Source organism: Schistocerca americana, chromosome 5 (assembly GCF_021461395.2).
Source record: "Schistocerca americana isolate TAMUIC-IGC-003095 chromosome 5, iqSchAmer2.1, whole genome shotgun sequence".
NCBI lineage: Eukaryota > Metazoa > Arthropoda > Insecta > Orthoptera > Acrididae > Schistocerca > Schistocerca americana.
Window position 1 is genome coordinate 557,037,717 of NC_060123.1, and position 72,089 is coordinate 557,109,805.

General features: G+C 40.4%; 1 protein-coding gene across 1 annotated transcript; it reads left to right on the plus strand.

Moving 5' to 3' along the window:
• Positions 1-6,836: 6,836 nt before the first annotated feature.
• Positions 6,837-30,358, plus strand: LOC124616000 (DNA-directed RNA polymerase I subunit RPA12). Its single transcript, XM_047144211.1, has 3 exons — positions 6,837-7,056; positions 22,675-22,903; positions 30,087-30,358. Exons 1-3 carry the CDS (start codon positions 6,942-6,944, stop codon positions 30,109-30,111), a joined length of 369 nt encoding a protein of 122 aa, XP_047000167.1. The 5' UTR covers positions 6,837-6,941; the 3' UTR covers positions 30,112-30,358.
• The last annotated feature ends 41,731 nt before the right edge of the window (positions 30,359-72,089 follow it).

The following is a 72,089-nucleotide window of genomic DNA, read 5'->3' on the forward strand; positions in this document are numbered from 1 at the left end:
CCGGAAACACTTACTTTCCATGTTAGAGCTCATTTTATTACTTCTCTTCAAATCACATTAATCATGGAATGGAAACATACAGCAACAGAACGTACCAGCGTGACTTCAAACACTTTGCTACAGGAAATGTTCAAAATGTCCTCCGTTAGCGAGGATACATGCATCCACCCTCCGTCGCATGGAATCCCTGATGCGCTGATGCAGCCCTGGAGAATGGCGTATTGTATCACAGCCGTCCACAATACGAGCACGAAGAGTCTCTACATTTGGTACTGGGGTTGCGTAGACAAGAGCTTTCAAATGCCCCCATAAATGAAAGTCAAGAGGGTTGAGGTCAGGAGAGCGTGGAGGCCATGGAATTGGTCTGCCTCTACCAATCCATCGGTCACTGAATCTGTTGTTGAAAAGCGTACGAACACTTCGACTGAAACGTGCAGGAGCTCCATTGTGCATGAACCACATGTTGTGTCATACTTGTAAAGGCACATGTTCTAGCAGCACAGGTAGAGTATCCCGTATGAAATCATGATAAAGTGCTCCACTGAGCGTAGGTGGAAGAACATGGGGCCCAATCAAGACATCACCAACAATGCCTGCCCAAACGTTCACAGAAAATCTGTGTTGATGACGTGATTGCACAATTGCGTCCGGATTCTCGTCAGCCCACACATGTTGATTGTGAAAATTTACAATTTGATCACGTTGGAATGAAACCTCATCCCTAAAGAGAACATTTGCACTGAAATGAGGATTGAAACATTGTTGGATGAACCATTCGCAGAAGTGTAACTGTGGAGGCCAGTCAGTTGCTGATAGTGCCTGCACACGCTGTACATGGTACGGAAACAACTGGTTCTCCCGTAGCACTCTCCATACAGTGACGTGGTCAACGTTACATTGTACAGCAGCAACTTCTCTGACGCTGACATTAGGGTCATCGTCAACTGCACGAAGAATTGCCTCGTCCACTGCAGGTGTCCTCGTCGTTCTAGGTCTTCCCCAGTCGCGAGTCATAGGCTGGAATATTCCGTGCTCCCTAAGACGCCGATCAATTGCTTCGAACGTCTTCCTGTCGGGACACCTTCGTTCTGGAACTCTGTCTCGATACAAACGTACCGCGCCACGGCTATTGCCCCGTGCTAAGCCATACATCAAATGGGCATCTGCCAACTCCGAATTTGTAAACATTGCACTAACTGCAAAACCACGTTCATGATGAACACTAACCTGTTGATGCTATGTACTGATGTGCTTGCTGCTAGTACTGTAGAGCAATGAGTCGCATGTCAACACAAGCACCGAAGTCAACATTACCTTCCTTCAATTGGGCCAACTGGCGGTGATTCGAAGAAGTATAGTACATACTGACGAAACTAAAATGAGCTCTAACATGGAAATTAAGCGTTTCCGGACACATGTCCACGTAACATCTTTTCTTTATTTGTGTGTGAGGAATGTTTCCTGAAAGTTTGGCCGTACCTTTTTGTAACACCCTGTATAGGACGTCGATTTGCAACCTGGCGTCAGTTCTCAGCGGGACTCATCAGCAGAAACAGCATTTTCCTGTAGATGGCGACCAGTTGGATCGCCGAAATATCGAGTCAAGTTGATTTTAGGATCCGGCAGCAAACCCGAAGAGACTTTCACGATTTCTACTGTACCTTTTCCCCATTTTCATCTTCTGCTGCCTTCCTACATCTTCTTTAAAAGGTACCCATTTGTATTGTGATAGATTCCTTCCTCTGTTTCAGTTAGTCGTTGCTTAATGATACCTTGAGATTACTAACAAACTCTGGCTGTTAAGTTATTCAGGTTCCATCTCCTTAATTTCCTACTTTAGGTATCTCTTTAGTTGTAATCATCAGTTCACAACCAATAAATTATCATGTCTGCATCTGCGCCTGGAAATGTCTTACAGTTTAAAATTTGGTTTCGAAAACTCTATTTTACATATGAAGGGTCAGAGGAAAGAATCAAGTAAGTCCATTTTTTATGATACTCGGTGAAAAGCGATTTGAACTGTGATTACATCAATGTATAAGAACACACAATACTTTTTATTTAAAAATTGAACATCTTAAATGCATCGAATGTGAAACTAGCGTTATTGGCATATGGAGTGTTCCCTGAATGAAGCTGCTGTGTCGTCGAACAAGACACAGCCATGGTAAAAGCACCACAGGCCCAAAGATGCGAGCTGGTGCCAGTACCATAGAGACTCGCCACTTGCGCGAGTTCCACCAGCGCCACGGGCGGCGCTGAAGATGAAGATATCGACCTCGCCTCGGCCAACAGCAGGCTGAGTACAATCCACCAATGACTGCATGATAACGGACAGCAGCCAGCTCGGAAGACAGGAGAGCAGGACTCGCTCACTTAGCTACAGATCATCGCCCAGGGCTGACTTAGACAGGGAATGTTGTTTATTGAACTCTTAGAAGTAAACAAACAGTTGTTGTAATTGCATTTTCTATGCACTTTGATGTTTACCTATGGTTATTTGCAGTTGAGAGCCTTCTCATGTTACATTACAAGCAGTGCTGCAGATTTCGTTGTTAGGCTGGTTACAAAGAAAAGCAAACCTTTTTAATTCACTCGTGTGACTTTGTTACTGATTTGTTGGAGTGTTGTAGAACCTTTGTTCTCCTATCCTGTTACCTGATCCTGAGGCACAGCTATGTAACAGTGGCAGGGAGAAATTGTCTTAGTGGTGTACTGCACCAGAAGCTGTTTCACGAACTCATAAACTCGACCTACCGTAACGACAGTGGAAACTCGACCTCCACAGCAGTAGTGATGAGGCCTTTACAAAACTGACGACAAGGGTTTCCAAATCCACTGAAACCTTCCTTTGTAAGGGGAAGTAAACGGTTAAGCCAAACGAAAAAAGATGCAATAATGCCATAATAATCACGATTAAATAAATTTATCGTCTTGATCATACAGCAAGAGTACTCATATCAGGTATACTTAGCCATGGGGCAGCTGGCTAAAGGACAGCACCATGATGGAAAAACTTAATCAGCCTTTGCAGGTTTTTATGTTTTTATATTTTGCCCTTGAACTGTAAACAAAGAATCAGTTGTTCGCATTACAGCAAAGAGTAGAAAATTGCAAAGCTATAGTGCACCAAACAAGCAAAGTAATTTTGAAGTTAAACATACTGTTATTAGCAGACATGAGCAGTTTAAACAGCCTATCCACTGGTCGACATTGTCATGGTATCCTTGTAGTGCCAGTTTGCATTCCTCTGAGATAAGTCGTTTGATAAGCCAGAATAATATAGTGGATGCATTCAGATTATATTGATGCACTCAGATGCTACTATCTTAACAGGCTCAGATTTGAAAGGGTATCTGCATTATACTTTGAGTCAAGTGGTGTTCTCCAGATCTTAATTAACACTGGCCACAGTCAGAGGAGATTGCTTACATCTCTATACTTCGATTATTTCATTGAAATGTTCAGGTGTTTCCATTAGTGTCATTACATTCCATAATCCGACATTTTTATCGCATTCTAATTATGAATGGCTAAGGACAAGCAATGTAACTTTTATCTTCTTAATGCCACTAATTTGGCTGAGAGTTACATAATGAATAAATATTCAGGACTATTACAAGAATCATTCGAAGCAAAAGGGTCTAGTACATATGGACTTTAAAATGCATACCTTAAAAGCTATGCGCACTTCATTCACCATCTTGTGAAACAAAACTCTTCTATCACAAGCTTTTTGATTTCCGTGTTTTGAGCTGTGATGGTCTGAACCAGAAACAGTCTGTCCTCTTGAACGAACTAAAGCAGAATGAGATGATATACACTTAGCTGCAGTTGCTGAAGGCCCTGGATGGTTGTGGGTGAAATAATTGAGAGTTTTCTAGGTTGGAAGACTCTCCATCCAGACCAGATTACGCTAACTGTAAGAGACTCAGAGGTATAAGTGTAAGGTCCAAAAGAATGCCCCTTACAGGCGAGAGTATTAAAATACTGCTAGTTAACTTCAGAAGCATTCGCAACGAAGTACCAGACTTTGATGCACACCTGAAAAGCAGTAAAGCTCACATAATATTAGGTACAGAAAGCTGGTTGAAACCTGGAAGTGGTAGAAGTGAGAATTTAGGGGAAAACTGAAGTGTATAGCGAAAGGACACACTAATGGAAAATGGTGGTAGTCCATTTGTTGCAATAGACAAGAAACTCAAATCCACTAGACAGAAACTGAAGGTGCATGCGAGATTGTTCAGATAAGACTTACTATAAGCGGTGGGCATAAAATGGAAAATGTATCGTTCTATCACCCACCGTATTCGATTCCTGCTGTCACCGAAAACTTTAGAGAAGAGTTCAGTTTACCTGTACATAAGTTCCCCAATCATAGTGTAATCATTGGTGGAAACTTTCATCATCCAACAATCAACTGAAGAAATTACAGTTTTGTTAGTGTTGAGCATGACAAGACACCCTGTGAAATGGTGCTAAATGCGTTCTCTGAAAACTACCTAGAACGAATAGTTCAGAACCCTGCTCATGATGGAACTAAATTAGATCCAATGATAACAAATAGACCTGACATCCTTGGTGATGTCTACATCGAAACTGGTATCAGTGATTATGAGATGGTTGTGGCGACAACGATTAACGAAGTATAAAGAACATCTAAAACAAGTAGACAGTTACATTTGTTCGGTAAATTAGATTTAAAAAAGCAGTAGTGCCATATCTCATTGAGGAACCTGGAAGTTTCAACACAGGCAGGAGCATGCAGAGTAACTGGGGCTTAAGTTTAAGAGAATAGTTGATCATGTATTGAACAGATACGTATCCAGTAGAATAATTCATAATGGGAGGGACTTTACATGGCATACAATCACTGTAAAGAAACTTCTAAAGAAACGGAGACCACTACATAACAGGTGTAAAACAAAGTGTAGAGCTATAGAGAGAGAGAGAGACGCTGAATGAAACACATCTGGCTGTCAAGAGAGCAATGCATAAAGCCTTCAGTGACTACTATAATAGAAAATTATCAAATGATCTTTCACAAAACCCAAAGAAGTTCTGGTCATATGTAAAGGCTGTTAACTTCACCAAAGTTAATGTCTACTCACTTGCGAATGAGACAGGAACTGCAATTGAGGGTAGCAAGGCAAAAGCTGAAATCCTTAATTCCATTGTCAAATTTTCCTTTACAAAGGAAAACCAAGATGAATTGCCCCAATTTAATCCTTATGCCATTGAAGATATGAGTGAAATAAATGACAGTGATGTTGACGAACAGCTGAAATCGTTAAAACTGAACAAAACTCTGGGATCCCATGCAATCTCTATTATATTGTTTACCGAATTTGTGGCAGAGTTGGCTCCTCTGTTAACTAGTCTCTGTTTCGATCTCTCAGACAAAAAACCATGCCCAGAAGTTGGAAGAAAGCACATGTCACCCCTGTTTACAAGAAGGGTAGCAGAAGTGATCCTTAAAACTATCGACCAATATCCTTGACATCGACTTGTGGTAGAATCTTATAACGTATTTTGAGCTCAAACATAATGAGGTATCTCGACCAGAATGATCTTCTCCATGCCAACCAGCTTGGATTCCGGAAACGTGAAATACTAAAAGTTTTGCACCAAGGCAGTCAGGTATATGCAGTATCAGGTATATGCAGTATTTCTTGATTTCCGAAAATTTTTGACTGAGTAGCACATCTATGCTTATTCTCAAAAGTACGATCATATGGCGTATCAAGCGATATTTTTGACTGAATTGAGAATCTTTTGGTAGGAAGGACGAAGAATGTTGTCTTGGATGGAGAGTGGCAACTTGCTTTAAATGTTTAGAAAAGTAAAATTTTGCACTTCACAAAATGCAAAAACTTAGTTTCCTATCACTATAATATCAACGAGCCACTGCTGGAATCGGCTAACTCGTACAAGTACCTGGGTCTAACACTTTGTAGGGCTATGAAATGGAATGGTCACATAGGCTCAGTTGTGCTGATAAACTTCGATTTCTTGATGTAATATTGGAAGAATAGAATCAGTTTGCACAGGAGGTTACATACAAATCACTTGTGTGACCGATACTGGCATGTTCCACACCCACGAGAATCATCTCATTTTTATGACTATGGAATGAAAGCTGAATCTAATCTATTATTGCTCACGTGTCGGACTCAGTACCACATCTGCATATACTGTCAGGTCTACACTCTTTCTTGCACGTGACATGTCACTCCATCAGAACTTCTAAGCCAGGTGAGGTGGAATCACATTCTGAGCAAAATCCAAGCTCTGCTACGATAGGACTAACAGGGGATACTGAACACATGCAGAGAAGAGCAGCACGAATGGTCACAGGCATGTTTGACCCATGGAATTGTGTCATAGAGATGCTGAAAAATCTGAGCTGGCAGACTCATGAAGATAGACGTAAACACTTCCGAGAAAGACTTCGTACAGGATTTCAAGAACCAGCTTCGGATGATTATTCAAAGAATATACTACAACACCCTACTTATCGCTCACATAGGAATCGTGAGGACAATGTTAGATTAATAGCACAGAGGCATTCAAACAGTCATTCTTCTCACGCTTAGTATATGGATGGAACGGGAAGAAACCCTAATAACTGGTACACTCTGACATGCACTTCACAGTGGGTCGCAGTTTAGATGTAGTAATTTTTTGAATTTTTTTACTGTTCTAGCAGCTGCCATGACAGTGAGCTAGTAAGACGTTCCCACTTTCCAGTTGCAAAATTATGCCAGTTCGCTGGCACGTGTGGAGTTTCGGGTTTGCTTACGCATGTTTTCATTGCCCGTGGTACTCAAACTCGAAATGAGTGATGTCTTTGGAGTGAAACTATTGTGTGCATTGCACAATTGTAAACATACACAAGTGTGTGTGACGGTAGTTACTGGAACGCATAACCTATCAGAAGAATGAATTTCGTAGCAGAACCCGGATTTTGCTCAGAATGTGGTTCCATTTTACCTGACTTAGGAAGTTCTGGTGGAGTAACGTGTTACACGTGCAAAAAAGAGTATGGACCTGAAGGTAAAAATTTACATAGGCCTACTCCATATAGCAGAACTTTGTTAAGTTTAGCTTTTCGTTGTCATACGTTAAAAAAACTAATTATGGCGCGTTATAAAGGTGACACTTCTGTGTTAAGAACACGGAGATAACAGATAATATAGAAATTCAAAAGTATACATTAAAAGGACGTTACAAATGGGAAAACTCACTTCTGTATTATGAAGTTTAGAGCATGGACAGAAAATATAACAATTTAAACAGGCATATACTTTTTATATAAGAAGAATGCATAGACCATGGACCGGAAAAAATAACTATTTCAACAGACTAACGATGTATATATAAGAAGATGAGCTTTGGGGAGACATCAGAATTTTGTGTCAAGAAATGCAGTAACAGAGTAAAAGCAGTGATTTAATAAAATTTGTTTTAATTTTGTTCTTATTTCCTTCAGATTTTTAATTGTCTTGATCTCTGAAATTGACGTGTGTAGGATATTTTTGGGCTGTTATATACATTCATCATCAAGTAAAAATCAGTTTTCAACCCTTTTTTTCTCCAGATCATACAATTTACTGAAGATATCCATACTTGAGATTTTTGATTTGATATTCTCGATAAAATAACATGAGTAATTTTTAATGTATGGCTTTGGCATAACTAAAGTGAAATAAATGAACAATGCAAATACATCTTGAAATCTGTGGTTTTATTGAAACTTTCTGGCAGATTAAAACTGTGTGCCAGACTAACACTTAAACATGGGACCCTTGCTTTTTACAGGCAAGTGCTCTACCAATTGAGCTACCCAAGCATTCGTAACCTGACCTCACAGCTTTACTACCGCCAGTAACTTTCTTCTACTTTTTGACTGATGATGTGTGAATACAACACTAGAATTATCAATACTATATACAGGAACTGGTTTTACTAAAAAATTAAATCAGTAGAGTTGGAGTTGGTTGTCAATAAATTCTTCAGGCTTCTTTTAAACTGAAGTTTATTAGTAGCAGAACTTTTATGACTAGACATACTGGCAAGTTATTGAAAATGTGGGAAATACAGAAGCGTCCGATTCCACCCGCCTTCCCATGACGTCACAAATATGGCGGAAATGACCATACGCTACGACTCGAATATGGCACCTATGAGGTAATTACGTAAACATGACCACAAACACGCAAATACATTGAAAAACCAAAACACGCACACGTTTTACAAAAAACCTAATGAAACTAACACGACAGGCTTGGGAAATTGGGGTTTTTGGGTGGCGACAAAGTAAACAAATCTCCACACACATCCATACCAAACCATACAAAATGACGAAAAATATCGACAACACAAAACTCCCCAAAGTCCACTAAACAAAATATCCACTGGAATCGGACACGTCCCTTGACGTATATAGCTCAACAGCAGCTCCTGATCTCACAAATTGAAATCGAACACTTCCCTTGACCTATGTAGCTCAACATCAGTTCCCGATCCCACAGATAACACTTCCCTTGACCTATGTACCTCAAAAGCAGCTCCCGATACCGGAACACCTACAGCAACCACACATTGGAATCGAACACTTCCCTTGACCTATATAGGTCACCAGAAACTACCGATACCAAACCATAAAACCCAAAATTACAACCACTCCACAATCATCATTACCTCAAAAAACAACAAACCAACAAAATTGGAATCGAACACTTCCCTTCACCTGTTATCCTTACGACATCTACACATATAGCCGTCCCTGGTCTGAGACACTGGAACTTTAGTAAGCCTTATTTTTTCACGACACACTGAACACATCACGACTTCATCTAAAAATCCGAATAGTTGAAGAGACTTTATTAGAGACAATGCACTGTCCCCCATCATCGCCGACAACCAAAAACTGTCGACCTTGTCAGGCACATCCATACCTACCAAAGACATAAAAAAAGCAATTTGCCAAAATTCACACTTGACGAACCGAAAAAAAAATACAATAACGTTGACATAACAAAACCAAAATCGTTAACTCACTGAAAAATATTCCGCTGAAAGCACAGTCACTACCGATACCACACACGTGCAATGCTACCATGCAAATGAACTCCACATGCCAGGTAACACGCTACCCATAAACACACCACCAAAGAGCACCACCGATCACATCAAAACGACACATACAAACACGCCACTCTCACAAACTAAATTCTACACCGTCGTGACGTCACACACAACAACAGCCTTACATCACGGGTCAGAGCCGACGGATGGGATCGGACGCTTCAGTTGACCCAAAATGTGTGTTCCTGAATGATAGTAAACTTTCTTTACCAACTTTTTGTAGATTATTCTCATTTCTAGTACTGATTTCTTTAACTGAACTATTTGGTTGAAACTTACATATTAAACTTATGACAAATTTCACTAAGGAATAGTTACAGAGGGGAGCAGTAAGTGCGTCATAGCAACAGATTTCTTGTTTTAATCAAGTTGTGTCATAAATTTCCGTTCTCTACAATTTGATCTAGCACATACTCATTAATTATCCAGTTCATGTATTATTTTGTAGCACCATGTTTAAAAATCTTCTTTTCTTATCTGAGCTATTTATTTTTCATGTTTCATTTTCTCACACGGTTACATTCCAGACAGATACCTTCAGAAAATACTTCATAATTCTCAAGTTTATTCTTCATTTGTATGGCCATATTGTACATAGTTGCTTCATAAATACCGATGGAGTTTAAATCAATTTGTGTACTTCCTTGCATTAACAAATTTATCTCCTACACAAATGCTTTCCGTTTTTCAAGTTCTGAGGTTATTGATATTCACCTAATAGCATCTTTTTCAAGACACAATCCATCCCATCCAGCTGATCTAAATTCTTTGCTACCACTGACACAATTATAATTTATTGTACCTTAATTTTTTTTCTCTCCACAGCTTTAATTCCCTTTCAGAATTCCTTCTTTATTTCCTTTACTGCTTGCTAAACGTACAGATTAAATAATATGAGAAGTAGGCCACAACAGTGTTTCATTCCCTTTTCAATTACTGCTTCCCTTTCATGTTCTTCAGCTCTCGCAACAGCAGTCTGTTTTCTGTACTGGTTGTAGATAGCGTTTTGCTCTATGTATTTTACACCTGCAGCCATCAGAATTTCAAGGAGTGTATACCAGGCAGTTTAGTCAAACTCTCTCTAAATTTAGAAATGCATTAAAGATAGGTTGGCCTAATATATTTCATAGGGTTAGTATTGCCTCACGGGTTCCTGCATATTTTGGTAGCCCACCTGAACTGATCTTCCCAAAAGTTTGATTTCTTCTGCTCTTTCCACTCTTCTGTGTATACAGTGTGAAAGCTGCCTTGCCCCCCCCCCCCCCCTTTCCTCTGCCGCACACTTACACTGCTGCTGTCTGGAGCATGGCCAATAGTTCTCTTACAGCAGATGTCAGATGTTTCACCCTTACAGAACACCACGACTGACGACTTCTTCACCTCCGTGAAACTGGCAGATGAGCTGAAACAAAAAGGAACAAGTTTAGTTGGCACTCTTTGGAGATCACTCAAAGAGGTCCCTCCTGTGGGGCGAAGTGGAGACAATGCATTGTACCCAACACACTTACAAATCAGGCGACAATCTTCTCACAACATATCAAGGGAAAAAGAAAAATATCATTTCTCTGAGTAACATGCATGCTGGATTTAAGCTGACTGAGGATACTGACAATAAACTTCCAGAAACTGTGGAGTCTTATAATGAAACTAATGGTGGAGTCGATATTGTTGACCAAACGGCTAGACACAACAGCATCCAAGCTGGCATTCACTGATGGCCTATGCATGTCTTCTACAGTATTCTTGACCTTGCCATGATAAACGCTCACACAGTTTTTGAGTTACTTACCTCTAAGATATCTCACCAAGACTTTATACTCAGAGTAGCAGATGAGCTTGCTGCCCTCTAGAAACTGCAGAGAGGAGCCAATCTCCCCTTGCAGGAACTCGATACCAGTGCTGGCCAATATGGAAACAGGTGTTGTCAAATTCAGGTTTCTTGCAAACAACAAAAGGGGAATAAAAATCAAATGTAAGCTTTAAGTGCAGCAAATGTGTGTGCAAAAGCTGCCAAGCAAAAACTCTTGCCGAATGTCTAAACTGTGAGCCCATCCCAGCTTAGGCAGTTCAGACAAGTCTTTGTTCCTAAATATTTCCAAATATTTATAATTATAGACTGAAGTTATTTGCTCTTATGTTTTAGTTCCTCGGTTAAAATAAGCAAGAAAACACACACAGCTTTTCAGTCACCTGCTGCATTTTAGAATGTTTCACAAATACTCGGTACTTAATTTGTCTGTAAAAGTAAAAATATTTTTAGTACTCACATAAACAAAATGTTTTGATTCTGTTTCAACCTTTTTAAAAAGAAAAACATTATAACATTGTTTTAGTTACTTGCTTTAATGATGATTGATGAAAGTCTGTGGAATTTATTCTGGAAAATTTAAAATTTAAAAAAAGTTTGTTCCTGAAAATGTGTGTTTGACAGTATGCTATTCATTTTAGAGACCAAATTATTATTTGGTTTCACTTTGTAGTCCAACTAAACATATTGTCAACAAAGTGGCACCTAAAATACGACCCAAATACAAATAAAACAGTGGTTTCTTACCATGGGTCAAAAATGACCCACATGGTAATATTAGGGGTATGGCGAAGTCCGTTACTTCTAGTGTTAATATCAGTCTTTAATCCAAGAATCCACTTTCACAAATTAACTGTTTATCATCATGTTTTGGACATATACTGAGTGGTAACCTCTTTAAAAGTTCTGAACTGCATATAATATGCCTTTTCAACGTGTAGTAATGAAGAATTGGCTAAGAACCATTTGCTTATGTAATGAAAATTTTGTTAACGGCTCTTTCTAAAACCACATTTGATTTGCTATTTATTGCAATGTTTATATCATGTGCAGTTGACACCTTTGTTTCCTGTTGGAGAGAGACGACTTGACCTATTCTGCGGCACCTCCTGTTGCATCATTATATTCTGATTTACTTAAAAAAGGATATTGTGATTTAGGCAGGGAACCACCTGTAACTTATTGTCTAATGAGTTAGGTAAATTGGTCCAGTACGTAAAATAGCCTTCTCAAGAGCGGAGCCCTTTAGAAATCCAAACTTTTATTCTGATGGGTCAACTGATGTTTGTGGAACCACCCGCCTGCTTTGGCCCATAACATAATTGTGTTGTGTTGTGTTGTGTAATGTCACGGTGGCATGGTGTATTTGGAATGGTCTGTATTTTTAGAGGGTGTGTTGGAGTAAGTGGTGGTGCACTCTAATGTGGGATGGTTATCTTCATAAATTGTTTGTGAGCAGTGCTGGTGATTTGTTGGAATGCTTTAGTGTTGTTCATAAGATTAATATTGGAAGGGTTTGTTGTGGTTTCTTGGTAAGTTATTTTGTTATTGGCTGTCAGAGGAAATTATTTGTTTTCTGGTTTAGAATTATAAGTGTGGTCTGTTGTTTGTGGTTGGGAATTTTTTACGATTTGGATACGACAGGGAAGTTCACAAGTAGATCACTACGTGCTGGGGTTGACCGAAGTGTCCGATCCCACCCGTCGGCTTTGGCACCTGACGTAAGGCTGTTGTGGAGTGTGATATCATGACTGTGCGGAATTTAGTTTGTGAGAGTGCCGTGTTTGTAGGTGTCGTTTTGATGTGATCGGTGGTGCTCTCTGGTGGTGTGTTTATGGGTAGCGTGTTACATGACATATATGGGGTTCATTTGCCTGGTAGCATTGCACGTGTGTGGTATCGGTAGTGACTGTGCTTTCACCAGAATATTTTTCAGTGAGTTAACGATTTTGGTTTTGTTATGTCGACGTTATTGTAGTTTTTTTCTGTTCGTCGTGTGTGAATTTCGGTAAATTGCTTTTTTTATGTCTTTGGTGGGTATGGATATGACTGACAAGGTCAACAGTTTTCGGTTGTCGGTGATGATGGGGGACAGTGCGTTGTCTCTAATAAAATTTCTTCAACTATTCAGATTTTTGGATGAAGTTGTGAAGTGTTCAGTGTGTCGTGAAGAAATGAGGCTTACTAAAGTTCCGGCGTCTCGGACCACGGACGGCTATATGCAGAGATGTCGTAAGGATAACAGGTCAAGGGAAGTGTTCGATTCCAATTTTGTTGGTTTGTTGTGTTTTTTGGGATAGTGGTGATTGTGGACGTGGTTGTAGTTTTGGGTTTTATGATTTGGGTATCGGTAGTTTCTGTTGACTTACATAGCTCAAGTGAAGTGTTAGATTCCAATGTGTGGTTGTGGTTGTGGATATTGGTGTCTCAGACCAGGGGCGGCTATATGTGGAGATGTAAGGATAATAGGTCAGGGGAAGTGTTAGATTCCAATTATGTTGATTTGTTGTTTTTTGAGGTAGTGATGATTGTGGACGTGGTTGATGTTTTGGGTATTATGATTTGGTATTGGTAGTTTCTGTTGACTTATATAGGTCAAGGGAAGTGTTCGACTCCAATGTGTGGTTGTGACTGTGGGTGTTCCAGTATTGGGAATTGCTATGTTGAGCTGTATAGGTCACGGGAAGTGTTAGATTCCAATTTTTTGGGATCGAGAGCTGCTGCTGAGCTATATAGGTCAAGGGAAGTGTCCCAATTCCAGAGGATACTGTGTTTTGTGGAATTTGGGGAGTTTTGTGTTGTCAGTTTTCTTCGTCGTTTTGTGTGGTTTGGTATGATGGTGTATGTCTAAATTTGTTTTCTTTTACTTTGTCCCCACCCAAAAACCCCCAGTTTCCCACGGTTGTCCTGTAAGTTTCATTAGGTTTTTTGTGGAACACGTGTGTGTTGGTTTTTCAATGTATTTTCGTGTTCGTAGTCATGTTCACGTAATGACATCATAGGCGCCATATTAGAGTTGTAGTGTATGGTCGTTTCCGCCATATTTGTGACGTCATGGATCAAAGCAGATGGGTGGAATCGGATGCTTCAGGATTTCTGCGTGCTGCAATAGGTGATGACATGTTGACCATGACTAAATTCCTACAGTTGTTTCGTCTAATTGCCAAATATGTGCTCTCTCTCTCTCTCTCTCTCTCTCTCTCTCTCTCTCTCTCTCTCTCTCTCTCTCTCTGTGTGTGTGTGTGTGTGTGTGTGTGTGTGTGTGTGTGTGTGTGTGTGTGTGGTTTTTTTTTTAAAGATTTTGTTCGTTTGATTTTTGCGCAAGTCTTCATTATTAAGTTTGTCATGTAATGTGCGACAACATGGTCGCCATATCTTATAAACTTGAGATATGTGTGTCTACCATCTTAATGACATCATGGGTAAAAGCTGACAGGTGGTACTGCAATCTTTGATAAACCGGTTTGTACAGTGTGAAGAGGAAAAGATTACAGTATACATAGAGCTAAGATGTCAACTGTGGTAAACTTTGAAACTGTCTTCTAATCACTGTTGAGCAATACAGACTGCTATGTATGGTTCACAAATATGAAATCAAATTCTCCTCTGTTAAAGTTGTATAAATAATTCACCAACCTTTTGTCGCATGTTCCATGGACTCCTGCCCAGGCTCCAGCATATAACAAAAATTAAAATCTATTCTTATCTAGGGGAATTATTACCTTAGCTTTAGATCTTCAATAAACATTTTTGATGATATGAGCTTTTTACATTCAAACAAACAGGCCTAATCTAATAAACTGGACTCAAATCAAACCAGTCCATTAACAAAATGTTACAAATTATGATATAAGACTTATGGAAAAGACGAGAACAATATGTGAGTGTTGCTTTAAGGGACAGTGGTGCTTGTTGCATTACAGCCAGTGGCTCATCTTCAAAGATGTCACACATTCTCCCTTGTATCAGTGGTTCCATGAAAAGAGAGAAATGCAGCTTCTATATAGTCATAAAAAATACATATTTTAATGTATGGTACAACTTCTAAAACAGCTTGTACATACATTGGGTCAATGATTTACAGGTTGTGTGAGTCACTAACAATTTCATGACACTACAATGACATAAGAAACATTCCAGCTTATTGAGGCAAAGAGGACATAATAAGATAGCCAAACATGAAATAGGAAGCCAGTAGTATAGGTTACTTGAGAATGAAATCACCAGTACATTCAAAGAACTAAATGACAATGGATAAGAGAGAAATGTAAATAAATTAGGAATTAGATGGTGATAGGAAAACTTTATTGCGTGCAACAAGAAAATTAAATATAATTTGGTGAAAAAAAATAAAGATGTAAAATGTAGGTGGGAAATTTGAATAATATTGCAGAAAGCAGGAGTAAAATGAAGGTCTTTTCAGTGAAAGAATTGCCAGCAGCATGATAGAATAGGAGAATGAGGAGACTTATGTCAAAGGAATAGGTGAGCCAGTAATGCAGTTATAGTTTCAGGGCTGCAGTATAGTTTGAGGTCAAGCAAGTCCCCTCTACTTATGCAACTAACCCCTCCCATGTGTATGGAAAATGTTGAATAAAAAGTTATACAAAATCGAAGAAAGTGACATCTAAACTGTCAAATTGGTGAGCACTTGTCCTTCCCAGTCACAATTTTACTATCAGGTGTTTTAATATTGACGTGGAGGACCCATAGAACAGGGCACCATCTCCTGTTCCCCTGTCCTCTTGGGTAAATCATTGCTGCCAAGAGAGAAGGACACGGACAACCATAGCTAATCAATGGTGCTCACAGAGACTTCTGTATTGTAGTGAAATCTAAATGGATACCAATTGAATTTTGAAGAATTGCAGCTTCTGACCCACGAGAGATACCATTCTCCATCTGCTTACAAGACTATTTTACTGTCACTGATGCACCTGCATTGAGGGTCTACCACACCTACAGGAAGGACAATCTTACTGGAGTCAGGGCTAAGAGTGAGGAGGCTGTTTTTTTTCCGATGACAGATGCCATTACTCTCCTGTTCCATCTTGCCACGGCCCTATAAGCAGTTGCAGTGGAAATTCTCACACCAGTGTTTCTTCATATCTTCCACCTCATGATCCGTTGACTGCAGATATACTCACAGAGCTTTTTCGGGCACAGCCCCACTCATTTCTCCTCATGGGTCACTTAAGTGCACACAATGTGCTGTGGGGCACAGTCGCTATAAGGGACAGGCAAATGAAAACGAGACAGACAGACAATGTAATGAGCAAGATGTGGACGTTGCCTCAGGGGTCTAATTATCGAAGGCTTCGTCCGTTTCAAGTTTCTGTCTTTTGAACTCCAGTCAGATGACACACTTTACTGCAACCACAGGGTCATCTTCAGCCATTGACCATTGTTTTAGCTCCCCAACTCTTGCAAACTCATTTCATTGGAAGATGGCCACAGATTTGTGTTTCAGTGACCACCTTCCAGTGCATTTGAATAATGATAAGAAAACCAGTGGCTGTATTTGAATCCAACATCATTTATTCTTTTTAAAACATGCTACCAGTTGCAGCACCGAATGTCATCATCTTAAGGTCCCTGCATATGGAAACACACATAACATGATAGGAGAGGATGAGAGCATGGAGAATATAAATCATAGTTTGAATGAAAAGGGATAAATGACATCACAAAATTACATAATAAAAATATGGTATTGTTATCAATACAAAACAAAATTTAGCATCTAATGTATATTGCAATTCTTTTTTGCACCAATGACATAATGGACTTGAGGGGAACCCACACGTACAATGAGTTACACCAGCAAAGCAATTGCAGTCACATGTATCCTTCACCAGAACACCTACAAATATATCAATAATAAGAAACGAAACAAACTAATGACGTAGTACCAAGTGGCCAGAGTGGACAAATGCAACACAGACCTAATGAACAAACATTCACTGGAAAATTCAGACAACCCAACATGCCAACATATATTTTAATACCCCAAAAACATGAACAATGTAGAACTTGGTCTAAAACCTGGTATAGAAATAGACATGTGCTCCACTGATATTACTCTACAGCAACCCAGTCATATTCCTGAGGTCTATGACTGAAGCTTAGCAAATATGTTCTTGTGTGTGTAAAAGACTGTGGATGCATTATCTACAAAGAAACAATGAAACATATCAAAATTCCTAGTAATTATAAGAAATGTACCAGGCGTAAAACAGTGTTGTCAACACTAACAACAGTCACTGTCAATATGTACCCACAGGGTTAAGAGTAGCATACATAATATATGTTGACAACATCTCATGTTGCATTCCTCTATTTACCTGAACAGGCTATAAAGAATAACCTAGTAAAATTCAATCAGTATAACCAGTAGCCACATATGTGCAACTACACATACTGGACCATTAACTTAGAAATGCCCATCTGCAAACCCAGCAGAATAAAATCAAGAACATGTATGTATTAACACACAATAACGAGACAAAGAACTCTGAAGATTTCATAATAATGTGTCCCTGGATAATAACTTATGCAAATGTGACAAGCGTCAAGCGCATCCATATATACGCTCGACGCTTAATTCATATCTTGAAACTCTGCACACCTAAACTACACTTTAACAGTGGTACACCAGTATAACCAAACTGTGTGCCCAAAAGGCACTTCATGCAGAGAAAATCAACACTGAACCCACTCTCAGTTACTAATGAACTGCATACAACCATACATTCAAAACAAAAATAAATGTGGCAGTTGGAGGCATATAGCGTTACATCAACCATAGCAAATTGATAACCGAACAATGCACAGACAAACACAAAGTAATGAAAGGGCAAATGAATTACATGCTCACACCCCTTAAAAACAGGAAGTGTTTGTTAATTATCCAGACCAAACAATCCACACAACCATTAAAAACAAAAACATTAAAAAAACTCTAAAACTAAATACACATTCACATTGGGAATCCTTGGGTGATTTTTTGTGTGCCGTTCGTTACTGTGCAGATGTTCAAATGTTTTGTCATGCTGTGTTTTTAGTATATATATATATATATGTGTTTTCTATAACGTGCCATTCCCAGTGTGAATATTTATTTAGTTTTACAGTTTTTTAATGTTTAATGGTTGTGTGGACCATTTGGTCTGGATAATTATCAAACACTTCCTGTTTTTAAGGGAATGTAAGCATGTCATTTGTTTGCCCTTTCATTACTCTGTGTTTGTTTGTGCAGTGTTCGGTTATCACTTTGTTGTGATTGATGTAATGCTGTATAATGAATGACTTCAACTGCCACTTTTATTTTTGTTCTGAATGTATGGTTGTACCCAAGTTAGTAGTAATTGGGAGTGGGTTCAGTGTTTATTTTCTCTGCACAAAGCACCTTTAGGGCGCACAGTTTGCTTATGCGGATGTACTCCTACAACAGTTTTGGTGTGCAGAGTTTTAAGATATGAATTACACTTCTAGGACGTACATGGATGTGCTTGACATTTGTCATGTTCCCATTATTTTGGAATCTTCAGAGTTCTTTGTCTCATCAGTGGAGCTGTTGCCTATTCCATTCCCCAGTCAGGCAACTACCTCAGACAATGGCCTATTCCTTGACAGAACAAAGTGTGTCACTTGACAGTTGGAGCCAGGCATGCAGCTTTACAGAAAATCTTCATGACTTCAGGTCTGAGACATCACAGGCAAGGTGAGAAATAAAAGGACAAAGGAGGAACTTCTGGAAGGAATTTGCAACTTCAGATAATGTGTCCACTTCCATTGCAGAAGTTTGGGAATCAGTAAGGTACACCTCCCTGTATTGCAGGAGTTCCCAGATTTGTCCTCTGATGGAGCATGTTGAGAGCCCCATTACTTTCATCGGACAGTTTGTTTTGAAGGTTAATAACATTTTCAAAAAAACAGGAAATCTTGTTTTATTCTATGATTACCCCAATTTTAAATCATAACTGATAAAACAGAAATCATTATGAAATTTAACAATGTTGTCAGTATTTTCAAAAGTCTTAGAAATTAATCAATGTGGTGTTAAGTTATTTGCAGGGCACTTATTCACTTCCTGCAAAACAGCAGGGTTCTGCACAACAACAGTTTGGGAAATGCTGCCTTGTGGCCTTGTTAAGAAATTGAGTCTTAGTAGATGAGCCTAAAGGTGTGGCTCGGGTTTCAGCAGAACACTTCTTTACCCTCACTGTGTCATGCAGACGAACTCCAGATATTCTGTAGGACTCTGGGCATGAGGCAGCTCCATTTCTTCCCATGTAATGAGGTCTACAGTCATCCATTCTTCATATGGGGGAATCAAAATCATCTTGTCTGTAGCCAGAGGCACTACTCCAGGACCACATCAGATTTTTTATGCTATGCTCCGCTAGCTGACCCCAGAGTCAGTCGTGTTTCAATCAGATATGGTTTGCTAGACGGTCCCCACCACTTGGAAGAAGGGAGTATTAATTACATAATGGAAACCAAGCAAGACCCATAACAACCCTAACAGTTACTGGAGTGTAGCCCTTACCAGCTGTATGGGGTACGCTCTCAAGGTCACAGTCAACTGCTACCGTGTATGGCTCCTCTAATCATGAGATCTCCTGTGCCAATCCCAGAGCGGTTTCAGGTGCTACCATGCTGCCCTTGACAACTTGATTCTACTGCAGACAGTGGTACAAGACCCTTCTTAAGCTGAAACCATTTGGTCGGTGCGATTTTTGATCGTGGAAAAGCACATGACACCACTTTGGGTACAGTATCCTTTGCAACTTCATGAACAGGTGCTGCATGAATGTCTGCTGCTTCATGAGAATTGGGTCCCCCAACGCAATGTACTCAGTGTCCACTGTTGGCAGGTGCTATCACTGGCATCTCATAGGCATTCAGGAACTCTGTTAAATGCTCTTTGTTTGTGGATGACTTCGTGATCTTCTACTGTTATTCCAATCTTACAGTGGTGAGGCAACTGTAGCTCACCATCAGAAGGCTGGAAACTTTGGTCAATAAACTGGGTTTGAGGTTCTCACCAGAGAACAATACTTGTATCAATTTTAACCCTGCTTATCAAAGTTTTAACCTGTCAGAACTCATGGTAGGGAACAATTGATTTCAGTCATATGGACAATGTACACCTTTTGAGCCTACTATCTGGCACAAAATGAACCTGGCTTCTGCACCAGACAGACCTGCAAAAAAAAAAAAAAAAATTTGAAATGCCTCAGTGGAAAGGTGTGAGCAGCAGACAGGTCCTGCCTCTTATAGTTTCATAGAGCATTTTCAGATTACAATAAGATCATGGCAGCATGGTTTATGGAGTAACACTTACTACCTAACTCAAAATGTTAAGATGCTGTCCGCCATGAGGTCATTTGAATACCACCTGGAGCCTTTTGGACTAGCGTAGTTCATAGTCTGTGTGCAGAGGCTGGTGAACCACCACTCCGGTTTAGCAGCACCTCCTTCTGGCTCGATAGTCCCTGAAAATCTTAGCATTGTCATTGTTATTGTCATTAGCATTTACTGCTATCCACCCTCAGTTTGAGTAGCTGTTTTGGGACTGGCCCCATGCAACCAAGCCAATTGGGATATGTGCTACCAAATGCCTCAAAGACCTGATTATATTAGACATTTGAATATGCAGCCAGGGTTGGACCAAATCCCCACCTTGGTGTCTTCAGAGGCCCAAAGTGATTTTAAGCTTGATGCAGTATAAGAAAATGTGTACTCCAGATCATGGTTATGCAAACCTGTTTTCTTCAGTTTTAACTATGTGCTACAGTTTTATCGTTGTGTACACAAATGCCTCCCAGCAAAGGAATGCATTCCATTTGTCAGCTGTTTTCTGTGATAGGTTTTTCCAAATATGCCTTCTATAACACTTTACGAATTATGATGTAAGGTTGTATGGCATTGTGACAGCACTAGAGCGGATTCAGACACATCACAGTACAAAGTTTCTTGTCTGCCCTGAATCACTCAGTGCACTACAAGCGGTCATCACATGTACCCAGTAGACAGTTGATTTGGATCATCCATGACGCCTTCACTGCAGGTCCAACACCAAGGCAAGATGGTGATCTTTCGCTGGGTATCTGGACATACAAGAATACGGGGAAGTGCCACATCTTACAAAGAAGCCAAAGATGCATGTAGAGGTAGTGTACATTGATGTGTCATTCTCTTGCACACGGTCTTCTCATTGCTTGACAGAAGAATCATGCGTCAGTGGGAAACCGAATGGTTGGAAGTGGTGAACAACAAACTATGGTCACTCAAATGAATCGTGCAGGCATGGCAGATTTAACGCCAACCGCACCAATGGATGGAAATGCTGCTTACCAGGCAGTGCATAGGACCTAGTCCCCGAACACACAGTTTTCTGCTCCGGCGGAAGGATCTACCATTTTGTGAAGTTTGTGCCGCTTTCGGTTCAGCATGTTTTGGCTGTGTATGTTTTATGTACTGACATAAGGAGCAACTCTCAGTTGGGCTGGAGATCTGCCCACATCCTCAACGACTCTGAAAACAATGTAATGCAAGTTTTGAAATTTTGTGGACTGTCAGGTCTTGTCTCTTAAAGTGCTGGAGAAGGAAGGTCAGTGTGCTCTAAATGGATAGCTTTCCCTGGCAGTTTGGTATTTTTATTACTCAATTTTGTGTGTCATACTTTAGTGCCTCATGATGGTGGTTTTTATAACTGATAGATGGACGTCCATATGTTATAAGCAACTCCACCCATGTAGTCAACCTGAGACCCCCAACCCACACTCCCAGGCGATTGGCACACTGACACTTCATAAGAGTGGTGATGACCATCCTGTTGAGTACCCACATGATCCTTCCTTTTTAATCTTCCCGGCCTAGTTCCCTTTCCTCCCCAAGGGAGGGACTATTAGTTCTAAAAGTTAGGGTGCAATTTTACTTTTTATATGTATTATAGGGGGTCTGTGCATTTAGCACCCCCCCCTTCCCCCCAGAAGTAAGCACTGGCCAGAAATTCTGTCTCATAATTTATTAGTTTTCTCAACTGAAAGTTTCTTTGATAAAGTTGGGTTTTCTCACACATACCTTTCATGGGAACTGTCACTGGTAGAGCTCTCTCTCTCTCTCTCTCTCTCTCTCTCTCTCTCTCTCTCTCTCTCTCTCTCTCTCTCTCTCTCGTTGACCTTGGGCCATCTCCCCCCACCCCCTGCAATAGATGTCAACAGAGTGGATGATTAACTCCAAGAATTTTTGGGCTTGCAGCTTGATGATGTCAAGATCTTCCCACAATATTTTAGCTCACAACCATTCAGCCATCTTAAAACAGATTCAGTGAAAATGAAAATGCACCTGAAGATAGCCGAATTGTTGTCAGTTGAAATATCATGTCAGGAAGTTGATGTCATCCAACTGCAAGCCCAAAACCTCACAGAATACTCTATACATCAAGAAAACTCCATAGACGATGGTCATGAATATAATGCCACTGTTTCCCCTACCACAGTTAACAAGAGGGTGAAAGTTCCCATTTTCTTTGTAGCTTTACCACAACCAACGATTAATTCTTGTCACTAATATATTTCTTTTTACTTAATAATTCATTGTTATTTCTGTATTGTGTGATTACGAGAGCTTAGTAAATTTAACTTTGTTAATAGTGTACCACTCATGTCTTTTAGATTGTAGAATTTTCTAGGCATTCTTTCTTTCAGTTTTTGGTGCAATGGAAACATCATACATAGTACACTTCAATAATCTTGATGATTATGCAGCAGTAAAGGCTAAAAAGAAAGAACAAAAAATGCAAGATGATGAAGCAGCTGGTCCAGTTGTAGAGCGAAAGTGCCCAAAATGTAACAATGATAAAATGTCATATACCACTTTGCAGCTTCGATCTGCGGATGAAGGGCAAACAATTTTTTTCACCTGCACAAAATGCAAGTGAGTATTACAGTTGTGCAGTGTGATGAATCAGTCTCTTTCATCCTACCAACTCTAGTATCAGTACTTTAACCTGCAAAGGCTAAGAGGTTTGTAAAGTGAGTGCACGTCCATATATGCTTCCCAGGAGTGTGTTGTCTCTGTGCCGGCCGGAGTGGCCGCGCGGTTATAGGTGCTACAGTCTGGAGCCGAGCGACCGCTACAGTCGCAGGTTCGAATCCTACCTCGGGCATGGATGTGTGTGATGTCCTTAGGTTAGTTAGGTTTAATTAGTTCTAAGTTCTAGGCGACTGATGACCTCAGAAGTTAAGTCGCATAGTGCTCAGAGCCATTTGTTGTGTCTGTTGCCATATTAACTTTATATTCAAGTTAAGGAAAGAATTTGATTTGTTTCCAGAATGAGATTTTCACTCTGCAGCGGAGTGTGCGCTGATATGAAACTTCATGGCAGATTAAAACTGTGTGCCCGACCGAGACTCGAACTCGGGACCTTTGCCTTTCACGGGCAAGTGCTCTACCAACTGAGCTACCGAAGAACGACTCACGCCCGGTACTCACAGCTTTACTTCTGCCAGTACCTCGTCTCCTACCTTCCAAACTGTACAGAAGCTCTCCTGCGAACCTTGCAGAACTAGCACTCCTGAAAGAAAGGATATTGCGGAGACATGGCTTAGCCACAGCCTGGGGGATGTTTCCAGAATGAGATTTGGAAGGTAGGAGACGAGGTACTGGCAGAAGTAAAGCTGTGAGTACCGTGCGTGAGTCGTGCTTTGGTAGCTCAGTTGGTAGAGCACTTGCCCGCGAAAGGCAAAGGTCCCGAGTTCGAGTCTCGTTCGGGCACACAGTTTTAATCTGCCAGGAAGTTTCATATCAGCGCACACTCCGCTGCAGAGTGAAAATCTCATTCTGGAAACATCCCCCAGGCTGTGGCTAAGCCATGTCTCCGCAATATCCTTTCTTTCAGGAGTGCTAGTTCTGCAAGGTTCGCAGGAGAGCTTCTGTAAAGTTTGGAAGGTAGGAGACGAGGTACTGGCAGAAGTAAAGCTGGGAGTACCGGGCGTGAGTCGTGCTTCGGTAGCTCAGTTGGTAGAGCACTTGCCCGCGAAAGGCAAAGGTCCCGAGTTCGAGTCTCGGTCGGGCACACAGTTTTAATCTGCCAGGAAGTTTCATATCAGCGCACACTCCGCTGCAGAGTGAAAATCTCATTCTGGAAACATCCCCCAGGCTGTGGCTAAGCCATGTCTCCGCAATATCCTTTCTTTCAGGAGTGCTAGTTCTGCAAGGTTCGCAGGAGAGCTTCTGTAAAGTATGGAAGGTAGGAGACGAGGTACTGGCAGAAGTACAGCTGTGAGTACCGGGCGTGAGTCGTGCTTCGGTAGCTCAGTTGGTAGAGCACTTGCCCGCGAAAGGCAAAGGTCCCGAGTTCGAGTCTCGGTCGGGCACACAGTTTTAATCTGCCAGGAAGTTTCATATCAGCGCGCACTCCGCTGCAGAGTGAAAATCTCATTCTGGAAACATCCCCCAGGCTGTGGCTAAGCCATGTCTCCGCGATATCCTTTCTTTCAGGAGTGCTAGTTCTGCTAGGTTCGCAGGAGAGCTTCTGTAAAGTTTGGAAGGTAGGAGACGAGGTACTGGCAGAAGTAAAGCTGTGAGTACCGGGCGTGAGTCATGCTTCGGTAGCTCAGTTGGTAGAGCACTTGCCCGTGAAAGGCAAAGGTCCCGAGTTCGACTCTCGGTCGGGCACACAGTTTTAATCTGCCAGGAAGTTTCATATCAGCGCACACTCCGCTGCAGAGTGAAAATCTCATTCTGGAAACATCCCCCAGGCTGTGGCTAAGCCATGTCTCCGCAATATCCTTTCTTTCAGGAGTGCTAGTTCTGCAAGGTTCGCAGGAGAGCTTCTGTAAAGTTTGGAAGGTAGGAGACGAGGTACTGGCAGAAGTAAAGCTGTGAGTACCGGGCGTGAGTCGTTCTTCGGTAGCTCAGTTGGTAGATCACTTGCCCGCGATAGGCAAAGGTCCCGAGCTCGAGTCTCGGTCGGGCACACAGTTTTAATCTGCCAGGAAGTTTCATATCAGCACACACTCCGCTGCAGAGTGAAAATCTCATTCTGGAAACATCCGCCAGGCTGTGGCTAAGCCATGTCTCCGCAATATCCTTTCTTTCAGGAGTGCTAGTTCTGCTAGGTTCGCAGGAGAGCTTCTGTAAAGTTTGGAAGGTAGGAGACGAGGTACTGGCAGAAGTAAAGCTGTGAGTACCGGGCATGAGTCGTGCTTCGGTAGCTCAGTTGGTAGAGCACTTGCCCGCGAAAGGCAAAGGTCCCGAGTTCGAGTCTCGGTCGGGCACACAGTTTTAATCTGCCAGGAAGTTTCATATCAGCGCACACTCCGCTGCAGAGTGAAAATCTCATTCTGGAAACATCCCCCAGGCTGTGGCTAAGCCATGTCTCCGCAATATCCTTTCTTTCAGGAGTGCTAGTTCTGCAAGGTTCGCAGGAGAGCTTCTGTAAAGTTTGGAAGGTAGGAGACGAGGTACTGGCAGAAGTAAAGCTGTGAGTACCGGGCGTGAGTCGTGCTTCGGTAGCTCAGTTGGTAGAGCACTTGCCCGCGAAAGGCAAAGGTCCCGAGTTCGAGTCTCGGTCGGGCACACAGTTTTAATCTGCCAGGAAGTTTCATATCAGCGCGCACTCCGCTGCAGAGTGAAAATCTCATTCTGGAAACATCCCCCAGGCTGTGGCTAAGCCATGTCTCCGCGATATCCTTTCTTTCAGGAGTGCTAGTTCTGCTAGGTTCGCAGGAGAGCTTCTGTAAAGTTTGGAAGGTAGGAGACGAGGTACTGGCAGAAGTAAAGCTGTGAGTACCGGGCGTGAGTCATGCTTCGGTAGCTCAGTTGGTAGAGCACTTGCCCGTGAAAGGCAAAGGTCCCGAGTTCGACTCTCGGTCGGGCACACAGTTTTAATCTGCCAGGAAGTTTCATATCAGCGCACACTCCGCTGCAGAGTGAAAATCTCATTCTGGAAACATCCCCCAGGCTGTGGCTAAGCCATGTCTCCGCAATATCCTTTCTTTCAGGAGTGCTAGTTCTGCAAGGTTCGCAGGAGAGCTTCTGTAAAGTTTGGAAGGTAGGAGACGAGGTACTGGCAGAAGTAAAGCTGTGAGTACCGGGCGTGAGTCGTTCTTCGGTAGCTCAGTTGGTAGATCACTTGCCCGCGATAGGCAAAGGTCCCGAGCTCGAGTCTCGGTCGGGCACACAGTTTTAATCTGCCAGGAAGTTTCATATCAGCACACACTCCGCTGCAGAGTGAAAATCTCATTCTGGAAACATCCGCCAGGCTGTGGCTAAGCCATGTCTCCGCAATATCCTTTCTTTCAGGAGTGCTAGTTCTGCTAGGTTCGCAGGAGAGCTTCTGTAAAGTTTGGAAGGTAGGAGACGAGGTACTGGCAGAAGTAAAGCTGTGAGTACCGGGCATGAGTCGTGCTTCGGTAGCTCAGTTGGTAGAGCACTTGCCCGCGAAAGGCAAAGGTCCCGAGTTCGAGTCTCGGTCGGGCACACAGTTTTAATCTGCCAGGAAGTTTCATATCAGCGCACACTCCGCTGCAGAGTGAAAATCTCATTCTGGAAACATCCCCCAGGCTGTGGCTAAGCCATGTCTCCGCAATATCCTTTCTTTCAGGAGTGCTAGTTCTGCAAGGTTCGCAGGAGAGCTTCTGTAAAGTTTGGAAGGTAGGAGACGAGGTACTGGCAGAAGTAAAGCTGTGAGTACCGGGCGTGAGTCGTGCTTCGGTAGCTCAGTTGGTAGAGCACTTGCCCGCGAAAGGCAAAGGGCCCAAGTTCGAGTCTCGGTCGGGCACACAGTTTTAATCTGCCAGGAAGTTTCATATCAGCGCACACTCCGCTGCAGAGTGAAAATCTCATTCTGGAAACATCCCCCAGGCTGTGGCTAAGCCATGTCTCCGCAATATCCTTTCTTTCAGGAGTGCTAGTTCTGCAAGGTTCGCAGGAGAGCTTCTGTAGAGTTTGGAAGGTAGGAGACGAGGTACTGGCAGAAGTAAAGCTGTGAGTACCGGGCGTGAGTCGTGCTTCGGTAGCTCAGTTGGTAGAGCACTTGCCCGCGAAAGACAAAGGTCCCGAGTTCGAGTCTCGGTCGGGCACACAGTTTTAATCTGCCAGGAAGTTTCATATCAGCGCACACTCCGCTGCAGAGTGAAAATCTCATTCTGGAAACATCCCCCAGGCTGTGGCTAAGCCATGTCTCCGCAATATCCTTTCTTTCAGGAGTGTTAGTTCTGCAAGGTTCGCAGGAGAGCTTCTGTAAAGTTTGGAAGGTAGGAGACGAGGTACTGGCAGAAGTGAAGCTGTGAGTACCGGGCGTGAGTCGTGCTTCGGTAGCTCAGTTGGTAGAGCACTTGCCCGCGAAAGGCAAAGGTCCCGAGTTCGAGTCTCGGTCGGGCACACAGTTTTAATCTGCCAGGAAGTTTCATATCAGCGCACACTCCGCTGCAGAGTGAAAATCTCATTCTGGAAACATCCCCCAGGCTGTGGCTAAGCCATGTCTCCGCAATATCCTTTCTTTCAGGAGTGCTAGTTCTGCAAGGTTCGCAGGAGAGCTTCTGTAAAGTTTGGAAGGTAGGAGACGAGGTACTGGCAGAAGTAAAGCTGGGAGTACCGGGCGTGAGTTGTGCTTCGGTAGCTCAGTTGGTAGAGCACTTGCCCGCGAAAGGCAAAGGTCCCGAGTTCGAGTCTCGGTCGGGCACACAGTTTTAATCTGCCAGGAAGTTTCATATCAGCGCACACTCCGCTGCAGAGTGAAAATCTCATTCTGGAAACATCCCTCAGGCTGTGGCTAAGCCATGTCTCCGCAATATCCTTTCTTTCAGGAGTGCTAGTTCTGCAAGGTTCGCAGGAGAGCTTCTGTAAAGTTTGGAAGGTAGGAGACGAGGTACTGGCAGAAGTAAAGCTGTGAGTACCGGGCGTGAGTCGTGCTTCGGTAGCTCAGTTGGTAGAGCACTTGCCCGCGAAAGGCAAAGGTCCCGAGTTCGAGTCTCGGTCGGGCACACAGTTTTAATCTGCCAGGAAGTTTCATATCAGCGCACACTCCGCTGCAGAGTGAAAATCTCATTCTGGAAACATCCCCCAGGCTGTGGCTAAGCCATGTATCCGCAATATCCGTTCTTTCAGGAGTGCTAGTTCTGCAAGGTTCGCAGGAGAGCTTCTGTAAAGTTTGGAAGGTAGGAGACGAGGTACTGGCAGAAGTAAAGCTGTGAGTACCGGGCGTGAGTCGTGCTTCGGTAGCTCAGTTGGTAGAGCACTTGCCCGCGAAAGGCAAAGTTCCCGAGTTCGAGTCTCGGTCGGGCACACAGTTTTAATCTGCCAGGAAGCTTCATATCAGCGCACACTCCGCTGCAGAGTGAAAATCTCATTCTGGAAACATCCCCCAGGCTGTGGCTAAGCCATGTCTCCGCAATATCCTTTCTTTCAGGAGTGCTAGTTCTGCAAGGTTCGCAGGAGAGCTTCTGTAAAGTTTGGAAGGTAGGAGACGAGGTACTGGCAGAAGTAAAGCTGTGAGTACCGGGCGTGAGTCGTGCTTCGGTAGCTCAGTTGGTAGAGCACTTGCCCGCGAAAGGCAAAGGTCCCGAGTTCGAGTCTCGGTCGGGCACATAGTTTTAATCTGCCAGGAAGTTTCAATTTGATTTGTGTATATCAAATGTTAGATGTAAGTCAGAGTCCTAAAGAATGTAGCTGGATGTTGACTGTTCATGATCACTTCAGTTAACTTCAAGGGAATCCAGCGGAATATATAAAACATGAGCTGAATATGAATCTATTTACCAGAATGTTTCAAAGCAGTGTGAACATACTATCAGCAATTTTAAGGAGCATACAATCAACTGTGTACATGAGCTTTCAGTGCTTGATATAAATGTAACATTAAAGGTGCTTGCTATTTTGGGTGTGTTGGGTTAAAATTAGCAATTATCTCTAAACTATATGGTTGGAAATCATAAATTTTAATAGCTTTTTAAAATATCTGTAATTTGCCTAACATCTTAGACCAATTTTGTTGTGCAATATCAGTAGGTTACATATATTATAGGAAGGAAACATCTGCATTTGAGAAGCCAACAACTTTCAGAATGTGAATTTTGCTTAATATTATGTTGGTGATTACTGAGTATAATTAGGGTTGATAATGAGCTCACATTGTAAAGATGTCACAGTTACACACACACACACACACACACACACACACACACACACACACACACACACAGAGAGAGAGAGAGAGAGAGAGAGAGAGAGAGAGAGAGAGAACGACAGTTAGCATTTTGCGCTCATGTGTGTGTGTGTGTGTGTGTGTGTGTGTGTGTGTGTGTGTTTTGTGAGCCTGACTTTCTCTGTAACTCCTCATCCCTACATCTGAGAAAAATGGTAGGTACATCCAGTTATCTCTGGGTTACCAAACAGTTGGTGAAGTTTTGACCTGTTGACTAATATGTGTTAAAAGTGCATGGGAAGCATATGGAAAAATTCATTTGTAACACATGAACATTTAGTTTCTCATATCTCTTATCATATGCAGTAACTTTTATTCCCCTATTTCTTTCATTTGTTCTGTAAAGGAGTCACCATTCTGCTCCTTTAACTTTGGCTGCTAAACATATTACAGTACACATGATAGTTATCTTCCCTTATTTCATTGAATGAATCACATCAAATTCTCTAGTATATTGAATATTGTGCATACTGTTTCATATCTATGGAAGTAAGGAATATGTCAAGCAACGTAACGTAGTACAGTAAGAGAAAATATTACAAGTACAAGATGCAAATAACATACAAAGATCCTCCCATGAACTTTCATTCACATGTTGAGTGAAAGTATCGCAGTTCAGTCTTGAACAAAAAGAAGAATAGTTGACTACTAAAAATGAACGGTTTTGGGTTTTATCAGTAAAACACAGTATTTGAGTCACTGCAGAAAAGTCTCGTGGGGAAACATTGGTAATAAGGAATATCTTTAGTAAAGAAAGCTTAACTTTATCAGTTGTAGTTGCTGTTGAATTTAGTGAATTACTGCACAGTGCCGGTTTAGAAATGTTTTATTGTTTTTTTATACATTGTCTTTTTATTTCTGCATACAATGTTGTAAAGTTGCTAATTTGAAATTTCACTTTTTTTTCAGATACAAAGAAACAGAAAATTCTTAGTCTCACAAATGTGTTATTACAGCAGACTCACCCTTTAACTGTGTGGAGCTGGAAGAAATTATTTTCTAAAAACGTTGCACAATAAAGTTTTGTGCTATTGTAACATTCCAGAACATTATAAAATAGTACCTGACTCAGTGTGTGAATTGCCAAAGACTGTTCACTCAATAAGCAATTATCTTATAAGTGTGGCATACTAATGCCGTTGTAGAAGTCTTATTAAAAATGGATGTGTTTCAGAATGAGAGAACCTGTTCCTGCATTTATTAATTTGCCTTTCAAAACTTTTTCCTTCACCATCTGAACAAAATTGGTAGAAAACAAAACAGTGTTGACATTCATTTAAAAAGCCAGGAATACAGCAATACTGGAGGTAAGAATCCTGTTTGCCCCTCACCTCAGGCATTACAAAGTTTGACTCTAGTTCAGATTGCATGCTAAATGAAAGGCTGCATGAGAAGTTCAGTGAACATAGAAGATGAGAGGCACATCCCAGCTATATCTAATACTATTAACATTAATGCTCAAACTAATGTGTTTGGAACCATAAATATTGTTTCCTACTTTGTTTATATATTATTCTGCAGACTCATGTACAGGAGCAACCATCAAAATTATTCCAAAAGCTTTTTTCTGTTGCCAGAACATTGCCATGTTGCCCACGTATAACCTTTCAATGCCATGGATGAGAAAACTTGTTGAAAGAAAATTTTACATGTGTTACAGTCACAGTAACTTTCCTTTCTAATGTGCTTGTCATCATGGCAGTACTGTCAAAATGACAAGTTCAGTCATTTTTTGTTCACTCTTGTGAGTCGTGTACCACCTGCTGTTGATTCATCATCATTTGAGTTTCAAATCTAATGTAAGTTAGCACCAATCACACTATTGTTATTTTTTAGTTTCATTAGCGTACAAGTACATACAAAGATGTGTTGCAATATTCAGAAGACACCTTTGATGTTTTAAAGTATACAAGTGGCCAAGTCAGAAACATCGTTTATCTAAGAGTTATTTGTGTTTACCCTATACAAAACAAAATTATTTGCTCTCAGCAGGATGTGACACAATTACTGAAAAAATTAATAGCAAGTAATTGACCTTTTAGCTATGCAGAATGTGGAAACAAGATTGTTCAAACAAACCAGGAGAGTTATTTGACAAGTAAATAAAAAAAAAAAAAGCAGAAAACTTACATAAGCACTGACTTTGAATTCAAGTAACTTCCATCCCACTGTCTGTTTAATTAACAGTATCGTACGAAAAACAAACATTAATGCACATATTTTAACTGTAGGCTTTCAGATGTTCTTCTCATATTTAGTTTTGACACGCTTGCTCAAAAAAGAAAATAGATGCTATTGGGGTGCTAGCCAAAACACATGAATAGTTAACCCTTCTTATGTGTCAAACATTGAAAATGTGTTTAGACCACCCCCACCTCCACAGTCACATCTCAAAACAGGTTTTTATCGTTTCTGAAAATACTGACTACAGTATTTCTGCTGACATACAAAAATTCAGATGATCAAATTATAAAATAACACCTTATGTGGTTTGAGTGCAGCATAATTTTAGAGAAGTCTTCAGATATCACAAAATTAATACCTTGGTGAAAATCTTGTGTTACTTTCACTTCATATCATGTATTTCTTCTAAATGAAGTTTGCTTGATAGTAAAATATGTTAGCAATGCTACTATGCAGCTGTTTGTGACTGAATATCACACCAGAAAATTGTAGAGCCATTGAAATTCATGCTACTGAAGCTGTGGTAACTCACAGTATGGAAACATGAGATGCCACTTCCAGAACAAGTGTATTTAATTTCAATACCGTACAGCATGAAACCATGAGGGTCACTCCAAAAGAAATGCGAACTATTTTTGTAAAAAAACATTTTTCATTCTGCAGGTGTGAAAGTCTAATAGTGTGTAGATACATCCTTCCCACTTGTTTTCAAACTTAGTTCAACCTGTTCCCGTGAGTGGCGCCATCACAGCATGTCTTAAAGATGGATGCTACACTTGACATCCGCCAGAAGCAATGTGTTGTCATAGAATTCCTGTGCTGTGAAAGCGAGACAGTGGGAAACATCCAGAAGAGGTTGAAAAAGGTGTATGGAGATGCTGCAGTCGATTGTGTTACAGTTAGTCGGTAGGCAAGGAGGTTACATGATGAAAGCGGGCAAGGCAATATTGAGGATTGTCCTCGCAACGGCAGGCCTCGTACTGCACACACTCTAGACAATGTGCAGAGAGTTTACGAATTGGTGACTGCTGACAGACGCATCACAGTGAGCGAATTGTCATGCTACATTGGGATAGGGGAAGGAAGTGTTTGCAGAATACTGAAAGTGTTGGCATTAAAAATGGTTTGTGCCAGGTGGGTTCCCAGGATGTTGATAGTGGCTCACAAAGAAACTAGAAAAACGGTATGCAGCAAATTTTTGGAACTGTACGAGAGTGGTGGAGATGAATTTCTTGGAAGAATTGTGACAGGTGATGAAACATGGCTCCATCATTTTTCACCTGAGATGAAGAGGCAGTCAGTGGAATGGCATCATGCAAATTCACCGAAGAAAAAAAAAATTCAAATACACACCTTCTGCTGGAAAAGTTATGGCTACGGTGTTTTTCAATTCTGAAGGACTCTTGCTTGTGGACATCATGCCAAGTGGAACCACCATAAATTCTGATGCATATGTGACAACACAGAAGAAACTTCAGACTCGACTGAGTCGTGTTCGACCACATCAGCAAAAGCAGGATGTTTTGCTGTTGCACGACAATGCACGGCCACATGTCAGTCAAAAAACAATGGAAGCGATCACAAAACTCGGATGGACAACACTGAAACACCCGCCTTACAGTCCTGACCTGGCTCCATGTGACTATCATCTATTCGGGAAACTGAAAGGCTCTCTTCGTGGAACAAGGTTTGAAGATGATGGCTCCTTGTGCATGCTGCCAAACAGTGGCTCCAACAGGTTGGTCCAGAATTTTATCGTGCAGGTATACAGGCGCTGGTTCCAAGATGGCGTAAGGCAGTTGAGAGGGATGGAAATTATGTGGAGAAATGAAAATATTGTTCCTAAAGGATGTATTTAAACACTGTAAAACTTTTAAACATGTGGAGTAAAAGATGGATTTTTAAAAAAATAGTGTGCCTTTCTTTTGGAGTGACCCTCGTAGATACAGTGTTAGAAATGCTACATTGCAGACAAATAGCAGACAGTTCAGTGACACAGTGAACACCATGTGGAGTCAGAACAGAATGAGAGTAATCACTGGGTGATGATCACATAATAGAGAGTGAGCTGCAGGTGATGCTTGGCTGCACCTGTGCAGTCATCAAGTACTGTCACATAACTGCAGTGTTGCCACCTAATAGCCATGCTCCTCACTAGTGGACATGAAATGGCTGTCGCGTCATTCATGCGCATCTTGCGACAATAGTCAGTGTCAAGAGATTTTGTCCAGTGCCCAACATCTAGTTGATACCTCGGTGGTTTACCACATCCCTTCTTGGATGGGGAAACGGTGAGCAGTGTCTCAGTGAGGTGACTCTCGCCGAGCCAAATGCTTGCTTAGCCCCCCCCCCCCCCCCCCCCGAACCAAACCAATGTCATCAGAAGTATGGGACACCTGCTGTGGCACCGCCAGCTTCCAATCGGTGTAAATAGGGCCAATGTTTATAGCAGAGACCACCATGTCCACATCCGGTCCCGGCACAGAAGGGAACAGCAGTGGTGGGTGTGGCACCGTCGATGCCACTACAGCATCTGGAACTCCATTGGATGTCCTGTCTGTCATGGGTGTCCTATAAACAGAGGTGGGGTCGGGCTTGGCTAATAGGATAGAGAAACCAGGGGCAGGAACTGTTCAGCAGTGGGAGAGGAGGGAGCAGCGGATTTGTTGCAAAGGAAGAAAAGGTACTGCTGGAGGGTTCAGTGATGTAGCTGGCTAGGTCCCTCACCAGGGGTGGAGCTGATTTTGATGGCATGTTTCTGTCCAGTCCCCCGTGTCCTGAATGAACATGTGGTGACCCTGTTGCTATTGGATGACCCCTGGAACCCATTTAGCCTGACGTCTGCGCCTACATGCGGGTGCCCAGAAGAAAGCATGGAGACTATGCCGTGGACGGCCCTCTAGACATTGGCTGCATTAGGTGCGGGAGCATGTGGAGTCAATGGCTGTGTAGGAGCGCTGCCGGACTCTTGTTCCCTTTTGACATTGTCCTGTAGAAACTGAAAAAAAATGTGACTACCTCATCCATGGGAGGAGAGGTTGCTACCCACTATATAGCAGAGATGGAGAGTTGCAGATAGACTCAACAAAAAGACTGTCAACCATGTAAGCTTTCAGCCAAAAAGGCCTTCATTGGAATCGGGCGCGCGCGCGCGCGCCCACACACACACACACACACACACACACACACACACACACACCAAAAAAATCGTGGAGCCACAACTCGCACACACATAACCAGTCTCTGGCTGCCTAGGCATTCTGGATTTTCTGTTGTTTGATTCATCCGTAGAAGGGTCGGCCATATACTTCCTCATTAGAAGTCCGCATAAGCCTTTTGGCCTCACCATTTGACTGGAGTGGAAAGGTGGGAACAGCAGGTGGTAAAAGCCCTTTCTGGGTATGAAATTGCCATCTACTATCTGACACCAACGTGAGATGAAGTCCTACAGTAATGAAAATTCGACTGAGCCCCGCAACCACAGCTGCCGCACTCTGGGACCGACATTTGACCATGTACAGATAGTTGAAGTATGCATCGATGACAATCAGCCAGATGGTATCCAAAAAAGGGCCCACAAAATCAAGATGAACCCACTCCCATGGGTGTTAGGGCATCAGCCAAGAAGAGATGACTGGCGGGGAGCCACTAGTTGTTCATCCTGCTGGCAGTTGCGGACAAGATGTTTGATCTGCCAGTCTGTGCTCGGCCAGCACACACAGCACTGGGTGAGCAGTTTGGTGTAGTGAACTTAGTGCAGTAACCATAAGATTGTCAGGTGTAGTTGTTCCGATGGGACTGCCCTGGGAGACCATTGATTCCTGATGAGGAAGACAACACCTTCCAACAGGATTAGCTAGTGGCATAGGTGGTAGTAAAGTTACAGTGAGTTGGAGTCAAAAGCAAGAATGCAGTCTTGTCAACCCTGTTGGGTGCGCTGTCAGACCTGTGGTTATATGGCGTCCTTGGCCGTGATGGGAAATGTGTTGATCACCTGCTGAACCTCATGGTCCAACTTGAAACACAAAATCTCAACTTGGTGAAACTACGGGTTGGGGCCAATCGGAAGGTGGGAAAGGGCATCCGCGTTGGCATGTTGAGTGCTATTGCAAAAGTAAATTTCATAATTGAACCTGCAGAGGAAAAGCGCCCAGCATGGGAATTGGTGGACAGTCCTCTCAGGTAGCTTTCCCTTGGACCGGGAAGGATGACCAGTGGCTTGTGATCCATAATAAGCTGACACTTTGCTCCATAGAAGAACACATGGAATTACTTCAGCATGATGATTGCAAGAGCTTCCTTTTCAATTTGCGAAAACCTGTCTGTGCAGCACTGAGTGCCTTTGATATGAATACAATCAGGTGCTCAGAACCAACCGCATCTCTGTGTCGGGACGGCCCCCAGGCCCCATCAGGGGTGTACACCTCCACCACTGCTGGAAATGTGGCTAAACATGGGACCGACAAGAGGGCTTTCTTAAAGACCTGAAATGCCTGCTACCAGACAAAAGGTATGCCCTTCTTCCAACCGGTCACTTAGCAGGTACACAATGGATGCCGTGCCTGGGATAAATTTCCCATAGTATGCGACCATGCCAAAAAAAAGACTGGAGCTCCTTGAAATTTGTGGAGAAAGTAAGTGCAATGACGACTTCCCAACCAGGTTCTGCATGGACTTAATCTTATTGTAGGAGGCAATGTGCATTAGGTATTCCATTGATGGTTAAAAAAGAAAAGAGGAGAAAGATTTCTCTAGATTGCATTTGAGGCCCGTGGACTAGAGGGTATGGAACCGCCACTGCAAGTTGACTAAGTGTTCTGCTGTTGGTGGCTCCTGTTACCACTATGTTCTCCAGATAATTAATGCTGTCCAGAAAATCCTGTAGCAGTTGCTTGAGGAATCTTTGAAAATGGCCAACTCAGTGTCCACCCCCAAAAACTTTGGACATTTATAATCCAAGTGGTGTGTTGACCACCAAGACCTGTGATTCTTCATCCAGGTGTAGTTGTTGGTAAGCTTTGAGGTGTGTTTTGTGGTGTTACCTCGTGTTGTTGTGCACTTCAAGCATGATCTATCAGGCAGGATATGTGTGTATTAGTTTACCTCGTAGGTAATTACTGGTCACCGTTCTCGAAGTCCATTACCTGCATAGTTCTGCTATGCATTGGCATGTGACCATTCTCTCGGACATCTTCACTTTGTTCTGATGTGTTGGTGCTGGAAGGGAGCTGTAATCTGGCCTAGCCACTAAGTGACATAAAGAGCTTAAGAATAATTCTCCTGTATTGTAGGCCCACTGGTTTTGATATACAGCTTCAATTAAAGTGATGGGTGGACAGATCTCGTAGCTCATGACAGACTGTTTAAAACATACATATGTCTTACTCTGACTTTACCGATTGAAAATGATTTATAAAAGATACCAATGGAAGAATGTTAACAGAAGATCAAAAAATTGGAAGAAGATGGATGGAATACTTCAGAGAATTACTAAACTCTGATGAACCAACCGAACTACTTGAGTTTGATGAACCAGTAACAGTAGACCCAGAATATCCTCCACCCACCATTGAAGAGATAAGGAACCAGATTAAAAACCTTAAGAATGGTAAAAGTCCAGGTGAGGACGGTATTCCTGCTGAACTTCTCAAGGCTGGAGACGAAATCCTCTGTTTCAAAATCCACAAGCTAATCGAGCAAATTTGGGAAAAACATGAAATACCAGAGGAATGGAAGGTAGCTGTTATCACAGCCCCATATACAAAAAGAAAGACAAATCCGTATGTGACAACTACAGGGGCATAGCGCTACTCAACACCTGTTATAAAATCTTCTCCAACTGCCTATTAGAACAAATAAAACCTATAGCAACAGACATAATTGGAGAATACCAAGGTGGTTTCCAGGCAGGGCGACCAACCATGGACCAGATTTTTGTCCTAAAACAGGTCTGTGAAAAAATGTACGAATACGGACGAGAGATACATCTCCTGTTTGTAGACTTCAAGAAGGCTTACGACAGTATACATAGACCTAGCCTGATTAGAACTATGACAGAGTTTGGTATACCAAAGAAGTTGGTCAAACTGGTAGAGGTATGCCTAAATGACACAAAACTTAAGGTTAAGGTAGGCAATCAAATGACAGAAAGCTTCCAAGTTGTAACAGGATTACGCCAAGGAGATGGGCTATCACCTGTCCTCTTCAACCTGGCACTTGAGAAGGTAATGCGGGATTTCAACAAAGAAAACATCAAGGGCATTCAAATTGGTAATGAACACATTACATATCTGGCCTATGCAGACGACATTGCACTATTAGCATGCACACAAGAAGATCTGAAGAGAAGTATCCAGACCTTGGAGTTATTGGCAGCTAGGATCGGTCTACAAATTAGCTCTGAAAAGACAGAGTATATGACCATAGGAAGAAAGATCCAGAACTCTCAAGATTTAATTGTGAACAACACCAGGTATAACATGTGAAAGAGTTCAAATACCTTGGATCATTTTTTACAGAAGTAACATCAACTGAAGCAGAGATAAAACACGACTGCAGGCGGGAAACAGATACTATCACTCTCTAGACCGTATATTAAAATGTAGAAGTGTCTCGCAACAACTAAAGCTACGGTTGTATAAGACATTAATAATGCCAGTAGTACTTTATGGTTCTCAAACCTGGAGCACTCGAAAACAAGACCTTAAGCGACTGCTAACATTTGAAAGGAAAGTCCTCAGGAAAATATTTGGACCAGTCAGAGATCAGACTACTGGAGAATGGAGAAGACGCCATAACACTGAATTAGAAGAGCTGTACAAGGAGCCTAACATCTTGGGAGTGATGAGAAGCAAAAGACTGCAATGAGCTGGACATGTTTTTAGAATGGAGGCAACAAGATGGCCCAAAATCACAATGGACTGGATCCCGTCAGACAGCAGACCAATGGGAAGACCTAGAAAGAGGTGGATCGATGGAGTGAGGGAAGACCTGTTGCAGCTGGGAGTCACGGAAAACTGGAGACAGATAGCAGAAGACAGAGACGGATGGAGAGCTCTAACTGTGGTGGCGCGCGGTCCTCTGGGCCTGATTGCGTGAAGAATGAAGAAGAAGAAGATTGTTGTTTTATTTGCATGATTTCCCACACTTAGTCTTTTGAATCAAAATTCTTTTTTTTTTATTTCTGAAAATGTCCCTCAGTTAATCCAGTTTGATCCGACAAAGGTTTAAGTCATACCTAATATACTTAATTGATAACAGTCATGCGTGCCCCACCAACCATTCCATTGTTCACCACATCCTAAATTCTAGCAAATAATTCCTCCCTTTTGCAGACTTTTCCTTTCTTTGGATGGCATTTCCATGTACCCTGTTTCCCTTTTTGTTGCAAAGAATGTAAAAAAAAAAAAAACAGTAAGTTCACTTATCCAGACTTTGTTCTGGTTACTCAGATGTAACAGTTCTTCTTGTGCCTTTGTCATTAATCATAAGAGCATACATTTCTCAAATTTATTTGTATAAAAAAAAAGATTAGTTTCATCTTTACTGTAAGGAGTTACATGCTGACATTTTAAACTACAATCCTCTTGACTTACCACAAATCTGAGATTTGGAGTTGTCAACATGTGAGGAATTGGGATACAAGTGCACAGGCAAGTCTATTATACTTCAGCTATTTTGGAGAATATTTCAGCAACATGACTGTCACTGACCAGCATCATAGCTCTGTAAGAGCTGAGATACTCTTTTAATCTCCTCTATACGAGTGTCCCTCTTCTCAACTCTTTACATAAAAAAAATGGTGCAGGTCATTCCTTCCATTGCATGACCTAGGCATCGGTCATCCCTTTCCGTGAATCCACCTATTGTTTAATCTCCAAACCAACCCAAAATTAGGCATACCCCATCTCAAAACTTTTAACAGTATGCACATTCTCAAGATTTCTGTTTCCGTTCTTCCTCCTGTTTTTCTTTTGTGGCTAATGTATGTATTTCTCCCAGTTATATTGCCTGTGTTAGTTAACAGTATGTGTTTCTTGTCTCTGTTCATGTGTTATTGCCCCATGCTACCATACATTGATAGGTTGTAAGTACCCCAATGCGGTCTTTGGAAAAGAAGGGTTCCTGTGACAGAAACACATGAATGTGGAAAGAGGGATGTTAGACTAGGTAGTCCAGTTGAAGGAGTAAGAAAAAGAAAATTAAGAATGAGTTTTCTCGGATCGAAGGAAGAAAGAAGATAGAAGCCCCAAGGACAGTATCTCATACCATCCCACACACCAGGATCCCTTACCTGTAGGGTTCTTCACCAAGCTACCAGAGGTTGAACTATGTTTGGGATATCGTACAGGATGGACTTGTCTCAGTTAAACCTGTACAAACCCTGAAAACTGATCCTAACATCACCACCACTAGGTGGTGGTGCTAACATACAGCTACGGGAAGCGTGATTTACTGTATTGTACTAACCCATAGAGAGCCATCACATCACTAATGACCAGTGATGTCCCCTAAATTAATTTCTGTTACCTTGCTCCTGGGTTGGGAGAATAATACTCATATATCTGCTATCGGTTGGACTGAACAATGCACATACTCATTTTGTTAGCATATACAGTTCATCTACGGAATACCAAACAAAATACATCTACGGAATACCAAACAAAATTTGGAATCCAGTCGTAACAATTAAAGTCATATGCTTGCTGCAGTAAAGCTTAAAATCTTGTATATATTCGAGTATCTCAACTCTTAGTTCTACTTTTCTCACCTCCAGTGTGTCTCAAGCCAAAATATTCATTTTAAAACTCGTTATAGCTTCCTTCCTTTAAATATTGATTAACATTCCAACACTTGTTACCATAAAGCATAAATGTAGTATACCTATGAATTATTTAATATTAAATGTACTTCCTTGAAATGGTGAAATACAACATAACTATTTTCATACTGAGGTTTATGATAGTCATGTTCTTTTGCATACTCGCTATGACTTAGAAATTCCGTTTGGTTCTCTACAGTAATTGTCAAAGAATTAAGTGTAGCGTTGGCAAATTCAACTTTATGTTACTTTCTGTTCAACTAATGTGTGTTGACTTTCCTCCAAACTAGTTGTTCCTAGTTATTTCAATAAAGTCCTTATTATTTTCTAACAGTAGAAAATCTAAATTGAAATATAACACTATTATGAAAAGGAAAGTTGCCACTCACCATATAGTGGAGATGCTGAGTCGCAGAAAGGCACAACAAAAATACTGTCACAAATAAAGCTTTCAGCCATTAAAGGCCTTCATCCATCAAAAATACACACACTCTCTCTCTCTCCCTCTCTCTCTCTCACTCTCTCACTCACTCTGCAGTCTCAGGCAACTGAGGCAAGCTTTATTTGGGACACTCATTTTGTTGTCCTATCTGCAACTCAGTATCTCTGCTGTATGGTGAGTAGCAATTTTCCTTTTCATAATATTGCTTTATTATGTTCTAATATTTCTATACTGTCTGAGATTTGATTAATTTTTATTTCTTGAGTTGAAGATTCCTGTAAGTTTGCTTCTATTTGGAAATTTTACTATATGAGAAGTTTACTTTTGTAGCTATCTCTCCCCCCCCCCCCTCCCCCTTGAGTTTTAAATTTAAATACTGTTTGACAGCTAGTTGAGCTGTTCTAATTTTTCAGTTTTTCTAATATCTCATCTACAGAGTTTTCCATGTCACTTCTTAGTAATTGACATATAGCAACAACAATTATTGTGTGCGTAGTGCTCACAGGGAGACATTGAACCTACCAATTATATACATCTGCCCGGAATAGCACACAACGTTTTTTATTAGATTTAATTTCTTTACTAATATCTTCTGGATACTACAGTCACCTATAAATTTATCTTGTAGAGCTGGTCCTGCTATTCAGTCCCAACTAATAATCTTCTTCACCGTTCTTGAATCCTCTTCCGAGAATATTTCTTGAATTAGTGGAAAAAGAGCTCATTTCTCTCCCCAAATAATGTAAAGCAGTCATAACTAGAATTCCAGCATTTCAACCGTATATTGTCAGATTAACCATTATTACACTTTACTTTACAATGAGCACAAGGCTCTTCCTCCTCTATGGTCCATATACTATAGAGTAAGTCCATTACATTACAATTTACATAACCTTCAGCGAAAAAATGAAATGTCATGTGGCTAGTGCTAATTCAGGTGCTTTGATTATTCTTTGGCAGTCCACCATAACAGCTTCCATCAGCAGATGCACAGAATGAAAGGTCCACCACAGCAAGTGACGACTTCCATTCACCGCTCATGCCCATGGAATGTTCAACTCTGCGTATATTCTTGGCTCCACTTTAGTTCAATTAACTTAAAATAACAGTTTTTCTCTCTCTCTATTCCCTTGAATATCTTCAATTTCTTGAAGAGCCTAAGAGAGTACCATGGCATTTCCTAATGAAATGTCATGTTAACTACGCAATAATCTCTACTCTTAGATATTCTGCAATTTTGTTTTGCAACAAACCCAAAGAGTCAGTTATAAAATTATCTAAAACACCCCATAAAAAAAAAAAAAAAAAAAAAGTTTAGGGCTGGTACAGTTCGCCCAATGAGTTGCATTGCTAACTGCACCATGCTGCTGACACATTGTTTATGTGCACAACAATGTCTCAATGAACCACTACGTAACCATTGCCACAGTCAGCTGCTGCAGTGCATTGCTGTGCTGCGCTGCATTGCCATCATTGGTTGACTGCTGCTGATGCTGTCAGAAACATGGCTGCACTCGTAGTCTAGGAAACAGCATGCAGAGATCTTTTGATTCATTGACGTAATATTTCATGGTTCATGGGTCAACAGTTCTTTTGACATGTAACTGTTTCTTGTTGTTGACCTTGTTACTGTGGTCCACTGGTCTTATTTATCTCTTTTAAGATGGTAAGTTACACTTACTGGGGTTTTACCAAATTACAGAAATACTTCTTTAATATGAAAACAGCGAAATTTTAAATCAGAAACTTGCTTATATACATTTGTGAATAGGCTTAATTCTTGTAACTTCTTTTTTTGATTTTCGGTAATTTAATTGATTTATTCTAGCTAAAGTATTATTTTTGCCATGAGTGAGAAGTGCCTGACTTGCCGTAGAATTGTTAGTTCCGGGGTTTGGTGTGATGGATGCAGTAGTTTTTTTCACTGGGGGGGACTGCAGTGGCGTGGGTGTCGGGGAAGTGGATCAGGTTCATCAGTGGTACTGTAGGATTTGCAGCAGAGATAGTAAGATAGTGGAACAGGAGGGGAAAATTGCTGCCCTTCAGGCTGAACTAGATCAGGCTAGGGAAGATCTGGACAGGTTAAGGAGGGAGAGGGGCAAAGAGAGGTGGGAAGTGGCAACAGGTAACAGAAGGAACAGGCCTAGAACTAAGTCTGACAGTTTTGTGGTGAATGTCAAAAATAAGTTTGACCTGTTGCTTCAGTTAGAAACTGATGAGCCTCAAGCAGAGGTAGGTGTAGACAGGACACAACAAACTTTCAATAGGAAATTGAAAAAGAATGTAGGAAAGTCATCAAAAAGGAAGAAAGTTTTGTTGTTAGGCAGTTCTCATGCCAGAGGTGTAGGCCAACTTCTGCAGGAGGAATTAGGACCAGAATACCAGGTCACAAATTTTTTCAAACCAAGTGCTAGTCTGGATCAGGTGACAGAGGATTTAGGTTCACTCTGTAAAGGATTTACCAGGGAAGACACTGTGGTTATTGTGGGAGGGCCAGGGAACAGCATCAACAGAGATCCCGGGTACAGTATAGAGTGTGACCTGGTAAAGATTGCGTCGGCATCGAGACACACCAATGTTGAATTTGTATCTGTCCTGAGACGCCATGACCGGCCTCATTTGAACTCTTCTGTTGGGAGAGTTAATTTGGAGTTGGAACGGCTGCTTGGGTCGGGTGCGGGGGCTCATATTGGTGTGGTTCCTGTTGATTCTCTCAATAGGTGGGACTATACCAGGCACGGCCTACATCTCAACAGGAAAGGGAAGGGGAAACTGGCTGGGGTAATAGCAGGAAATTTAAGGGGGGAGGCACTGCCATGAATGGTAAAATACCAGTGGTTACAGGTGTTGGAGCAGCACCTTTTTTTAGGATAGGTAAGACAGAAAGATGTCAAGTTCTAAGAGAGGTCAGGATTGAAACAAATCTTCAGTTAAGGAAAGAAATTAAACAGCACAATTCTAGCACATTGGATCACTAATCACAGCTGTCAATTATAAATTTTCACCAATCACCAGAAATTTTATCTCCTCCAAGTTGTATCTCAGTCCTAGGTAATTGCATTGATGAATTAAAGTCACCCAACCCAGTTGACATAATCTGCCTCTCTGAACACCATGTGACCACTGGTATAGGAACTAGGCCTAAGCACAATGAGAAACTCAGACAGGAGAGTACTGCAAATGTTAGAATAAGGAAAGGTTCTCATAAAAGTATAATTAAAAAGTAATGTAAGTATATTTCATCAAAATATTGGGAATTTAAAGAATAAAAGAGATGAGCTTCTGGTTTGTTTAGAAGATTTAGAAGCTGAGGATGAAATAGATATCCTATGCCTGTCTGAGCATCACATTGTTACTGATATGGATAAGGTAAATGTAAGTGAATATAAGCTCTCTGCATGTAATGAGAGAAAATATGGAGAAAGGAGGAGTTGCCATATATGTCAAAAGTTATCATTGTGCAAAAAGTATAGAAACAAAAAAGTTTTGTGTAGAGAAACATATAGAAGCATGTGCCTGTGAGCTTAAATTAAATAAAGGCAAATTTATAATTGTAACTGTATATAGTTCCCCATCATGAAATTTTCATCTATTTCTGAAAAATTTGGACTCCTTGTTGTGCTATCTGTCAGACAGGGGGAAGCAAATTATCATTTGTGGGGACTTCAATGTAGATTCTCTGAAAGAGGGTAATAGGAAAAATGACCTTGAAGTATTACTCGGTTCTTTCAATTTGACACCCATTATTGATTTTCCTACTCGGGTGGTAAAGGATAGCAGCTCACTGATAGATAACTTCTTTATAGACCAAGATAAGTTTAACCAGATAAATGCTCAGCCTGTTGAGAATGGTCTTTCTGATCATGGTGCACAGCTAGTTACAATATATGACATAGCTCCATTCAGCAATACTAAACAGTCCTCCAAAGTAGTACGTTCAGTCAACGACTTAACAATTGCAAATTTCAGAGAAAGCCTACAGCAGTTAGACTGGGATGAGATGTACCGTGAACCTGATGCCAATTTAAAATATAATTTATTTCATGACATTTTTGTAAATGCATTTGAAAACTGCTTCCCCAAGAAAATAGTTAAATATACTCGTAAGAAACCTTGTAACAAACCGTGGCTTACTAAGGGTATAAAAATATCTTGTAACCGGAGAAGGGAAATGTATCTGACAGCAAGAAAGAGTAGTGACCCAGAAACTATCAAACATTATAAAAACTATTGTGTTATATTAAGAAAAGTTATTAAAAAATCCAGAAGTATGTGTATCATGTCTGAAATCAGTATCTCTGATAATAAAATTAAAACAATTCGGAATATTATTAAAAGAGAAACAGGTCAACCAAGAGCACAGGAAGACAGTATTACCATCAAATTGAATGAATACTTTACGAACAAAAAGTCAGAAGTTGAAAACATTTTTAATAATCATTTTCTAAATGTTGTGGATATAGTAGGATCCAGGTGTTCATTAGAATATGCTAGGCTGTTACTGGAAGAGGCCATACCTATGCAATTTGATACAATTGAAATCTCACCCACTTCTCCCTCTGAAATTAGGAAAATAATAAACTTGCTTAGAAGCAAAAACTCACATGGAATTGATGGCATTTCCAGCAAAATACTAAAAGCTTGTTCTCAACAGATAAGTAAGATTCTCAGCCACCTGTGTAATAGCTCTCTGAAACAGGGCATTTTCCCTGATAGACTGAAATATGCTATTGTTATACCTTTCCATAAAAAGGGGGCTAGATCTGATGTCAACAATTACCGTCCAATCTCCCTTCTAACAGCTTTATCCAAAATTTTTGAGAAAGTAATGTGTTCAAGAGTAGCTTTGCATATCTATAAAAACGAAGTACTAACAAAATGTCAGTTTGGTTTCCAGAAAGGTTTTTCAACAGAAAATGTGATATATGCTTTCACCAATCAAATTTTGAATGATCTGAATAACCGAACACCATCCATTGGGATTTTTTGTGATCTCTCAAAGGCTTTTGATTGTGTAAATCATGAAATTCTGCTAGACAAGCTCAAGTATTGTGGCGTGAGTGGGCCAGTGTACAAGTGGTTTAATTCGTACCTAACTGGAAGAGTGCAGAAAGTTGAAATAAGCAGTTATCATAATATGCAAAGATCAGCACATTCCTCTATCTGGGGAACTATCAAGAATGGGGTTCCACAAGGGTCGGGCTTGGGTCCTTTGTTGTTCTTAATATATATTAATGACTTGCCATTCTATATTCATGAAGAGGCAAAGTTAGTTCTCTTTGCTGATGATACAAGTATAGTAATCACACCTGACAAACAAGAATTAACTGATGAAATTGTCAATACTGTCTTTCAGAAAATTACTAAGTGGTTCCTTGTAAATGGACTCTCACTGAATTTTGATAAGACACAGTACATACAGTTCCGTACAGTGAACGGTATGACACCCTTAATAAATATAGACCTTAATCAGAAGCATATAGCTAAGGTAGAATATTCCAAATTTTTAGGTGTGTCCATTGATGAGAGATTAAATTGGAAGAAACACATTGATGATCTGCTGAAACGTTTGAGCTCCGCTACTTATGCAATAAGGGTCATTGCAAATTTTGGTGATAAACATCTTAGTAAATTAGCTTACTACACCTATTTTCACTCATTGCTTTCATATGGCATCGTATTTTGGGGTAATTCATCACTGAGGAATAAAGTATTTATTGCACAAAAGCGTGTAATCAGAATAATAGCTGGAGTCCACCCAAGATCATCCTGCAGACATTTATTTAAGGATCTAGGGATATTCACAGTAGCTTCTCAGTATATATACTCTCTTATGAAATTTGTTATTAACAACCAAACCCAATTCAAAAGTAATAGCAGTGTGCATAACTACAATACTAGGAGAAAGGATGATCTTCACTATTCAAGATTAAATCTAACTTTGGCACAGTGCAAGGCATACTGGAAGGATGGGCATCTTGCGTCTGTCTGCTGTGCTCTGGATAAGAAACACTCACCTCGACAGGACATAATGGACATTAATGTACTCTCACCTGAATCTCAAGCCCCGGTGGAGTCCCCTCAGAAACTGTTCATCATACTGAACAGGTTAACACTGGTGCCTCTGTTTCCCTTTTCAATTTTCACACATATTTCGAGTTGGGGGCACCACCCCTTCCCTCCACAGCTTGGCACATAGCGGCACAAAAAAAAGCATTGTCATCAAAGGACAAATCATGATTATGGTGAAGCACAAAACTCATATGACAACTCACCTTTCTTGCAGTTCACAATATGGATACAGAGAATCTCTCGCCCTTGATGCCTTTCCAGCTTTCAGGTTTGTCATCGATGATTCAGCCCACATAACCTTGGAGCAAATAACATTTTGGGAATTGGAAACCTTTAGTGAATTATGCTGCCACTAAAGTCTTTGGTCACTTACCAAATAGTATCAAAAGTCTGGCAGATAACCAACAAGTATTTGAGAAGAAATTAAAAGAATTTCTGAATGACAACTCCTTCTACTCCATAGAGGAATTTTTAGAAATAAATTAAGAAAAAAAAAAATTATTAAAAAAATAAAAAACACAAAAAAATAAAAAAGTTGTTATATTAACTTAAGTATGTTGTTAAATTAACTTAATTATGTCATGTATTGGAAAATGTGACTCGTTCCACATCATTACGAAATATCGTATTCATGATCCATGGAACTAGTATTAATCTAATCTAATCTAATCTGTAATCACCATGGGTGACAACACAGCATGTACAATCCTATATCTTCACTGCTGCTGATTTGTTTGCTGAGGGTAACATATCATCTTATTGTCTTATTCTCTTCAAAATTTCTTGTAAAATCCCAAATGCTTTTCACACCTCCAATTTGCATTCTGCACCAGTGAGCCAAATAAGGTGTGATGACTAGTCTTGTTGCAGGACTATGCCAGGTGAGGTGTTTTGTGGTATTCTCTCACACTGTACCCTTCAGGCACAATATATCACTCAGAATTTGTCCATCACTGTTCTCAAAGTTAATTACCTGCTTCGTCCTGCAATGCAGTGCCACATGACAGTTCTCTTGGTCTTCTATACTTTGTTGCAATCAGTAGGTGCAGGAAGAGAGTTGTAATCTGGCCAAGCTACTAAATGACATAAACAACTTAGCAGTAATTCTTCCATATTTTATGCCCACTGGTTTTCATATACAGCTTCAATTACAGTGATGGATGAATATATCTCATAGCCCATGATAGACTATTTAAAACAACATGTATCTTACTATGACATTAGTGATTGAAAGTAAGTGACTGTTATTGAACAAAATATTTCATTTGTTTCTGCTCATTTACATTCTTCAGCGTGGGTGACTGTTCCTTGACAACCAAGACACAGCCAAGCTGCGACATCCAAAGAATAAAAGCTCCATCATAGCAGGCGAAGAAGTTTAGTCGCAGTTGCATCTTACTGATGTTGTTCAGAGCTGATGTGACATGAGCACAGAGTGGGACATTTTATCCTTACCAACTACCTAACCTACAGTTTTGTCTCTCACAAACATCTTTTGTCAGCCTCAGAGGATAAGAATGGAATGTTATTCTGAAGAATCCCATGTTACATTACAGCTTCCAAAAGATCCACCTTCAAAAAATGTTGGCGAATGCAGAGAAAAGCCCATCTGGTTTCAGAATGGGATACATGTTGATCGTAAGAGTGGGAATTGACTACAACTTTAAATACTACACACAGGTGCTACTTTCTCAATGTCATTTTTTGTCCATTCACCAGCAGACATCTTTTCAGTAACATATAATGTTCACTATCTAATTAAGCCTTGACAGCATCCCACAGTGCAAGGGCAAGGGCCATCCATGGAAAAGTGAGGGCGTGCCAATGCCTATAAGGTGATCTACGTTGTAAAGTGTTTTGACTTGTGCAGCCCTTCCCCCCCTCCCTCCACTCCAGAGTAAATGACAGCCTACTCCTCACTAAAGATTTCCAATTCCCAAAATGTTATTTGCTCCAAGGTTATGTGGGCTGAATCATCGATGACAAACCTGAAAGCTGGAAAGGCATCAAGGGCGAGAGATTCTCTGTATCCATATTGTGAACTGCAAGAAAGGTGAGTTGTCATATGAGTTTTGTGCTTCATCATAATCATGATTTGTCCTTTGATGACAATGCTTTTTTTTGTGCCGCTATGTGGCAAGCTGTGGAGGGAAGGGGTGGTGCCCCCAACTCGAAATATGTATCAAAATTGAAAAGGGAAACAGAGGCACCAGTGTTAACCTGTTCAGTATGATGAACAGTTTCTGAGGGGACTCCACCGGGGCTTGAGATTCAGGTGAGAGTACATTAATGTCCATTACGTCCTGTCGAGGTGAGTGTTTCTTATCCAGAGCACAGCAGACAGACGCAAGATGCCCGTCCTTCCAGTATGCCTTGCACTGTGTCCACCTGTCAGCCAGTCTTCTCTGACATGTTCGGAGGGCGACAGTGTTTGCACACTACTGTTATTGTCTTGGACACGTTGTCAAAGTTGATCCCTCTTCCAGGTCTGACACAATGACCACCACCATCCCTCTGCATTCTAACAGACAGCAAGGTAAAGTAGCCTGTGGTGCAGGATCCATGGTTACAAAACGAACATGAAAAAAATTCCATCCTTGTCTCCAGTTATGATATAACTCACAACATAAGAACACAAAATGCCACTTCAAGAACAACGTATGTAACATTAATACAGCACAATGTGAAACCAGTTATTATTAGAAGTGCCACATAGCAGAAAAATGCTAGACAGTTCAGTAACACAGTGAATAGCATGCAGAGTCAGAACAGAATGAGAGCAATCACCAGGCAATGAATGCGTATGTAAATGGAGAATTGCAGGTGGTGCTGAGCTATAGCTGTGGTGTCACTCTCTAGTGGGCATGCTCTGGAGTAGTGCATGCGAAGTTGCTATCATGTCTTATGCACTTGCCTTGTAGCAATGACTGACGTTAGAGCAATTCGGTGGTTTACCATGGAAGCATGAAAAAAGGCACTAACAACTTCAGGGATCATATCAGTATTTTATTACATATTTTAATGCACAGATGCATCTCATACCTGCAACTCGTTGAAGAGGGTAGACTCCACGGTCTTCAAGGACAGTGTTCTCATTATCCAAAACCTCTTCCACTCTATTTCAGTGCGCCTTCTCATGCCTTGCCTCTCTCAAGATGTGCCATGTTTGTTTAACAATATTGGTACTTTTTGGGAGTAATATTGCTCAAGGCTTAACACACAAAGAATTTGACTTTTTTTTTTAATTCAAGGCTTTCATTTCAATCTGCAGCTTATGATTTCACCTTCGCTCACGTGAGTTATTTTTGCATAGAAATGGCAATTATATGGCAGAAGGTACAACAATCTGTGACCATTAATCTCATAAACGATATTACATGATTTGTGTTCTTTCATGATTTCCAGAGTGCTCCTTTTTTTCATTTCCTTTTAGAATGAATTCTATAGTCAGTCCACTATGTCACTATGCCCACTGCTGCACGTAGATGCTTTATTTACTTGAATAGGGTTATGTGGTGCTCTATTGAATATTATGGTGGCTTTCTTTTTAACATCTGGGAGCAGAGCGTATTCAAACCACTCTTTAAAATTCACTGCCATCATTTCTCGTGGTATTCCCAAGATTTCTTTCATGTAATCAACAAAACATTTGGAACAAATATACCAATTGCTCCAGCATGTAAAAGGATGAACTAACTGCCTTTTCCAAATGAAGCTTCTGTTGTTATTCATGCAGTGTCATCAGTTCATGTAGTTGGTCTGGAATGACCAGCATTTATCTAAGTTTCATCCAACAAAATGATTTCGTGATGTTCATATTTAGATACTTCCCTTAAAAAAGGGCACCTCCAAGCACTGACATCCATTCATTCAGGCAGAACTCTTCTTCCAGAAAACCTTTTCTGTCAAAACCCTACCTTCTTTGTTATCATTGAAAGGCTTGTTTCTCCTCCAAAAAACAACTTACTATCTCAGAGTGTGAGAAGCAGCTTCTTCCAGATGGAATATTCTTTCTGCAGTTAATAATCATATATATATATATGTTACTGAATTGTGTCCTCTTGAAAATTATCCAGTTCCATCATTTTAGCGGCATGCCCACTGGTTTTCTGTGGAGTCAAAAGAGCAGCAGTTGATTCCTGTAGATCTCCAGTGCAGTTCTGCCTCATTATTTTCTTCACAAAAGTCATTCCAATATTTAGAGTTGCAGCTGTTCATTCAGCTTCTGAGAATGACATAAGAGGCCCATTGTTCTTTCTTTCTTTCTCAAAACAGTGTCTCTGCCTAGTTTCCTTTGGCTTAGGAAGAGGCCATACGTAGATTAGAAATTAACAACGCTTTATATTGCTGTGTTAATACGAGCTGAATTGATCTGTGAGGAATGATCAGCACTTGACAAACACTTTGCAGTCACTGAGAAAATGTACCACCACTTAAGGCGGAGAGGGGGGTAAAGTACCAGTGGTTAAAGTGACAGAACAGTAGTTTTTTTAGGGTATGAAGGGCAGAAACAAAAGATGTTCAGAGACAGGTTGAAAATGACATTTGCATTAATAAAACAGGCAGCCAGAAAACAAATTTTAATATATACAGTTCATGCAAACAGCATATAACTGAAACTGAAGACGTTCAGAAAACTTAGGTTCATCCAGTTGTAATTCAGTCAGTGCACAAAATCAGTTATTCTTATTGCTTCAGAATATCCAACGACTGAGGGGTAAGCTTAATGAGTTGCTTGTTTGTGTTGAGCAAACCAGTTGGTAATCTGCCTCTCTGAACATCATGTGACCACTGGTATAATATGTTAAATGTTACAGGATTTAAGTTAGCCTCTTACTTCTATAGGGAAAATATGGAGAAAGGACGAGTTGTCACATTTGTCATAAACTGTTTTAATTTCAAGAATATTGACATTGATAAATTTTTCCCATAGCAGCACTTAGAAGATTGTAGAACAGAAGTATTATTTCATAATAATTCCTTTATAGTAGTAAGTATACACATAGCACCTTCAGGAAACTTTCACCTCTTCATAAAAAAATTTGGAAGCTCTGTTGTCCCATCTGAGAGTAAAACAACAAGGAAATAATGGTTGCTGGTGATTTTAATGTGGATTTATTGAAAAGCTCTTGTCAGTGAACAATCATTGCAATCAGTAACACTGTCATTCAGTTTAATTCCTACTGTGAACTTTGCAACTAGAGTATGTAAATGCTCTGAGACTGCTATTGTTAACAACTTTGCAGGTAAACCCAGGGGGAAAATTCTTATCACAAGACCAATAGTAAATGGGCTACCTGATCATGACATGTACCATCTTATGTTAAATGTTGAAACTTGTCAGGATATAAAATATATTACATCTTAATACAGGAGGGTAATAAATCAGTCAAAAATTGAGAATTTTAGGAGATGACTCAAAGACAGCAAATGGATAGATGTTTACAATACTTCTTATTCAAATGGAAACTACAAAGCATTCATTGATAAAGTTACTTCTTCATTTTAAAATTGTTTTCTGCTAAAGGCAACTCAAATCAAACAGTAGTCTAAAAATAAACTATGGATTACACAAGCAATAAAGGTATCATGTGGGCAAAAGGGAAACTTTATCTACTATCTAGGAACAGGTCTGATGTTAGCATTGTAATGCGGTACAAAGAATACAGCCAAATATTGAAACAAGTAATACAGAAATCGAAGCAGATTTATTATGAGAAAAAAAAATTACATCAAGCAACAAAATAAAAACTGTGTGGAATATAGTGAAGACAGAGATAGGTGGGGCCAAAAAGTAAAAGGAACAGATCGCTCTAAAAGTAAATGAAACATTGGTAACAAAGGCATGAAGTCACAATTAATAAAATATTCTGGGGTATTATGTCATGGTCGAAGGGATTTCACTTTAAAACCCAACATTTTGTCCCAGTAGCAAGCCAGGGTGTGAATTGGACATTCCACAAAGCTACAATCCCCCTTGAAAATGACCTCTGCAGATGGGGATGAAACATCTGGTTTTAAAGGGAAATACCTTCAACCACAGCACAATAGCCTGGAATATTTTATTAATTGTGACAATTCTGTCCATGAAATTTTACATTTTACAAATGCATGTAGTGTTGCAAACCTCTAAAATAAGTACTTTGTTCCTGTTATTGACAGCTTGGGATTATCAGGTTCAGTACACAGTGCTATGGAAAATCTGAGACAAGTCTCTATAAATAACTTCAGTAAAATGGAAATGACACTCACTTCCCTCAAAGAAGTAGCAACTATCATAAAATCATTAAAATCAAAGTATTCTACCAGTTATGGTAACATATCAATGAAGTTAATCAAAGAGTGTTCATGTGACTTGAGTTCTATCTTAAGTTATATGCATAATCAATCTTGTATCAGCATAACATTTCCAAACTGGCTGAAATATCCTGAAGTTAATCCTCTTCACAAGAAGGAGGATAAAGACATACTGTCAAGCTGTTGACCAATTTCAGTTTTGCCAGCTCGTTCAAATATATTTTAAAAGGTTGTGTTTAAGTGTCTTCTTAAGCGTCTGACTGCAAACAATATATTGTTCAAGTTACAGTTTGGGTTCCTTAAGGGCTCCGACATAGAGAAAACTATTTACATGTACAGTGAGAATGTACTTAATTGATTAGATAACAACTTAGAGACTAGTGACATTATCTGTGACCTGGCAAAATCCTTTGATAGTGGAGATCACAGCATTCTTCTAAGTAAATTAGAAATTTATGGTGTCACTGGCAGTGCTGCAAAATGGTTCAAATCATATCTAACTAACATGAAAAAACGGGTGTAGTCCTGAAATACCTGTGGAATAAGCACTCAGTCTTCATCTGACTGGGAGTGAATTACTGTGATGTTCCTCAAGGTATTATCTTGGGTCCGCTGCTTTTTCTTGTGTATACTAACGACCTCTAGTCTGTTACATTGTCAGATTCCAAATTTGTTTTGTTTGCAAATGATACAAACATTGCAATAAATAGCAAATCAAGTACAGATTTAGAAATAGCTGCTAATCAAATTTTCACTGATATGAATAAATAGTTTAAAGTTAATTCATTGTCATTAAACTTTGAAAAGATCCACTATATTCAGTTAGGAATTTGTGAGATATCTCCTTCCAGCATATGTATAATGTATGAAGACATGCAGATAGAAGACACTGACAGTGTTAAATTTCTGGGATTACAACTCGAAAAAAAATAATTAATTAGGGTATACCACAGAACTGCTGAAGCGCCTAAAAAGTCTGTAGTTGGAATGCAAATGATGTCAGATGCAGGTAACATAAATATAAAAAGGTTGTATATTTTGCTTACTTTCATTCTATTATATCATATGGGACCATATTTTGGGGTAACTTATCAAACTGAACAAAAGTATTTGGAGTGCAAAAGTGTGTAATAAGGCTCATTTATGCTGTAAATTCAAGAGCCTCATGTAAAAGCCTGTTGAAGAAACTGGGTATTCTAATCATTGCTTCTCAGTATACTGTATTTATTCCTTAATGAAATTTGTTGGAAATAATATGTTTCTTTTTCCAGACAATATGTCAATACATAGCATCAATATTAAGGATAAAAAATGTACATAAAGGCCTAAAATCATTTACCTTGGCCCAAAAAGGGGTCCGATATTCAGGAATACACATTTTCAATAAATCGCTAGGAACCATTAAAAACTTGGTTTCAGATCATTCACAGCTTAAACAGACTATGAAAGACATTTTGGCAGGCAACTCCTTCTACACTACAGATGAATATCTTAACAGGGACTGACAGACCAGGATAAGTAAATGTGTATGTTACATTTCAGTTTTGACACTACTTGTTCACAACAGTCAAGATTAGGTACTTTGTGTATGATAAATTTATTAAAAGTGCATAACTATGTTTCATTCTGACAGTGTATTAATTCTGAAAATATCATCAGTTCCAGTTTACTGTAACATATTCACATACTTTGACAATCTGACGAATGATCAGAGAAATGAGAATTATATTTAAATGTTGTGTGTTTTTTATGTTATACCCACGAGGATCATCTCATTATTGGGTGTATGGAATGAGAACTGAATCTAATCTAATCTAACATGCAACCTTGAGTTGTAGGGATGGCAATGTTTACAAATTCCAGAACTCGTGTTGGCAGCAGTGTGACACATGCACACAATCCGCTCCATGTGCACGAAGTGTCAGGGACTTTCTTCTAGCAGTGTGACTATAGACTTATCTAATCATTATTCGGCCTTCAGCTACAGATGTTATTTTACTCTGTGCATTTTCTAATGTTATCCACCAACCTCGCATTAGGGTGTCTCATTCTTTTCTTATCTCACATAATCCAGCAAAATACTTCCTAGATCCAGCTATCATCCATTCACTGACTACATGTCCCACACACCTCCATTAATTTCCATTAGTCATAATTATGCCTTTTGCTCCAATAAGTTCCCTTACCCATTACTGCATTTTCCTATCCAAGTGAATCCCCAAAGTGCAATATCTGTCCAACATGTAATATTCATTGATTGCAGATTTTAACCCTCATTTTGAAAACTATATTTACTCTGGTATCTATTAAGATTTTAACATCTTGAAAGTGGTTGGAAGTGTACTACATGCTTGAATAAGCAAACAATTAATATTTTAATGCAACCACACAAAGTAGGTACGAACAGTGCAATGTACATAGTGATATGAGAGATAATGGTCTTCTCATTCAGAAATCAAATTGGAACATTGTTTGTAGGATGATGTATCTCTTGTGTGAAGAAGAAACATTTACCAGCATGTGTAGGAAATCAACAGCGGCAGGATCCTGGCCTATCAAGACTGTGACTTACCTTTTTTGCAATATTGCTGCTTGCATTGTTCAGGGTGCCATGACTGTTGTATGCTGCGTGGGTTTAGCTGAGCGGTCTAAGGTACTGCAGTCATGGTCCTGGCGGAGGTTCGAGTCCTCCCTCGGGCATGGGTGTGTGTGTTCGTCCTTAGGATAATTTAGATTAAGTAGTGTGTAAGCTTAGGGACTGATGACCTTAGCAGTTAAGTCCCATAAGATTTCACAAACATTTTTTTTTTACTGTTGTATGAATAGGGAATTGATGGGTTCAGGAGGGCCATGCTCAGTCATGCAACATCTCAATGGCTCCATGCGATCATCGCCTAAGAGCATGCATACATCGTTTCATCAGCCATCCAGGAGTGTACAACCACATCACTTGAAGAAATGTACTTCTTTGCAGCCAGATAAGTATTCACGTGGACAGTGTGATGATTTCTGGAGCACCATATACTATCAGCATGGCAATCATTGTTGTGGTTTCCTTAATATGGAAATAGACAGGGGCACCCAACAAGTGCACTGGCTGCATGAGCCACACCATGTTTTTTCAGTTGAGTTTAAGTTTTCGGTACAGAACGTGTCCATGTGTGGAGGCTCTGAGGATAACAATCACTGCCAAATTGCATTCATCTTTGTCATATGGGCCCAACACACTGGGTGATAGTGTGTGATGCCATTCGGTACAAAACAAGATAACCTCTGTTTTGCATAACCAAAACTCTGGGCAGCAGACTGTAATGCGAGATTTTGTATTGCTTGTGCTGTCCTGACTTACCTCGAGACAGACAGTGTTCTGTTGCCATAAAGAGTTCTCACCCACTGAAAACGCATGTGGTCATGGGTTTTCAATCGGTGGGTCATCACCATTTGTCAGCCAACACAGCAGATATCTTGCTTAGAATTGAAGTAGCATAGAATGACATGCCCATATCTGTCATTCAAGCTCAGTTCAGCTCAATACCCAGCTGGATTAGAGGCATAGTTGCTGCCAGAGGTGGCAAGTCTGTCTACATTTCACTCTCTATATATCCCCACATCACCTACAAAATTAATTATGTATTCTTCCTTACAGGACCTGTTGAATTTAATGAATAGACTAATGAGTATGGAATTCAGACTGAGAATAAACCAACGAGAGATGAAAGTGAGGAAGAGTAGCAGAAATGAGAATCTCCATAAACTTAACTCATTTCTTCCCAGTGCTATGTACATGCAACATGAAGTTTAACTTCACAAAAAGAACTTATTACACAAAACTCCTCATGCATGTGTTAAAAGGCCTTAATAAGCTCTTTATCACTGATGTTTATGTTTCAGAATTAGTCAAAAACTTTGCGAAAAACATAAATTTCTGAAAACTTGTAGTGATCCAAGCCATTCTTGGAAGGGTATGTATCACATACATCAAATACAGAGCTCAGAGAAAATATGTGAATGACCGCAATTAGTTGGTAAACATCAAGCCACATACTGTGGGAATTTTCCTGTGGAATCTACCTACTGGAGAGCATTTGTAATTTCCATGGAGCAAGGAGGAATGAAGGAGCTCTGGCACCATGGGGGACCTCCGGCACCCAGGAAGATGAATATGATGTATATAAGTTGGGTTGTTTTGGAGGAGGAGACCAGACAGCGAGGTCATCAGTCTCATCGGATTAGCAAAGGATGGGGAAGGAAGTCGGCCTTGCCCTTCTGAAGGAACCATCCCGGCATTTAACTGGAGCAATTTAGGGAAATCACGGAAAACCTAAATCAGGATGGTCGAACATGGGATTGAACTGTTGTCCTCCCAAATGCGAGTCCAGTGTGCTAGCCACTGCGCCATCCCGCTTGGTTGATGTATATAAGTGATCGTTGTTATATACTATGGACAGACATGTTAATGAGAGTTCTTTTGAGACAATAGTATTAGTTCATTCTGGAAGTAGTAACTCCCCAAGTAATGTGTAACTGTTTATGAAAGCTTGTGACAATATACAGAATAAATTGGAATCAATCTACACTTCATGTAAGTGGAGAAGCAGTGTTTTGTTTTGTAGCCATTTCACTTATAGAAACCTGTATGGAAGCAAGAAATTCTATGCCGAGGAAGAACAGGGCACAGCATAGCTAGACCCTGAGATAAATCAGAAGATTTGCAAGGTTGATTCTCTACACCAATCTAATAAGGGGGTGTTAAGGCAGTGGTGTTAGATGTAGTTGCATGGAGTAATAGGTCTAGAACAGATGTTGCTCAAGCGGTCAAAATATCACCACACCAGCTAAATACAGCAGTCATCATTCATTAATAAACACTCCAAACTCTGTGTTGCTTGTACATAACACTGGGAAGAAATGAGTTAATATCAAAATGGATGACCATGAAGTAGATGAAGAGAAAGAATTCTGCTACCCTCGAAGCAAAAGAAATGATGAATGAAGCAAGGAGGGCATATAAAACAGACTAGACAAAGTCAACGTTCCTGTTTGAAAGAAGTCCACTAGTTTCTAATGCTCTTAATTTGAGTAAGAAATTTGTGATAATGTATGTTTGGGAGCATAGTATTGTACGGCAACAGCCTTGCCGCAGCGGATACACTGGTTCCCGTCAGATGGGTGACCATCCGGGCTGCCATGCACTGTTGCCATTTTTTTGGGTGCACTCAGCCTCGCGATGCCAATTGAGGAGCTACTCAACCAAACAGTAGCGGCTCCGGTCAAAGAAAACCATCATAGCAACCGGGAGAGCAGTGTGCTGACCACATGCCCCTCCTATCCGCATGCTCAGCTGAGGATGACACGGCGGTCGGATGCTCCCGATGGGCCACTTATGGCCTGAAGACGGAGTGCTATATAGTACTGTATGAAAGGCAATCTTGGATAGTGGGAAAGCTGGGAAAGAAGGAGACTGAATCAGTTGAGATGTTGTGCTCCAGAAGCATAATGAAAATTAATTGGATTGATACAATGAGGAATGAGGAGGTTCTCCACATAATTAACAAGGAATGGAACATGTGGAGAAAACTGACAAGACAGGATGATAGGACATTTTTTTAAGACTGCAGGGAATAACTTTCATGGTACTAGAGGGACTTGCAGAATGAAAAATCTGTAGGGGAAGACAGAGATTGGAATATATTCAACAAATTATTAAGAAAGTGCGATGCAGGTGTTGCTCTAAAATGAAGAGTTTGACACAGGAGAGGAAATTGTGGCAGGCTGCATCAAACCAGTCAGAAGGCCAATGACTCAAAAAATTCTTCTTAGTGTATTGAATATTCACAATAAATAAATTTTTATAACTTATTATCCTTGTCGGAGATGCAATTTTAATAGCCATGAATGTGGTTTACCGAAACTACGTGAGGCCACTTAAGCTCTTGGGGTTATTTTTGCTATTCATTCAGCTGTCATAAACTGCCCTAAATACAGTAAACTCAAAAAATTGGCACTATGATTTCATTGTTAATTTGTAGTACTTTCTTTTCTATGTGTTAATTATACGTTGGTTTATTTTTATTCTAATTGAGTTTCAGTTTACTTTCAGAGTTACTGCATTAAGTTCACCCATTCATTGCTGAATTTTATTGGCAATACAGGTAAAAAGTACAATGTGATCTGTAAAATAAAGAAAATTAGAGGCTCCACAGAACCAATTGCTTACAGTGAATACAGGAAAGCACGGAAACAGCCAATGAAATGACGTCGCTACAGCAATATCCATAACACCACACTTTTTTCTTTTGATAACAATAACAGGATTCCAACAGTAAATTTTTATTCTGAAAATGAGTTACCAATGCATATGTTGCAGCAGAAAGAAAGTAAAACAGAAAACTGACACCAAAAATTAGTTTATAGTGAGATGTTCATTTCATGAGCAGGCAGACACAATTTTTATGAGCAGGCAGATGTGACTTTTATATACAGACTTGCAAATGGTAATGGACACAGGGCTGCATTTTCAGGTCGAAGACAGTAGCATTATCTAGCCTTTGGTGGTGTGTATCACCACATTGCTGAGACAAAATTGATAGCACCACAGACTACTGACTGAGAAAAACCACCCATTGCTTGCACACCTGACCAGGAAGAGCACATTGTATGTGTTGTCAAAGAAGAGCCAGGTATCAGCACATGACAATTGGCCCTGGCTTGTGGTTCATCTCCAATTTCAGTATGGAGGATACTTGATAAGCAACTCCTGTATCCAAATCTTCTTTAATATGTGCAGGGCCTAAAAGCTGCCAGTCACTCACCATGGGAGAACGTTTGCTGATGTTTTGTTGCACAAACTACTAATCTGTTGTTTGTCTCTTCAGTTTTGTTTACAGATGAGGCAATGTTTGGAACACATGGAATGGTAAATTTCCTGCCAATCAACACATATGGCCCATGGGTATAAGAATGGACCCACAAAATGATGCTGACAATCAAGATACTGCAAGGGATTCCAGTTAGGCACAAATATCAGAATTTGTGGAGCCAATGGACTTCTTAAGTATGACCAAATTTCTAGAGTAATACTCTCTATTCTCGCCATACCCCATATCAATGCAGATTGTGAACGTATTTTCAGCACTGTGAAGAAAAATAGAACAGAGTTCAGATCAGATCATCCATGCCCAATTAATCTCTGGAGTGTGTTTCTATTTTGAAGACCAGGATTTCTGGTCCCTGTAATAGCAAAACATTTTCTCAAGACTTTTTGCAGGAGGCTAAAAAGGCCACAACTACAACTTTAAAGTCAAACTAGCATGCGATTTGCAGTGTGTATTACTTCTTGCCTGTGTTATGTTAAACAAGTTTTATTGTGTAAAGCCTTTTTCAATAATCGCATTTCTGCTTAATTTAACAAGGAAGTCCTGTTATGTATGCTCCAAACCAATATTCACCACGCCTGCTGCTGTTAAACATGGATTTCTTCTTGATTGTTAAGTTCATCTACAAATCATTGGCCTTTGATATAAGTAGATGTGATTTAATCGAAACAACCTTCTTAAAGCATGAATTTTTGTATTTTGTAGCCCAGAATTATTATTATTTTTGTCAAGCTGGGGTATGTTGAAAAACATTATATTTTTTGTTTGGCTGGACGCAAGTCCTTTGTCTCTCCATGGCCACAAGTCCATACTACGCACTTGTTTACCAAGCTATTTACCACAGTCATGCGACTGTAATCACATGTTTGATCAATTACTGTAATCTGAGCCTACACCTTGAAAATTGTGCGTGTCTCTGGCAGTACTAGGGTGGTTTGAAAAGTTCTCGGAATGGAATAGAAAAAAGTACTTACATCACTGAAACTTTGGTCCAGTGATGTTCCAGTGCCTTGATCCCATATCGAAAATGAGTTTCCTCCAGGCCTGCAAAATAGTTGTCAAGTTACATCCTGTTGTTACATTCCATGATAGTCTGTGGGGAAAGGTAGTGAGCACTGTGCTATCCATACCGGCGTTACACAGGAACTCAATGGGTCGAAACGTAGGAAACCTGAAGGTATTGCCATCATAGGCTGCATTTGACACCTGATTAATCTAGCAGCTGAAAAAGGTGCTGGAAGATTATCACTTAAAGTGGATGAGATCCTTGTTGAAATTTTTTATTTCTGAGAGAAGAGTGTCAAAAGCAAAGAATGCATTCTGAAATTACACAACTTGCATAATAGAGAGGAAAATAAAATTCTGAAGCGTGTATGTACTAGGTGGTTATCTCTATGCAGATGTTTGGATAGACTACTGGACCAGTAGGGTCCACTTCTTTCTTTTTTCAAGGAGGAAGTAATATTATGTATGAAAACATTTCCACAAGTTTGACATCTTTCAGAATACCTGTAGCTGAACAAAGTGGATCCAAAGAATATCAAAGAAGAGAATTCTTGATCCTGCTACTACACATGCCCCTAAAAGAATAGCATATTCTTCCACACATGGCAAACCCATCCTAAAAAATAACACTTCTGATACACCACTGGAGGAAAAATTGTTTATGTTGCTGTCCTCAAACTTGAACAAGGCCTTTTGCACTTTCCTTCATGTGACCTTTTCTGTATTTGACAAATTGATTGTTGCCCAATCAGAATTCTTCCCCGCAGATTCGCTTTTTCTTAGAACTTCTAACGGATTTGCTGAAGCAGCTGTTCACCAAGTTTGTTAAGCCCAAAATTGTCAAAGGTTTCTCATTGCTTGAAATTAAGCACAATTTGATTCAAAATTAAAGAAGTGATGATGAGTTGGTTATTGGCATTCAGACTTCGAACATGGTGAATGATCTGTAGGATACAGATATATACACAGATATATCTCTTTTCTTTTCACCAGTGAGAAACTACTTTTGCACTGCCTGTGACTACATCAGCAACAAGTTACCACTCAAGGATGCTGTATTAAAGCATGCTCAAGTTGCTGGGTCAAACAAAATCGAAGATGCAGAGTTTTCTTCCATTCATTTTTTCTTGGAAAAGTTTCCTATCATGTTACACAAATAAGAGAATGAAACTACAGATGAGGTGGTGAATGAGGTATAAAGGCAGCTCACAGCTCATCAGGTAGATGAAACTTTGGCTGAAAATCCAGCGTCAAGAGTCGCGGCACCCATCTTGCAGTTAATTTTTTCATTTCTAATTCTTCAGTTAAAATGTGGTATACCCTTTCAGATGGCATCTGGCAAGCATGAGGAATTTCACGCACTTTCAATCAGCAATCCTCCATGACCATTTTGTGCACTTCTGCAATGATTTCTGGAGTAGTGACATGTCTCAGCCAACCACTATGTGGATCATCATCTAAGCTCTCCTAACCAAATTTAAATTCATTCGTCCACTTGGTAACAGTTGAATATGAAGGAGCAGAGTCTCCCAGTGTATTCTCGAAATCGGCATGAATGTTCTTTGCTTTCATATCTTTCTTTATGAAGTACTTAATCACTGCTCGAATCTCGATTTTTTCCATCTTCGCAAATCACTATGCGGGAACATCAACAGAGCCATGTCACCACCACAGCTCTCTTCCAAGAGCACAGTTGTGGCATGTGTTTACAGGCAACAGTCCAATGAATATCATGTGAACAACTCGTGTTAGCGCTGACCTCTCCTGGGGATTCCAAGAACTTTTCAAAAGCCGGCTCACTGCATGATGGACTTGAAAATGGTAAAAATCACCAGTTTGGGATTTCATGGTTTATTCAGCCATTTGTATGGAGCATACTCCTGCTGCAGATGAGCACTGAGCTGTTGTTAGTGAAATCACTCTTGTTAAAATATTTTCCGGCTACTGAAATTGTGTCCTATGATGTCCTATCATTTTGATTACGGGTTTGTGTAAGGGTGTCTAAACACTCCAAGAGCTAAAATTTCAAGCTTGTTTAAATAATAGTTCAGCAGTTAGTGTTATATTGAAATTGAGAACAGTACTAAATGAAAAGCTATGAATGTCAAATTTCATATGAGAGTCTAGGTAGACATTGCATTTGTGTGGTTAGGTGCTTTTTGTGATTGCAGTAATAATTTTTGAGTTATTCATGTTTTTTTCTGGTTTTGATCATATCATTGCAAATTATCTAGTACCAGCTTTGGTTGTGAGTTAAAATTATTAATAGCATTGTGTAAGGCAGTACAAAGGAGGAATATGTGCCACGTTTGAGGTCCTTCATACTGTTAATGCTGGAGATTTGAATTTTTGGAGGGTCTTCTGAAAGTTTAAAAACAAAATTGTGTCCCTTAGAAAAATTACTATGGGCACTGTTTTATGGATAGGAAGATAAGCTTTGCACTGAAGAGAGAGAGCAAGTGATCTCCTTTGAAGAAAAAATTCGGTAAGTTGGTAGATGCCCATATTGGGTTGTGGAAAGCAATTTAATGCTTCATCAGGTGATTTATTCACTGTTACAAGCTCCGTGCAAGTGTAAAAATCAATAAGTATTTCACATGTGATCCACTCCTGTTATAAATATAAGCCTTGAGAATTTGAGCATGGGAGTAAGTCAGACATGCTTGGAGCAGGTGGCCGATGTGGTTAGATGTAGTGAGGTGGTTGTGTTCGCTTGCCCTGCAGTTGTCACTGCTGGCACGCAAAATACTCATGTGAGCTGCTAACTGAACTACTATGGCAAAAGGCAGAAGTGACCAAGGAAACCTGACAAGCCAGAAGCAACAGACATCAACTCTCCTGAGCTGACAGAAAGTGCACACCCTAGCAGATAGGGGAGAAGCAGACACAAAGAGATCTGATAATCAGAATAAAACTCAATATGGATTCTGCAAACAGAGATCCTACAAAACTCATTTCACTCTGTTCCTTTACAAGATCCATAGCACTGTAGTCAATGGCACTCAGGTTGGTACCATGTTCCTTAACTTCAGGAAGCCATTTGACACTGGCCCATAGTGCTTTTTAATAATAATAAAAAAAATTCAAGCTTACCAAGTATTGGACCAGATTTGTGAGTGGTTTCAGGATTTCCTTGCAGATGGAACTTACCACTTTGCTGTTAACAGAACAGAGTCAAAAGAAGTAAAGGCAATTTCTGGAGTACCCCAAGGAAGTGTGACAGGACCATTACTGTTTACAGTGTATATAAATGATCTAGTAGAAAATGTCAGAGGCTCTTTAAAACTGTTTGCAGTTGTCTATGAGAAAGTGGCAATGCCAGAAGACAGTATCAGTTTGCAGAATGATCTATAGATGATTGATGATGAATGGTGTGTAAATAAATGTAATGTACTGCGAATAAATATGAAAAGAAATCCACTACCATACAACTACATTATTGATGACAAATTACTGGAAACAGTATCTACTGTGAAATATCTAGGGGTAACTATCCAGAGTGATACTCAGTGGAATTACCACATAAAACAAATAGTAGGAAACGCAGATACCAAACTGAGATTCATAGGCCAAATCTTACAGAAATGTAACTCTTCCACGATATAGTAACATTTCATAACGTGTAATGCAAACTGTGACATAAATGTAAATACTGAGTGTTGCAACAGCTCGAAAGACATTTTCCAGTAATAATATTCTGTTTATTTACTAGCAAAATACTGTAAGAGGGTCTATTTGGCAGAGAAAGACTATATTTTAATTGTTTTGTGGAACATTATGAAACAGAAGCAATGGAAAAACTCTTAGTTATAAATAACCTGAATTAAATGATTAATGGAAAATCTCATACAAAGATGTGAAACAAATACTAACAAAGAGATAGAGGGGCTGCCCAGTACTTACATCAGCTCAGTACAGCCGATAGATACACAAAACAGAACAGAAAATTTACGTTCCTAGCTTTTGGAACTTTGTTCCTTCGTCAGGCAGGAGAGAGGGGAAAAAGGGAAGAAGGGAAAGTAGATTCAGTTATTCACAACCCAGGTTATGAAGCAACAGGGAAAGGTAAACAGGGAGGGCAGCAAGGATGGAGGCATGGTTGTCAGAGGGAAGCCAAATATATTCTACTGTAAGTACTGTGCCAGCTTCAAACCAAAGAGGGTGCATACAGAAGTAAAGAGGTATATAATATAAAGATAAACACAACTATGTAGGATGAAAAAATGCGTGAATGGCTAAAGAGGAAAGGGAAAGAGGAGAAAACTGAAGAGTAAATGGGAGTGAGGTTGGTTAACATAGGTTCAGTCCAGGGGGATGGCAGGATGAAAGGATGTGTTGGAGTGCAAGTTCCCATCTCCGCAGTTCTGAGGGACTGGTGTTGGGTGGGAGAAGCCAAATGGCACATACGGTGTAGCAGGCTCCTAGGTCTCTAGAATTATGCTGGAGGGCATGCTCTGCTACTGGGTATTGGACATCTCCTAGGTGGACAGTTCGTCCGTATCCGTTCATGCGCTCAGCCAGTTTCGTTGTCGTCATACCGATGAAAAAGGCTGTGCAGTGCAGGCATGTCAGCTGATAAATGACATGTGTTGTTTCACATGTGGCCCTGCCTTGAATTGTATATGTTTTACCAGTAGCGGGGCTGGAGTAGGTGGTTGTGGGGGTATGCATGGGGCAGGTTTTGCAGCGGGGTCGGTTACAGGGGTAGGAACCGCTGGGTAGAAAAGGTGGTCTGGGAATATTGTAGGGTTTGACAAGGATGTTACGGAGGTTACAGGGATGATGAAAGGCAACTCTGGGTGCTGTGGGAAGAATTTTGTCAAGGGATGATCTCATTTCAGGGCTTGACTTGAGAAAGTCATATCCCTGGTGGAGTAATTTGTTGATGTATTCGAGACCAGGATAATATTGGGTGACAAGGGGGATGCTTCTGTGTGGTCTGGGGGAGGAACATTGTTGTTGGACGGGGAGGAATGTATTGCTCGGGAGATCTGTTTGTGGACAAGGTCTGCAGGATAGGTGGGGGGGAGGAAAGCACTGGTCAGGTTATTGGTGTAATTGTTGAGGGATTCGTCACTGGAGCAGATACGTTTGCCACGAATACCTATGCTGTAGGGAATGGAACGTTTGATGTGGAATAGATGGCAGCTATCAAAGTGAAGGTACTGTTGTTTGTTTGTGGGTTTGATATGGACAGAGGTGTGGATGTGAGCTTCAACAAGATGAAGGTCAGCATCCAGGAAGGTGGCTTGGGTTTTGGAGAAGGACCAGGTGAAATTCATATTCGTAAAGGAGTTGAGGCTATGGAGGACATTAAAGAATGTTTCTTCGCCATGAGTCCAGACCACAAAGATGTCATCTATAAACCTATACCAGGCCAGGGGAAGCAGCTGTTGGGTCTTCAGGAAAGCCTCCTCCATGCGGCCCATGAAGAGGTTGGCATAGGATGTAGCCATCCTGGTTCCTATGGCCATTCCCCTGATTTATTTGCAGGTCTGGCCTTCAAAAGTGAAGTAATTATGGGTGAGGATGAAGTTGGTAAGTGTGATAAGGAACGAGGTTTTTGGAAAAACTGCGCTACTGGTAAAACATACACAATTCAAGGCAGGGCCACATGTGAAATAACACGTCATTTATCAGCTGACATGCCTGCACTGCACAGCCTTTTACATCGGTATGATGACAACTAAACTGACTGAGCACATGAATGGATACAGACGAACTGTCCACCTAGGAGATGTCCAATACCCAGTAGCAGAGCATGCCCTCCAGCATAATTCTAGAGACCTAGGAACCTGCTGCACTGTACGTGCCATTTGGCTTCTCCCACCCAACACCAGTCCCTCAGAACTGCGAAGATGGGAACTTGCACTCCAACACATCGTTTCATCCCGCCATCCCCCTGGACTGAACCTACGTTAACCAACCTCACACCCATTTACTCTTCAGTTTTCTCCTCTTTCCCTTTCCTCTTTAGCCATTCACGCATTTTTTCATCCTACATAGCTGTGTTTATCTTTATACTATATACCTCTTTACTTCTGTATGCATCCTCTTTGGTTTGAATCTGGCACAGTACTTACAGTAGAATATCTTTGGCTTCCCTCTGACAACTATGCCTCCATCCTTGCTGCCCTCCCTGTTTACCTTTCCCTGTTGCTTCATGACCTGGCTTGTGAGTAACTGAGTCCACTTTTCCTTCTTCCCTTTTTTCCACTCTCTCCTGCCTGACGAAGGAACAAAGTTCTGAAAGCTAGGAACGTAAATTTTCTGTTCTGTTTTGTGTATCTATCGGCTGTACTGAGCTGAGGTAAGTACTGGCCAGCCCCTCTATCTCTTTGTTAGTAAATAACCTGAATTATCACTTTTGCCTGCGAGAGCACGACATTGTAAATAACATTGCTTGCTTGTTAGTGTTTCATGATTTTTAACAAACTTGTGTATTCCATGACTTTAATAATCAGTTTTTTTCTGATAGTAGACTTGAGTAAGGAAGGACGTATTTTCAAATGAGGTGTACTTCTACTGTTAAAAAAAAGAAAGGACAACCACCATTGCTGTGAGATATCAGAAAATATTAATTTTTGTCAATATATGCTCTTGTAAGAAGCTGAATATACAGGGTGATTCAAAAAGAATACCACAACTTTAGGAATTTAAAACTCTGCAACGACAAAAGGCAGAGCTAAGCACTATCTATCGGCGAATTAAGGGAGCTATAAAGTTTCATTTAGTTGTACATTTGTTCGCTTGAGGTGCTGTTGACTAAGCGTCAGCGTCAGTTGATGCTAAGATGGCGACCGCTCAACAGAAAGCTTTTTGTGTTATTGAGTACGGCAGAAGTGAATCGACGACAGTTGTTCAGCGTGCATTTTGAACAAAGTATGGTGTTAAACCTCCTGATAGGTTGTGTATTAAATGTTGGTATAAACAGTTTACAGAGAATGGGTGTTTGTGCAAAGGTAAAAGTTCTGGACGGCCGAGAACGAGCGATGAAAATGTAGCACGCATCCAGCAAGCATTTGTTCGCAGCCCAGGAAAGTCGACTCGCAAGAACAAGAAGCACAACAATTCATATTTCAGCAGGATGGAGCGCCACCACATTGGCATTTATCTGTCCATAACTACCTGAACGTCAACTACCCGAGGTGATGGATCGGCCGCCAGGCAGCTCGTGACAGAGCACTTCATCACTGGCCTCCAAGAAGCCCTGATCTTACCCCCTGCGATTTTTTCTTATGGGGGTATGTTAAGGATATGGTGTTTCGGCCACCTCTCCCAGCCACCATTGATGATTTGAAACGAGAAATAACAGCAGCTATCCAAACTGTTACGCCTGATATGCTACAGAGAGTGTGGAACGAGTTGGAGTATCGGGTTGATATTGCTCGAGTGTCTGAAGGGGGCCATATTGAACATCTCTGAACTTGTTTTTGAGTGAAAAAAAAACCTTTTTAAATACTCTTTGTAATGATGTATAACAGAAGGTTATATTATGTTTCTTTCATTAAATACACATTTTTAAAGTTGTGGTATTCTTTTTGAATCACCCTGTATACTGTAATAGCTGAGCACTGAGAAGAATGTTTTTATGAAATAATAATTGTTATCTTCAAAGGTAAATTTTTTCTCATTCCTGAAGTGAATATTATGCTCATGTTTTCTCTCCTAGTAATTATGATACAAAGTGCAAGCAAGCAGAAGACTTAGGAGTTTGAATGTTAGGTAGTACTGTGTGATCCCTGTTTAATAACAAGGTCTTTAGGAATGAACAGATTCTCTTTTATGAAAAGCGAAAAATTTGTGGAACTTGCCCTACCAACACAGACTATCATAGTTGTTCAGAATCGTATCTGTCTGACTTGCTGTTCAATAAAAGCATCAAGAATTTTTCAGAGCTACATTACAATGCAGATCTTGAAAAGTTGTTTCTTACGCTGGCTGCTAAGAAGAACTTTAACCTTGGGTGTGCTTGATTGCACTCCGGAGAGGCCACATATTACTGCAAAATCAATAATTTACTATTTTCAGCCAAGAAGACAGTAATTAAGATCCACAGCACTAAATATTTTATTTTTGATGAAAAAGTCAGTTTCAGTTTTCATATTCAAAAGTAACACCAAAGGACAGATTTATTTAAATCATTTAATACTAAGAAGGAAAGAGGACCTGCTAAGAGTAGGGAACAGTAGTTACAATCATATCTGTAGTGGAAATTTTTGAGGCTGCCTGTTTCTGTTTCTTTTTGCTCTTATCAGGAATGCTTAATAATTTTTCTAGTGGCCAAGGGAAGGCCATCAGAACAAATAAACTGGTTTACAAGGTGCTTGTTCGACCAATTCTTGAGAACTGTTCATCAATCTGGGACCATTATCCTGGGATGGATAGAAGAGACAGAGAAGGCCCAACAAGAGCAGTGTGTTTCGTCATGGACTCATTTGGTTAGTGCAAAATCATTACAGAGATGTTCAATCAACTCCACTGGTAGACACTACAAGAGAAGCATTGTGCATCACGGAATGGTTTACTACTGAAATTTTGAGAGATTTATTGCTGGGAAGAGTCAAGCAATGTATCATTTCCCCTTAATAATTATATCATTAATAATTAATATATTAATTTTTCATCAGTGTTAGGCCAGAATGTCTAACCAAAATTTTGTGATAGAGAGCACCAACCCTCATCCACAGAAAAGTGTGCTGAAACATCACAAGTATGTTGAAAATTAATACAAACAGTTTTTCTGGTAAGAAATTAAATGATTGTGTTCACCTCATTCCTGTAATCTATTTTCGTCAGCTGAAGCTGAGGAGTTTGGATTATTAGGCTGGAGGAGGAGCAGAACATAGTGAAATCATCCACAAAAAGCTAACATTGAAATGGACTTCACACTGTGAATGATATTCTCTCAATAGCAGCTGTGGATGCAGGTACACTTAATACAGTTTGGGAAAACCGATATTTTGCTCAAAATGATTAGTCAGAAAGTAACCAAACTGGTATTGCAAAGAAATGTTTGTACGGGAAAGACTATAAGAACATAAGAATTCATCATCAGAAGTCCCCTTTGCAGAAGTGTCTTAGGATGATGCCTCTTCAATATGCATCATATGGTTTTACCTTGTCAAATAAAACAACTGTCAGGTGTTATCTGCATAGAGAAACATTTTATGTAGCTATTTCCAGTTAGATCACATTATTAACAATGGAATGGTATCTCTTGCACCCACACTGGCTGTGACTAACAATTGTATTGTTTTCAAGAACAACAGTTAATCTATAGTTCACTATGTGAGTTTGTGAAGAATAGGAATATTGTACATTGTACCAAAGTTTATTAAATTAATTGAGAAAGTCTTCCTCTATCCATCTGTTAATTCCCTACTTTGGCCCAAATAAAGAGGTATTCATCAGCATTCAGATTCTTCTTTCTTCTTGTAGACAAAGTAAATGGCTTGTCTGGAACCAATATACCATGGGGAACCTTAGCTAGTAGGCCTTTACTCTCCGCTATACTCCATGTCTCCAAGCCAAAATGTTTGCATCAGGGAAAGCTTCAAGGCCACTATAATCTGCATGGTCCTGCACTCATAGGCAGCACGCCGCACCTAGCACATGCGGCTCTTGGGAACCCCAGCACAGCTTTGACACCTGAGGATGGGCTTACAACAGTCTGAAACCTGTCGTGTGAAAATAAAGTAACTTACAACTAATGCATTACTTTCATACTCTGCTATAATGCTCAGTTGTGGATGTTCTTCCAACAGGATTGTTTGTGTTAGTAAGGAATAATACCATTTACTATACCTGGTTGTTACCAATGGAAATATCTAAGGCCACTGATAAAGCAGACTCAAACTTTCAAATGGAGAAAAGGGAGATTTATTATTCTTTGTTGTTGAAAACAAAATCTCTACAGCTCCTCCCTTTGGTGATAAAACACTGAGTCTTAGTTAGCTGTAGAAGCAGTGCTAGTGTAACACTCAGCCATGGCTCTAGCAATGTCTCCAAAGGTTGTTAGGGGTTTACCATTAATAATATATGTTGGAAACTTCCTTGGATATTGAAAATTCTGATAATGGTTTCCCATATCAGGAACTTCAGTTGCGATCTTTCACTCTCTCTTATTATACATGTGACTTTTACCATTCAAACACTTAGGTGGTTCTTTGCAATTGGTCAACATTTGTACTGCTACAAAACTGCACACCTGTTCCTGATTGAGAAGCAGCGCTTCTCACTCCACCAGAGAACAGCTGGTCTTCTTAGGTGGAATGAAGGCTTTGAAATAGATTATCAGCAATGTTGTGACCGACATTTTAATGTGAGCCATTCATTTTTAGATGCTGTCACAATCTTAAAAAAAGACAATTAACTCTTCTGAGTCCACTCAGTTCTGCGGCGTCCTTTTGGATACTAATCAATCTGTCAAGTGCATCAAGACAAGAAAGAGATCAGCTGTGTGGCAATTATTGATTACTTCCCACCTAGTACCATCTTTGAGGCCATAGTGAAAGATCAGTGGTTCCTCCTCATGATCCTGAACCTATTAATGATCTTCTGTTGTACAAGAGTCACACCAGCAATCATGTTTACCTGTGTGTATTCCCCTTTCTCAATGGCAAAAGTGGATAGCCCTCCATAGTGTACATGCACAAGGAATTTTCTGTTGTCTTAATCAAATATTCATCTCTCTGCTAAGTATATTGTCATGCATGTATCTGTGTGTGTTCAAATGCTCCACGTCCCATAGTTTAGTTTGTATGGCAAGTTTGTTCCATTCATGGGATTCTGTTCTCTGGTAGTTACTGAGTAATCATCGGCCTGTGAAGTATCCGCATCAATCCTGTTGAGTAGCAGCATCATCACGCCTCCTTCAGATACTAAAGTGGCGACAAGGATGGGATGTTCCTACACGTGTGATGTCCTTATTTTTTCCTTTCCCATTTTCTTAGTCTTCACTTTAGCCTACCATGGATATTGCGTTTCCACAGTGTTGGCATGAATAGTTGTGCCTACAGAAGCATCACCAGCAGCTGCTGCAGCAGCAGAAGCAGCAACAGCAACAGGAGCAGATGCAGGTGCTGATGATCTTGCCTCACCGGCAGGGGGCCATCTACCCATGGGGCAGTTTTCTTCTCTGCCTCCACTGTTTTTTGCCAGTTTTGATGAGTCTACGGAAAGATGGGAGAATTATCTGCTCAGGTTCTCCCTGC

What these genes read in the sequence shown, in the direction of transcription:
- LOC124616000 (XM_047144211.1), top strand. Translation starts at nt 6,942, where the DNA reads ATGAATTTCGTAGCAGAACCCGGATTTTGCTCAGAATGTGGTTCCATT. An exon ending in AAAAGAGTATGGACCTGAAG is followed by an intron (nt 7,057 to 22,674) that starts GTAAAAATTTAC and finishes TCTTTCTTTCAG; the next exon opens with TTTTTGGTGCAATGGAAACA. An exon ending in TTCACCTGCACAAAATGCAA is followed by an intron (nt 22,904 to 30,086) that starts GTGAGTATTACA and finishes CTTTTTTTTCAG; the next exon opens with ATACAAAGAAACAGAAAATT.